This window comes from Humulus lupulus, chromosome 2 (genome assembly GCF_963169125.1).
Source record: "Humulus lupulus chromosome 2, drHumLupu1.1, whole genome shotgun sequence".
NCBI lineage: Eukaryota > Viridiplantae > Streptophyta > Magnoliopsida > Rosales > Cannabaceae > Humulus > Humulus lupulus.
This window is the reverse complement of record NC_084794.1, coordinates 133,005,530-133,077,618: the sequence shown is the minus strand read 5'-3', so window position 1 is coordinate 133,077,618 and position 72,089 is coordinate 133,005,530. Positions and strand designations below refer to the sequence as shown.

Genomic DNA, 72,089 nt, shown 5'->3' with positions numbered 1-72,089 from the left:
GGCATAATTGTGTATTTTGGGTGTATGGTTGTGATTGATTAATATAGCCATATTATAAGGTGGATTGGTTCGAGCTATTCGGCATGGGACGATCATGAAATGTAAGTGTTCGGTCTAGTCATAACGGGTTTAAGTTCGGGGCTCGGGGTCAGTCTCGAGGTCATTTTGAGGACTAGAACATTACCGGGAATAAAAGGGTAATGGGATATGATTTATTGGTATTTGAGAATAGCGGGAATTGGAGAGCGTTAATTATAATTAACGAGATAGGCGGGAAAGGACGATTTTGCCCTTGGGTTGGCTTTAGGAACCTTAAATGACCTAGGGGCATTTAGGTCATTTAGCTTGGATTATATGAGGGTTAGTAGGCTGTGGAAAACAGAACCAAAAACAGAGCCCCATCCTCATCTTCTTCTTCTCTCCCGTACATGTTTTCCCTTTTGCTTTTCTTTGAATTTTGAGAGCCCAAATTGAGGAGTTAAGCTAGGAGATCAAAGGTGGGAGCTTAGGAACTTGATTCAGCCATTAAAGGGGATTCAAAATCAAGTTCGAGGTAAGTTCCAGCCATTAGTCTCATGGTATACTCTGTTTTGGCTTTAAACTTTCAGCTTGTGATTTCTTGGTAAATAGTTGGAATTAATGGAAGTTTAATTGATGTTTAACTTGGGTTTTGATGTGGGTGAGTTGTTGATAATGTTTAGTGGTTGAATTGGATGTTAGGTTGAGGTTTGGGACTGGTTTGAAGGTTTGGTTTCGAGGAGAAACGCAGGGGAAGCAAGCTGGTGGCTTGCTGGTTTGCGTAATGTGTCGCGGCCTGGCTGTGGTGTGCCGCGGCCTGTATGTGTTTCTGGGAGGAATTATGCTTCTGTCTGAGGGTGAGCCGCGGCATGGCTATGGTGAGTCGCGGCCCATCAGGGCAGTTTTGGCCAGAAATAGGTTTTTGACTTGGGGATGTTAGCCATAGGCCTCGGGGTCGATCCTACTACCCGGTTAAGTGTGGATTGATGTCCCGGAGGCTAGATATTGGTTTGGGAACCTATGTTGATCATTTTTGTTGATGGTATCCTATATGTTTGGTTATGACTAGGTGACCGCTAAAGGACTAAAAGTTGATCGTTCTCAAGGGTCGTTCTTTTAATCATTCTAGCTCGACTCTGAGGTAAGAAAACTGCACCCTGTGTATATATGACATGCATGGCTATTCTTGATGCATGTTGGTTGATTATTAAGTATGACATGCATGGCTATTCTTGATGCACGTTGGTTGATTATTGAATGTGACATGCATGGCTGTTATTGGTGCATGTGGGATTGTTGAATATTATGCATATGACGCATGAGAAACATGTGATTAGGACATGCTTTGTATACTGAGTATGATATCGTTCAGAGCTTGAGCCTCTGTGTTTATGCATGATCCTAATTGTACTAGTACCTGTTTAGTAAGCATGTTGAATACCTTGTTTATGGATTTTGAACATGTGATATATGTTTGGTGGCATGGCTTACTTGTGTATGGCACTGACTAGTCAGGGATTCTGACCTAAGAGTCAGAAACGGCATAAGCGTCGAGGATGTAGGTCCGAATGAAGATTAGATCTAATTGATATCAGCATTGAATGGCTCTATGGCATTAATGCTGGACCGACCCTAAGGTCGATGAACTTATAAGCGCTTGCTTGGTCTAAGACCAGATGTTCATAGCCAGGGCATATGGCCCCGGTGACTGTTTGTCACATGGCTAGGGGACGCTGTCCATAGTTACGACTCTAGAGTCAGGAGGGAGGTTATGTTGGTGACCAATCACCATGCACCTATCCTGCTAAAGCTAGTGAGATGCTCACTTATTTATTTAGCCTGGTGATCATGTCATCACATGGCTAAAGGGTGTTGTCCCCAGGTTATGACTCTATGGTCATGAGGAAGGTTATGTTGGTGACCATTCACCATACACCTATCCTTATCGAGCTTATGAAAGGGGTAACCTATCAGTTAAGCCCTGGTGATCCTATCATCACATGGCTAAAGGGTGTTGTCCCCACATTTGTGACTCTTGTGTTAGTCACCTATTTGTTTGGACTGTTGGTCCTGAATAATCAATACAATTACTGTTGATATTATATCATGTTATATTGTGTTTTCTTGCTGGGCTTCGGCTCACGGGTGCTATGTGGTGCAGGTAAATGCAAAAGGAAGTTGTACCATCCTTGAGTTGGAGAGCTTAGGCGATGATGTGTACATATGCAACTGCTCGTCCGCCATGGCCAAGGTTTAAAGAGGAACTAGGGTTAAACCCTGTTTTGCCGCTTAGATCGGCATGTTGTAAATATCTTTCTGTAATAGACTCTGACATTATATTTTTTTGGGATCCCAATGTATATATTAAACGTTCTAGTGAAACGTTACATCTTAACCAAAATTTTTAATCCCTAAACCGCTAATCATACTTAGTTCACGATTTTGGCCAAATGACTCGGTTAGCGAGTTTAGCACTGTTTACAAGGCACACTGTAACAGTCCCTGGAGTTGGGGCGTTACAACTTGGTATCAGAGCGAGCCAAGGTTTATGGTTGCTGAAGACAAGCTGGGCATGTACACTCATCACTAAATATAGCTTCACTCAAGGAATGGTAACTATTTCTGTAGTTATGTGCATAGCTGCTTAAATAGAATGTAAATGCATTACCTGCACACTGTATTAGGGAGCATGAGATTCTGATAGAGCCTGACTCTTGACTATATGATTATATGCTCCGTGAATTTATATATGATTATGATCATATGATTGCCTGCTCCATGAATATATAATTGTGATATTTTCATGCTGGGGTTGGAGGCATGGTTTGAGTATTGGAAGAGCAGGGATTTTGAATAATGTATGAATGCCATGGGCATGTTTGTAGCACTGCAAGTGGTTTATGATTGTGGTGTGGTAAGATTTATCCCGTGGGGGAAAGCCCTTGATATGCTTATTGTGATTAATGGGTCAAGTTATTGACTGCAGATTCAATCAGCAGGTCTATATTCAAGGCAGATAATGAGGCCTGGTAGTGGTTATACAGGGGCTGGGAGTAACAGCCAGGGTATCAGTTCTTCGTCTGCACCTATGAATGTTCAGCAGACGCTTACAGATTTGCAATTAAGATTGCAGAGGCAGGAGGAAGAGATCATGTATTTGAAGCAACAGTGGAGTCTGTTGGGGAGTACCTCTTCCTTTGCTATGCCAGGAGTGGCATCAGCTTTAGCTCAGCCTAGGGTTGAGAGTAGATGGGAATTTCTCAATGGAAGATTCCTGAAGTTTTATCCTCCAGTCTTCGAGGGAGGCCTAGATCCATTCAGAGCTGAGCAATGGATTGGCATGATCAGCTCCATTCTTGATAGTATGGGACTGGTAGGTCACGATAGGGTAATCTGTGCTACATGTGTATTGTGGGATGATGCCCGGACGTGGTGGGAGGTATTATCCCAGACACGAGACACAGCTGTGATGGACTGGAAAGAATTTAGGAAGTTGTTTAATGAGAGGTATTATTGTGATGCAGCTAAGACCGCTAAGATGAATGAGTTTCTGAATCTTGTTCAGGGTAATGCATCAGTGACCGAGTATGTTACCAAATTTGATGGGTTGACCAAGTTTTCCTTTGATATGGTACCCACAGATATATCTCGGAAGGAAAGGTTTATTCAAGGGTTGAATCCTGGAATAGCTCAGGGCATTAAAGTTGCCCCAGTGCATGAAGTCTCTACCTATGCTTAGGTGGTAGTGAAGGCTCTTGCTGTTGAGAGCGCAGGACATCAGATCGGGCAGCAGAGTGCTGGAGAGCATGAAGCTCAGATAGTGGTACCTCCACTTATTGGAACAAGTAAGAATGAAAGTTGGAAGACTCGTCCAATATGCACGCGGTGCAAGAGGCGTCACTTGGGAGAATGCCGAGCAAAGGCATGTTTCGCGTGTGGTATGGTTGGGCATATTGTGAAGAGGTGCCCCGTGTTAAAGGATGAGAAAAAGGGGATAGACAGCTCGACTCCAGCTCGAGTGTTTGATCCGAGGCAGTCAGAGTCTGAGACAAAGACTAGTTCCTCAGGAGTGGCAGGTCAGTTTTCTAGTTCTGAGATTTGAGTTATGCTAATTGGTTTTGATGCCATGCTGTCCCTTTTGTCTGTTGCATATAGAGAGGCATGGAGTTGCTATGCAGGTCACATGGTTATGATGTGATGAGAAATGTAACATGGTATTGGTAATTTATGAGATGAGTTGGGTTATGGAAAGGACTCATCAGTGAACTTGATAAAGCTGGTTATGACAAGCTTAGGTTTGATCCAGGGTTTGGATTGGGTAAGTAATTAAAGAGCAATCTTGAATGGCAAGGAAAGTGTAGTAATTCTTGGGCTTGAGAGCGGAAAGTCTTGTGACAATTGGCACTGTGCATGGATTTGGTATGTTTATGATACCTGTAGCGAGGGCTAGAGTTTTGTGCAGGGAGGTGCATGGGGCTCTTAGCTAGCGTGGTGAATATCACTTGGATCGTACCAATGAGATCAGGACAGACCAGATTAGTCTGTAGGTTCTGAATGTGCTGCCAGGTGGTCTGCCAGGGCTCCTTTTTATAAAAAGAGACTAGAATGGTGATTGGATTAGTGCCAAAGATGGGATCAGATGTGAGTACTGTTTTGAGTGGCTCAGTGGAGTTATAAGAATTAAAGGGTTAGTTGCTGAGTAAGATTGAATCTTATAAGGTGGATCTTGGATCTGGTTAGGACCAGTTAGAAATCAGAGAGAAGAAATTATATAAAGGATTGTGTTGGTATTAGATTAGAGCATTGCGAGTGCTGAATATATTTTGAGAATTGATTTAATGCTAAGTGTTTGTGAGTCAGATGAATAGAGCATTCAAAGGTTTATTTGAATGGGATTTGTGATCGTCTTGGACGATGGTGTAGTGGTATTTTCTCCGCGGAGAATTACCAAGAATGAAGAGTGCCTTGGGGACAGGAGTGTCCATGGATGGTAAAGATATTTCAGGTGCCTTGGGAAAGTATTTTGGGTCTTTTATGGACCAGGATCAGTTAGTGGATTGTTATGACATCCCAGTAATTGAGAAAAGTGGTTGCCTATGCAACATGTTGTTAAAAGAATCTGACCAAGACTGGAATAGAGTTTCCGGTGGGCCAGGTGGCCAGTTTATTGTTTGAGATTATTATCTCAAGAAAGATAAAAAGGAAAGATGGTTAAGTGAGCCACGGATGGGAAAGATTGAATGGGAAACTTTAGCTAGATTAGCTAAGGGTTGTATAGCGTTTGATATGAATTTATTGTGATATAGAGATCGGATTTGGAATCCGATGGACATCGAGATTAACTGAGAGATTCTGGATGAATCTCATGCTATTCTTTTGTTCTTTTCATTCAGGCATCATGGAAAGGTAACAGGTTATGAAAGCTTTATAGTGATGGCCTGAGATGAAGAGGGAAGTAATGAGATGCGTGTAAAGTTCTTAACCAGTTAGCAGGTCAAGATAGAATATCAAGAAACAGCAAGGCCATTACAGCCTTTGGGTATTTCATAGTGGGAATAAGAGGGCATCGCAATGAGTTTCGCGGTGGGATTCCCAGGTTGATGGATCAGTATGAATTGGCATTAAGTCATTGTGGACCAGTAGTCCAAGTGAGTATACTTTTATCAGCAAGGATAAGCAAATAGTACGGCTGATCAGTATTCGAGTCTCTTTGTGAGAAGGATAGAGTGCCTTCATGAACTCAAGGTCTATCTTATTAGATGAAGACTTTATTGTGACTTCCAAGTTTTGGAAGGGTTGGAAGGTGATGATTAAATAGATGGAACTCAGTACAGATTATTACTCTCAGACTGGTGGCAAATCAGAGAGAGAGGGTTATCCAATTATTATTGGAGGAACATCTTATAAGATGAGTGAGGTAATATATATATATATCTGGATCCTGAGGTGGTTCAGGGGATTAATGAGATTGCTGGAGATTGAAGCTGGGTCGCTTATCTCCCAGAACAAATGGAAAAGTGTTATTGAACTGGAAAGTAGGAATGTGGAATTCCAGGTAGGAGAATGTATCTTTTCTAAAGTATCACTATGGGAAAAGGGGTGAGGAATTAAGACAAGTTAAGCCCTAGTTCATTTCGGCAACTGAATCCTGGATAGGTCTGGATAGGTTGATTCTGGATCGCTTATATTTTGGCACTCGCAGTTGTATACAGTGAGTTATGTGTTCCCATGCAGTGAACATGGGTTAAAGGAACTTATGAGTAGAGTTATGAGAATCTGAAGGTTAAGGTTAAGTATTCCGATAAGGAATAGCCAGTTCAGATTGTGACATAAGTAATGAGGTTCTATTGAACAGAATATACCTTGGGTTAAGGTAAGGCTATAGAGATGATGAGGTCGAGGAAGCGACCCGGAGAATTGAAAATTTATGTCAAGTGAGTGGAATTCTGGTTCCGATCTGTTGAGAAAAATTTTGAGGACGAAATTTCTATAAGGAGGGGATAGTTGTAATGCCACGAATTTCCTAATAAGGGTTAGGACCTTGATTAGGAGGTCGGGAGGGCCATAATTAAACTATGATGTTATTTAATGATCATATGCATGTTCATGTGAATTATGTTATTATATGATGGTAAATGCATGCATATGGGTGTATTTATGATTATAAGGGTATTTTGGTAATTTGGCCGCTGTGGGCATAATTGTGTATTTTGGGTGTATGGTTGTGATTGATTAATATAGCCATATTATAAGGTGGATTGGTTCGAGCTATTCGGCATGGGATGATCATGAAATGTAAGTGTTCGATCTAGTCATAACGGGTTTAAGTTCGGGGCTCGGGGTGAGTCTCGGAGTCATTTTGATGACTAGAACATTATCGGGAATAAAAGGGTAATGGGATATGATTTATTGGTATTTGAGAATATTGAGAATAGCGGGAATTGGAGAGCGTTAATTATAATTAACGAGATAGGCGGGAAAGGACGGTTTTGCCCTTGGGTTGGCTTTAGGAACCTTAAATGACCTTGGGGCATTTAGGTCATTTAGCTTGGATTTATATGAGGGTTAGTAGGCTGTGGAAAACAGAACCAAAAACAAAGCCCCATCCTCATCTTCTTCTTCTCTCCCGTACATGCTTTCCCCTTTGCTTTTCTTTGAATTTTGAGAGCCCAAATTGAGGAGTTAAGCTAGGAGATCAAAGGTGGGAGCTTAGGAATTTGATTCAGCCACTAAAGGGGATTCAAAATCAAGTTTGAGGTAAGTTTCAGCCATTAGTCTCATGGTATACTCTGTTTTGGCTTTAAACTTTCAGCTTGTGATTTCTTGGAAAATAGTTGGAACTAATGGAAGTTTAATTGATGTTTAACTTGGGTTTTGATGTGGGTGAGTTGTTGATAATGTTTAGTGGTTGAATTGGATGTTAGGTTGAGGTTTGGGACTGGTTTGAAGGTTTGGTTTCGAGGAGAAACGCAGGGGAAGCAAGCTGGTGGCTTGCTGGTTTGCGTAATGTGTCGCGGCCTGGTTGTGGTGTGTCGCGGCCTGTATGTGTTTCTGGGAGGAATTATGCTTCTGTCTGAGGGTGAGTCGCGACATGGCTATGGTGAGCTGCGGCCCATCAGGGCAGTTTTGGCCAGAAATAGGTTTTTGACTTGGGGATGTTAGCCATAGGCCTCGGGGTCGATCCTACTACCCGGTTAAGTGTGGATTGATGTCCCGGAGGCTAGATATTGGTTTGGGAACCTATGTTGATCATTTTTGTTGATGGTATCCTATATGTTTGGTTATGACTAGGTGACCGCTAAAGGACTAAAAGTTGATCGTTCTCAAGGGTCATTCTGTTAATCATTCTAGCTCGACTCTGAGGTAAGAAAACTGCACCCTGTGTATATATGACATGCATGGTTATTCTTGATGCATGTTGGTTGATTATTAAGTATGACATGCATGGCTATTCTTGATGCACGTTGGTTGATTATTGAACGTGACATGCATGGCTGTTATTGGTGCATGTGGGATTGTTGAATATTATGCATATGACGCATGAGAAACATGTGATGAGGACATGCTTTGTATACTGAGTATGATATCATTCAGAGCTTGAGCCTCTGTGTTTATGCATGATCCTAATTATACTAGTACATGTTTAGTAAGCATGATGAATACCTTGTTTATGGATATTGAACATGTGATATATGTTTGGTGGCATGGCTTACTTGTGTATGGCACTGACTAGTCAGGGATTCTGACCTAAGAGTCAGAAACGGCATAAGCGTCGAGGACGTAGGGCCGAATGAAGATTAGATCTAATTGATATCAGCATTAAATGGCTCTATGGCATTAATGCTGGATCGACCCTAAGGGCGATGAACTTATAAGCACTTGCCTGGTCTAAGACCAGATGTTCATAGCCAGGGCATATGGCCCCGGTGACTGTTTGTCACATGGCTAGGGGACGATGTCCACAGTTACGACTCTAGAGTCGGGAGGAAGGTTATGTTGGTGACCAATCACCATGCACCTATCCTGCTAAAGCTAGTGAGATGCTCACTTATTTATTTAGCCTGGTGATCCTATCATCACATGGCTAAAGGGTGCTGTCCCCAGGTTATGACTCTATGGTCATGAGGAAGGTTATGTTGGTGACCATTCACCATACACCTATCCTTATCGAGCTTATGAAAGGGGTAAACTATCAGTTAAGCCCTGGTGATCCTATCATCACATGGCTAAAGGGTGTTGTCCCCACATTTGTGACTCTTGTGTTAGTCACCTATTTTTTTGGACTGTTGGTCCTGAATAATCAATACAATTACTGTTGATATTATATCATGTTATATTGTGTTTTCTTGCTGGGCTTCGGCTCACGGGTGCTATGTGGTGCAGGTAAAGGCAAAAGGAAGCTGGACCATCCTTGAGTTGGAGAGCTTAGGTGATGATGTGTACATATGCAGCTGCTCGTCCGCCACGGCCGAGGTTTAAAGAGGAACTAGGGTTAAACCTTGTTTTGACGCTTAGATCGGCATGTTGTAAATATCTTTCTGTAATAGACTCTGAAATTATACTTTTTTGGGATCCCAATGTATATATTAAACGTTACATCTTAACCAAAACTTTTAATCCCTAAACCGCTAATCATATTTAGTTCACGATTTTGGCCAAATGACTCGGTTATCGAGTTTAGCACTGTTTACAAGGCACACCGTAACAGTCCCTGGAGTTGGGGCGTTACAGATACCTTACACTTGGTCCGAGAAGACTAAACGTGCCAACTTCATGGTCCCAACTTATATTCTGAGATAATGTTGGGCTTACTGATATTTGGGCCACCAGGATGTATTCCTTCCCCGTCTATTGGGCTCAGTCTGGGCCTCGGGTCCCTTCAGGATAGCCCATGGACTTAGTGTACGGGGCCACGTGTGCTGGGAGGAAACAGGGATAACAATAGGAGTTAAGCATAGGTGTGTTTTTCTCTTCCTTGGTCCATTTCAAATCATGGATTCTTTTTTAGATGTCAAGTGGGTCATGAAAGATGGTTGGACAGACCTCAAATTTGTCTACTTCTATTGGACCCATCACCTTTTTTAGAAACTGGCCCATTCCTACATCATTGGGCACGACATTCTATTCATCTTAGGGAAGTCATGGGGAGTCCTTGACTTACACAATTGGACATGGGGTATTTCTAGCATCTGGCCCACCGTGGCCCAATGTTGGACACAAAGCTTCGGATGACTCCTTCATCCCTAGGGTTTTTGGAGCTTTGCTGTTCTATCGGGTGAGGCTCTCCAAAATAGTTGACTCTGTGACTTTTTTTAGTATGTTTCTTACAAAAAATTGTGTTTCCTCGTACTGGTGTGGCTTTTCCTAGACTGAGAACTCTGCCCCTTCCTTTCTTCTTCATCATTCCTGTCCACTTTTTGATGTGTACTATCCTCAATTTCTGCCGATTTGTTGCTCCCTTCCTCGAAAACTTCCCTTCGACCATTTGAATTCTCTGGTTCATCTCTGATGTCTCTTCAGTATACTAGCAGGCGTGAATCAAAGCAGTTTTTCATGGGGATTTCTGCTTTAATCCATGGTCCATACGTTGGTACAGCTCTACCAATAGGTGGATAAACGAAAGCTTTTGGATGCCCACATTGTTTTTCATCATGTGTAATTCTTCCACAATTATAGCAAACCAGGGGTAGTTTACTATACTTAAATTGAACCCATTCTTTGCGTCCCCTAGCAATATTCAGGAAGAAATATAGGAGAATATCGACCTTGATCTTCAAGAAACCCCTTTTAAAACTTTCCAGCCTTGAAGCCCTATCTGTATCCAAATAGGTTCCAATTTTATTAGCTATTGTTGGAGTGTTTTCCCAGTTAAGGTAAGGTATTGGGAGGCCATGGGCCTGAACCCAAAAAACTTCCTCGCTCATATCGTTTTTCCAATCTCCATCTTCGAGCCATTCCCGAATGTTCAGGAGCTTTCCACTAATGATCTAGGGGCGTCACCATGTTGCAGTCTTCCTCATATTAATAAAAAAAAATATCCCACACATTACCCTGCATCGTTTTCATTCTCAGGCCTCCTTTTAGATTCCATATATTGTTTAGGATCTATTTAACTCTTGTCTTGGTGATGCCACCCGTGCCATACATGGTTGTTAAGACTCATGTTCTCACTATCTCCTCATTAGCTTCTATGTCTGCTTCCAACTCTAGAGATAGGTTTTCAATGAATTCCCTTCGCATTAATTCGATCTGTTGCCTCTGCTCCTCATTCAATTCTTCTGGCTCTTCTTCATTAACTGCTTATATTTCCTCATTTATTTCAGCTTCAATCATTTCTGCATTGACTCCTGGCATGTTCACTTCCTTTTCACGTGTGTTTATGTTCTGTTCATTACTATTCATGATGTTATTCTCTACATTCCTCTCTTTCATCGTCTCATCAGCCTCTTCCCCACTAGGCAGTGCCTGCTTGGGCTCCATGCTAGTTTCCTTAGAAGCACTAGACCTGCTGTCAAAACAAATGAAGACCCCACAACAAGGACAACCTCTCAAAACTTCTCGGGTCACCTTTCAAACTAAAAACATAGAGGAACCTTGCTAGCTCTAAAACTATGGAAACTAGGGGTGGATCACAAGTGAAAACCAAATTAGATGACTAACAATACCTCACCAAAACGACCTTGCTCAGTAATAACTGAAACACTTCTAAATGCCGCAGAAAAAATGCAACAAACTCTCACTGCCCTCTAATCCTTGAGAAGAACTAAGTCAAGGACCTCTATCTGTTTAAACCAACTAAGTCACGTTGGAGTTGGACAAACCAACATCTCATCTAGGAGAAAGTTTTCTTCCAGTTGGTGAAGGTTGGACAAACCAGAATCCTTTTTACTCGACCCAATTTTCACTTGGTTGTAGGTTTAAAGATTGAAGAGCGCAAAATAACCAACGAGGATTCGTAAAAAAGTTTAAAGAAAAAGAATTGTATTATCCTACACTTTTATTTTAATATCTTAAATAAGATGAGAATATTTAATGTTGATGAGCATTTGTTGATAATCATAATCTTGGATTAGCATTGTGATGCTTATACTAATTCTAACAATTGGTATCACGAGATTGGTATCACGAGCTATGTGATCTGATTTTAAAGCCTAAATGTTGACCATATACTACAACAATGTCTCACATTCTGCTTGTGTATTCTATGAACCAGGTGTTTCATTCAAAAATAAATAAATAACAACGAGGTGTTTTTTATTTTAAATTTTGAATAGTCAATATAATGCTCCATTACAAAACATAAAATACCTACATTAATAAAGTTGATACTCTTTATAATTATCAAACTTCATCCATAATAATAATAATCCCAACAAAATAATAATAAATAAATAAAAGGACTATCGCATCTCACAAGAAAATATAGCGAACTAATATGGTTTATATATTTTTGGACCATGTGTTTTGTCTCATTACCTGTTTGGATTCTGTGTTTTAACAAATTATTTTTTGGACCTTATATTTTGTAAAATAGTCCAAATAGAACCCTAAACCCGATTTTGATCAAAGTTTTATGAACTAAAATAACAAATAATTCATCAAACTAACAATTCAGAACAAAAGTAAAATCATTATGCTTAAGAATTGTATTGTTATATTCAATTTTCTCTTCATTAAAATTGAATTTAGGGGTCTATTTGAACAATTTTACAAAATACAGGGTCCAAAACTGAATTTTTCAAAATACATGGTCCAAACAAGTAAAGGGAAAAAACACAGAATCCATAAAAATATAAATGCTTTTTTAAATGCAAATTATGTTTATTAATGATTGTAATGTTGTAAAATAAAACATTAACAAGTGAAAAAAAAATACAGATAATATCTACCCTATTAATTTATTACTGGTTTAAGATAGATCTATTGACATTTAATCCCAGTTCACATAAGTTGAATCATTGTACCTTTGTAATTCTTTTTTAAAGTTCTACTAAGCTTGTCTCAGCCACAGAGCTACTTGGGCCAACTGAGGCTCAAACCCTAGCACACTCACTGTCCCACCTGGAGCCTTTATATCACAAATTTATTTTGTTTGTATTTTTTCTCTTTAACTAATTTAAATAAATTGAGTTTAATTTAACTAAAATAACTAATAATAATTAAAAGATACCATGCGAAATGTGTTCGGAATTTAATTACACAGATGAGGTACACTTCACTCTCAGCTCATGACTTAATGTAAGCCTAATCTAAGAAATTAATTCTTAATATGAATTTGCTAAAAAATGTTGTTCATCTTTTATTGGAAAATTAAAACCTTACACTTTTTTCTCATTCAATTTTTAAAAGTACTCAAGGCTAACTTTATTGACTTGTAGGTTCGCAGAGAACTCAAATTTTATTTATGTCAAACTCCCATGGATAATCTCCCATATGGATCAAGTTTTATAGGTTCGCAAAGAACTCAGAGAAAAAAAAAAGTTCTTAGAGTAGTATTCACTACTCCACAAAACAGCCTAAAAAAAAATCTCTTTTCTTTGGTTGAATGGTAATGTTTTTTTTTTTTTTTGGGTATATATATAATTAGATTCATGGTTTTGGCTCTGAAAATGTAAGAAAAATCCAAAGTTATATTTATGCCAAACTCTCCTCCAACGAAAACGACAATATCATAAAAAAAAAAATTAAAAAAAAACAATTATCTCATTGGGAAGAAAAATGAAAATACCATGGTTGGACATAGACTCGCCTCATCGATCCAATTCCAGTAAAGGTTTCAAATCCACGAGAGACCGCCACGTGTACTCAAACGCATTAATTAACGACACAAAACTGAAACCCGTTTTCATTTCCATTTCTATCCCCATTAATTAAGTTAATCAATTCAATTCAATTATTCGTTATTCTCTCTCTAAATAAATAAAAAAGCCGTCCGTATTCTCTCATTAAATTTTATTTATTTTATAGCCCCAAACTTTGATTCCTCTCTCTTTTATTATATTTTCTACCAAAAAATAAAATACAATACAATTCAGACTCCTTCCCTTCCCTTCCCTTCTATCACTCCAAATACCGCACAAAAAGCCTAAAGCCTAAAGCCTCTCCCCAAGCGAATCCCATGGCTTCCTTCTGCTCAGATCAGATCTCGCTTTCTCTCTCTAACAAGCAACCATTTCATAGCTAAATTCACCCCCTCACCCAATAATGTTCCCAATTTTCTAGAAAGATAAAGATTCAGATTGAGATTAACAGAAACATTACAATTCCATGGCTACCTTACAAAAATTCAAGCTCCTCGCCACTCAATGCGCCGTCGCAGGAAGTCCGACAAGGAGCCCATCGGCGAGCCCTGTCATCCATCTACGCCGGCGAAAGACACTCCGAATGCTCCTCAACCGTCCTGAGAGGAGGCTCCCGCGGCGGGAAATGTCATCGGACGTTACGGAAATAGATGGAGAAGACGGCGAAGATCCGCCACCGATGAAGAGCAAGGAAGTTAGGGCTCGACGGAAGTTAAAGGATCTGTTCGTATCGTCTCCGCCGCCTCTAGAGGATAGGGTTTGCAATAAGAGAGGAGGCGATGGAGAAGAAGAACAACGCGGATTGTTACCCGGAACTACGGCAAGTGTAGAAAGTGGCTTCGGCGTCAGCTTGGTGGCTCGGCGCCGCGGATTCGGGTCGCTACGGCCGGTTACAGCGGGGTTTCGTTATAGATTGCTCAGAAGAGCTTGGCGGCCCGTGCTCGTTACTATCCCAGAGTGAAAAAAAAAAAGAGAAAAATGTATGAGAAATTGGAAAATATTTTTATTTTATTTTATTTGTTTATAAATATATATAAAATATTTCTCTTGTGAAAATATTTTACTTTCTACTCGTTTTGTTTTTTTCGTTGTCTCCTTGTTTAAAATTTTAATACGGTAATATTTTCGTTTTAATTTTAGGTATACGATTTAGTATAGGAGAAAATAATAATAATATTCACATTTGTTTTGCCGCCGTAGTTTGCTAAGGTACGCCGCGTGTGGTTCAAGGAACGTAACGGTCTCTAACATGGGCGTCATGGTGCATGATAACATGTAAATTCGCGATTTTTTTTAACCAACGGGCATTTTATCGAAAAATGGTCTTAAATTCACCACATAGTACATTAGTAATAATTGCATTATTCTCTCTTTTTTATTTAAAATAATATTTTTACGCACTAACACATCTTTTGAATGTATATTTAATAATTTATTTAAGAAATACTTCTTTTATATAATATTTCTCAAGAGGCTTGGTTGCGGGTTGCAACAGGTTCTTAAAACTTACCCCTTGCTTTATATCTTGAGAACAAGGTTAGAATAAACTTTTTTTTTAAGAGAAAGTTATGAGAGGAAGATAATAATTATTTGGAAAATTATCAATAAGAGTCAATGTCCCTGTAGTTCAGCTCCCATGTGTGGTTGCTCAGATACGCTCCATTATTAATATTATGAATAAAAGAGCTGTATAGAGTACAAAATTGATGTGTGCTAGTAGTACATTTCTAAATTCTAATTCAGTAGTGGGACCAATCAAAGCTTTTGTTTTTGTTGGGGCTATAGATGGATTAGTATTCATTTGGGAATGCCATTGAACTCGCACGATTTTTGGATTTTAATCATGATTGTGACGCACTAAAGAGTCTAAGACATTATTTATACACTTTAATTATTTTGTTCCTTAAAATATATATATATAAAAAAGAAAGACCTAGTTGCCTTATTGAGATTTGAACAGATAGCCATTTTCTTCTCCAAATATTTTATTCATTTAATTATTCTAGCTGCGTCACGAGATTTGATTGAAATATTTTGGCTTAATTCTATTTGTTATTGTCACTATAACTCGGTTAGTTAACAATCTAGATGTTGATTCAATCAGATTTTTATTAGTTTCTTGATGATCATACTAAATCATTAATGTGCCTTCAATTTATTGTTCTTTTTTTTTCTCAGTAAAACATTTCACGAATATTATTGCTATTCCAAACATGTAATAACTTGGTTAGTTATCAGTCTAGATGTATATAGCCTATCTCGATTTGTTGTTGTTATTATATTTCCATGATTTTTTTTACCAAAGTGGTTACAATATGATACACTTTATTATCAACGAAAATTTATTGGGCGACAATTCTTACAGAAAGACACGCAAGATTGTAGTCTTATTTTTTCGCTTTACCGAATGGCCTATTTCTCCCAATTGAAGTATTGACCCCAACTGCTACACGAAGTAGGTTGGGTGAGTTACTGAACATTTTAGAGTTACTATTCCTAGACCCAACTTACTATTACAAGTTTCCTAATTTCTAATGATAAGTATACATAGTAGAACCTGAATTTTTAGTTAAAATACCAAAATTTTCACTTTAAAAGTTTAATTTTAAAATCAATTAAAATATTTTTTATATTTTAAAATGAATTTTAATTTTTTTTAAATTTTTATTTACTATAAGATTTTAAAATGAAAAAAAAATAATTTTAACGTTTTTATACTTTTCACTATAAAAAAAAAAAAATTGGTATTTAATCATAAGTAAACACAACATTTAGGTATTTTTACCGCAAAAAATGTTAAGACTTAACGGTTGGTACATATGAAATGCAAGAAAAAATTAATGTTTTGGTACTTGCACCGAAAAAATAATATATTGTATTTAAGTGTAAAAAAACAAAAGTTTTGGTACTTTAGTTGCAAATTTCCTTAAGAATAATTTCTATCTTATTATAAAAATTTTGGTCCCAACTTGGACTAGTTATAATATGTGTTATCCTTTTTTTCCCCCTATGACACATAGCATGGACAAACGGATCCATGGGCCCTCAGAAGAGGCCCGAACCCGATCTGGGCCCAGTGAATAATGAATAAGGAAATCCTAACGGCCCAGATCATACCAAACCCAATGACGGACGAATAGCACGAGCATAGTAAAGGGGCCAGAACTAAGGTGCAGGTCCGAATCACCTTCCTGACCATACTCAATCTATATCCTCCGAGATGGAAATTATGATGGCAGACGATCCATTCTAGGAGACGGATCCCATCACGTGGGATCTAGGAGAAGACTCTGCCATCAAGATGTCTGCCTTGGTAAATGAACCCGAGTACTGGTGAACGAACCAGGACTTAGGTAGACGAACCTGGATATCGGTAAATGAACCCGGACCAGATATCCAGATAGTACAAGCCCAGTCTTCCCTGCAGCTGATATGTCCCCGACAAGTCCGGCAGTTGGTCTCTCTAACTAACCTGCAGAATAGGGTATGCACGGAACGTACACTGTTCCTAGGAAACGGTACTATCACTACTCTGACAGATCTTGTCCCTAGGATCTCCTTGGTAACCCACGCGGATCAGTCCATGCTAACGTACAATGGACAGTTGTAAGGCTTCACCACGCCTAAGCTGGCCCAATGGGCCCAGATTAACAACCCTTAATTATGTTACATTTCTTGTATTATGGTTCCGTTAGCGAGCAATTGTAATTATATCCTTATTAGGCCCGGATTAGTCGAGCTCAAGTACATGACTGCCTATAAATAGGGTCAGTCGTGCACTGTAGCGAGGATCCCAGAATTTCTCTTGTAAGCAAAACATTGCTGAACTTGCAGAAAACCTCCATTGTCAAAACTCTCTAAAGCCTAATACTAGTGACTCGTGGACTAAGGATCTTTAACGCCCCAACCACGTAAAAATTGTGATCTCATTTATTTCTTGGCCTTTCTTTCTAGCTCCTTCTTTTCAATATATTTATAGTTTCCAAAAAAACTCGGTAAACATTTTGGTGCTTTCATTGAGAACTGAAGAAAGCTTGAATCAACCTTTGTCATCTGCGAAAATGGTGAACACTATACATACCGTGTTTGATCATGCGCACCAGCAACAACAAGACAATGGAGACCCATTGCAAAACCAACCACTTCCTCAAGACCAACTAGAGGATGTGCCGTACCATGTGTTGACCCAAACTCTTAAGTCTCCTTGTTTTGATGATTAACAAATATTTGATTATTATTTGTTACTAATGATTTGTTGATTTTGTAGCAAAAACCAAAGTGAATTAGCACTTCAAAGTCAAAATTATGACCAAGGGCAAAATGGTCATTTTACCAAGTTTTCCGGAAATGACCCGAAATGGACTTCAAGACTCAAGAAACTCAAGATAAAGGTTTAACTTCATTTCTTAGTCTTGTAAAATGATTGCAAGTATACTTTAAGTCATAAGTATAAAATTTGGCTCACTCACGTACTAAAAAATGGTGATTTTTTAAAATGAGAAATAAATATTCTAAATTCACTTTTAAGAAAATACATCCTGATACGGTCGTAACGCAATTGGAATTTTTGAAATCGGATAAACGAGCTAAAAGTTATAAAGAATTGAAAAACGGGAAAATAGGCATAAATCGGTATTTGCTCTCTGTTTGCCATCCGGAATTCCAGATTGGCAACCGGAATTCCGGTTGCTTCCAGACCGGAATTCTGGTTCCCCATCCGGACTTCCGGTTCGCGGCAGAAAGCTACGAAAATTAACCCCTAACGGCTATAAACGGCTAGTTTTTTCCCAAACTCTATATAAACTCGTTTTTTACTTCAAGTTGGTGGTTGGCTGAGCATTTATTACATATACCAAACCAAATCCATTGATTTCAAAGAGCTTTCAAAGTTTAACTCATCCAAACACATATTCACACACTTGAGCCAAAATTTGTATTTATTTCTTCTAAGTGTGCTTGCTAATCACTCTAGGTTTCTCATTGTATTATCATACTTCTAGAGTGATTTTTGCTTGTAATATCAAGCACATTCCCATATTGAGATTGAGGTGAGGTTGGCACCGGTTTTGTAAACAACCCGGTTAGAGTGAGATTGGCACTTCAACAATCCGAAAAAGAGGTTGATAGTCCTTGGTGGTGGAAAACTATTGTAAGAGGTTTGGAAATACCTTGGTGAAAAATTCCCAGTTGTAAGGGTTAGTCAAGCCCGCTAACTTGGCTCGATAGGTGAACTCAAAGCTAGGTCCATAGCTTTGAAGACCAAGGACGTAGGTGGCTTAGTTCTACCGAACCTTGTAAAATTCAAGAGTTTGCGATTTCTTAACCTTCAACTCTTTACATTACAAGTTTGATTATTTGCTATATCTATTTGATTGCCATATTATTTGCTTTTACTTGATAAATTTGATTTATTGCATAATTTGGCATATTAAGTTTTAAATTTCCGAAATTAGTTTAAATTTCCAATTCACCCCCCCTCTTGGAAACATATCTTGGGTTAACACCATGGGCCTCTACCTAACGACTCCCAACACTTCAGGGAAGATGGTGAGTATGATGAAGACTATTACGAGGAAGACATAGGGGAATATGAAGACCACAAGGTCGAGAATCCCGTTTATCCCAACGAGAAAGAGGTGGAACCTGAACTGGAGGATCCATAAATTCTCAGTCTAAGGCAACAGGTCCTGGACCAAGAAGCCAGGATGGCTTAACAATAGGAGACCACCCGCCAGATGCAAGAGCCCCTCCTGGCTCTTCAAGCTTTTATTACTACGGAGGGATTTACAACCAATCCCTCAGCCGTTCCTCCCCCGGGAACACAGCCGCCTGTCCCTCCTATGAGCACTGGCGTGCCCAACAACGCTACTCCTACTCCTACTCCTACTCCTACTCCTCCTCCGAGACAATCCCCGTATCCTGGAGCCAGTCCATCAAACCCAGTTCAAGAAAAAGGGAAAGCCAAAGTGGTTGATCTCGTCGAAAAATCAAACCCCCACAAGAAAGCTTCTCCCGCTCCAAAAACCAGGGCTAATCCAGAGAAATTCCCTAGGAAAGAACGAATGAATCATGTCCCAGGAAAAAATCATCCGAACAATCCGCAAGGGGAATGCCCGCAAGGTACTAAGCCCCAAAACGTCCCCAGACAAGAAGATCAGGGAAGACGCTTTTATCCCAGCGCCTCTATGAACAAGGATCACGGATGAAGCAAACACGGAGAAGAGCCAAAAATGGTCAGTTTGGGACACGACACATCCCGAGTGGATTTACGAGACAACCTCAACGCTTGGAATGAGCAGGTCCAAAAAGAAAAGATTCGCCCTAGAGGAGGCGACTTGAGGAACAACCTCAACGAAAGAAGGAACGAAAGAGTTCCCCTCAACAATGGAATGGCCAGACAATTCATTGAACAGCTAGCCACTCTCAAAAAGGTCACAGAGCACTTGGTCCAGAAACAAGAAGGCGGAGGTTTAGATTATGAAAATGAGGAAAATGAGTCGTGACGTCGTGTTACCCAAAGGGTTCAAGATGCCGGACATACCCGCCTATACCAGAATCACTGACCCCCGAGATCATTTTGTTGGGAAAACCTATACAGGATCTTAATTATTTTCATGTAAATCATATATTTAACAAATTAATATAAGACAACTATAACATGTTTCTACAATTGAATTTAAACAGAGATAATAATAAGAACACTTACATTATACGCAGTGGAATGTATCAATCCTTCCTTTAGTTTCTCTAGCCATTGAATCCTTTATGTCGTAGGGTATCACCAAAAAACTGAACCGATCTTCAATTTTCTTCACAACCTTCCAAAATATCCTTGGAATCACCTAGACTAGAGTTGGAAATTCTCAACACATGAGATAGATACAAATAGAAGAAGAATATAAGAGAATATTGAGGCTTAGAAAATGACTTTTTCTAGAGAGAGAATCTAAAACCTAGAGCATCAAGAATAGATCTTCTAATCTTCTCAAAATAAGTGATTCAAAAATATGATTTCAACTCTCACTTAGCATTCATTTTATAGACTTAATTAGGTCATTTATTTTAATTGAAAAAATCAATAAAATAATAGATAATATCAGCCATTGATCGAAATTCTCATGGGCTTTAGGCCCGTGAAAATTTTCATTTAATTATAAGCCTATTGGACTTAAAATCAAAGCCTGCATTATTTTCTATAGATTTAATTAGTTAAATAATTATTTAAATCCTTTATCAAATTAATTCTTTATAATTTGAACATTGATTTAAACTCATTTATTAATTTAGATACCAATTTGTCTAAATTAATAAATCTACCCTAAAATCTCTTTTCTTCTCTAGATTATATAACTTTGTGAAACTATCCAAAATTGATTTGGTAAATTTTGATAATTCTAATTGATAATTAAATCAATTAATTGAGGCTATCTAGATGATTTTATCCAAGGTACAATGGGGACCATGGGCCTATGAAATCAAACTCCAATAAGTTTGTAGCATCCCATAAAATCTCTTAACATAATTTGCGGAAAAACATAACCATTTTCTAAAATAAGGTAATTGAAAATCCATATAAAAAAGCTTTTCAAAACATGCAGGAGTTCGAAAGTATGCGCATACTAAAATGTGAATTACAGTGTCATAATTTTAAAACATTCAACGATCCCAAAATAATTTCTTAGTTATCATATGGGTTCTAGTTCCCAAAACATAAATTCCCCAAAAGGTCGGCCCACATGTACATTCTCGCAGATAATCTACAGCGCTCACTGATCTACTTTGCCTTTTAGCTTACCTACAACACAAAACAACTAGGTAAGAAAAACACTTAGTAAGAAAAACTTAACAAACGTAACCACATAAAACAGAGCAAGAACTTAACTAACTGTAACTTGGCAGATAATCAACCAAGAATAGGATTATGATGAAACCGAACCCTAACATACAATTTAAGAACGTGCAAATGTCGTGGCAAACTTATGGTCATGCCTCATAACCAAAAATTGTATACTGAAAGTACACATGCACGCAGAAAATTTCAGAGCATACATACAGTCTTAACTGCTAACATACATACTTACTTACTTAGTTGTATCATAACATACATACTTACTTACTCATTCGTATCATAACATACATACTTACTCAGGGTTCCGAAGGAACCTTCAACATAGCTTAACATATCTTAGCATAGCTTAACATTTCTTAGTACATCTTAACATATCTTACCATAGCATCGATGGGTGTAAACTAGTTACATCGGTTACCCAGACTCCTAGAGGAATTCGACATACTTTCTTAGCCATAGAGATTTGATTCCGGAATTAACTTACGTGTTACAGAGTTTAACTGGACTCTTATGTCATGGGTGTTAAGCCAGACTTCTTACATATTGTGGTGGCCAATCGACCTTAGTCACACAAACATTGGTGGTGAACCGATTTCTCACATAGTTCCCCGGTGGCTAGCTGAAGTTCATAGTTGTCACGGTAGCTAGCCGAACTCGGAATCAACTTACTTATGTGTCTCGGAGTTTAACTGGACTCTTATGTCACGGGTGTTAAGCCGAACTTCTTACATATTGCAATGGCCAACCGACCTTATCCACACAGGCATCGATGGCAAACCAATTTCTCACATAGTTCCCCGATGGCTAGCCGGAGTTCATAGTTGTCACGGTAGCTAGCAAGGCTCTTATGTCACGAGTGTTAAGTCGAACTTCTTACATATTGCGATGGCCAACCGACCTTAGCCGCAAAGGCATCAGTGGCGAACTGGTTTCTCACATAGTTCCCCAGTGGCTAGCCAGAGTTCATAGTCGTCGCGGTAGCTAGCCAGACTGCTTACCTTAGTCATGAGTACGCAAATTCTCTAGGACCACAGTCTTGAGTAAACCTTCTAGGACTAGTTCAAATTATTAACTAATGACTCAGTTATCTAAACTAGTCATTAACGTGTTGTAGCCAAACATATCCTAAGTTGTCTTACCCAGATTCCTTAGCACTTGCTTGTGGAAACCTTCTATCCAAAAGTGAGCTTTCACCCTTAGATAACACTGTAGTGAAACCACACAGTGACTCAGATTAAACTATGGCATATTCTTATAGTTAATATTCCACAATAACTACATGAAATAAATTCTTAGGGACCCTATAATATAGTCTCTTATACACTTCAAGTGTATAAGGCCGGATTTCGTTTAAGTCTTAACGGTATCATAGAAAATCAGTCTCGCCACAACACTCTCACCATGCCATGCATTTTAATATTCTTTAAATGAAGAACTTACTTATCAGATAACTCGTATTTTGGTTTTAGGAAAAAGGAGTTATACTCAACTCATATCTTTAGAAAATACCAACTTGTTTTCCTCTTATGAAATTTACCATTTTCTATTATTTACCAAAATACTGCTTATTGATCCGTTTCAAATAATATATAACAATGTCATATCGCTCTCTTAAAGGTTCTACAAAACCCAAACTCCCATTCTTATGAATTCTTATGCATAACCTATGATCTCTCTTTATGATTTTTTTTAAAGAATGGCAATTGGACCCTTAACTTATAAAATGGTAAAATTAACTTTCCGTTAAGGTTCGAAATTTCTACCTTTCAGTTTTTTAGGGAAACTTGGAAAAATTATTTCTCTAAAACCATAATACATTTTTCTCTCAAATTTTACAGGAGTCCTTGTACACATCTTCACTAATTTCTTTCAAAAAAAATTTAATTTTTGGGATGAAAAAACCCATTCGAATTTTTAAAGCAACCTGGGCAGTGCTTGCTGCCCAAAAGTTTTTCCCCGTCTTTATGGTAAATTTGAAAATTTATTTCTCCTAAACTCAACGAAATATTTAAATTCATCTGGGCAGTGCTTGCTGCCCATAAGTTGTTTCTAGATTCTAGGGAAAACTTTGAAAAATCATATTTCTTATACCTTAATATATTTTCCTTTACAATTTCACAGTGACCCTTATACATATTTAAAATAAAATTATACAAAATTTCATATCTTTTTTTATTAGTAACACCCATTCAAAAGTCAAAACAATCTGGGCAGTGCATGCTGCCCAGAATTTTCCCAGATTTACATCAAGATGCCAAAAAGTTCATAACTTCGGTTTGAAAATACTTTTTTTTTTATTTTAAAAAGTCTAAACTCAAGTAATCATCTAGAACTATGAAAACATACAAATTACTTCCACAAAAAGAGGTAGTAGGGTATGATCTGATCCGTTGGAAGTCAGACCACGAAAACTTGGCAACATGCATTTTTACACATTCTAGCAAAATTAAACACAACTAGCAAAACCCTAGCCACATGCATGCATGAAAATAAAAAAAATCAACCAATCTAATCCTCAAGAATAAAATAAACTTCAAAAACCAACAAAACAACCTATACAACCAGATCTAACATCAATAACCAAAAAACAAAAACAACTCAAAACCAACCAAAGATCTACCTTTGATGGTTCTAGCTTGGACATGATAGTCCTTAGCTTGTCCAAACTTCCTTCTTGGATTCTATACCCTCAAACCAAGCCCCATAGGTTTCACATGAAGATTTTTTTAGAGAGTGTTAGGGTAGAAAATGGAGATTAATGGAAAAAGAAAAAAAAACTTAACCAAAATCTAAAATCTTACCTTGATTCTCACTAAAGCACCAAAGAGCTTCCAAACCTTGAAATCTCCTTAGAAACCACTTCCCTTTTTGCCCTAGAACACAAGATCCACGCCATGTATGGCCATTAGAACCACATGCATGCACATAAAATTCCCTTAGGGTTTCGAATTTGAAAGAAAAAAAGAAGAGAAGGAAGAGCTATGATCCGAAACTTACAATGCTAGAACTCTTGAAGATCTCCTTCCTTCATGGAGATGAGTACTCTTGAGCTTGTAAAGAAGAGAAGAAATGCAGCAATGGAGGTTTAGGGGACTTAGGGTTTCGGTTTTAGGAGTGTATGGGAAGAGAGAAAGTTTTCTTGAGTGGAAAAAATGATTTTTGAGGGAAGTGTGTAGTTTTGGTGAAAAATGATTAAGGACAAAAATATGGAAGAACACTAATCATTAGGGTAGTCTCTTAACTTGTAGGGTAAGTGAAACTCTTGCTCTCCCCTAGATTATGTGTCATAAGACACTTGAGTGCATAGGCATAGCCTAGCCGCCCACCTTTCTCCCTTCTCCCTAGTGAAAAGACTTTTATGCCCTTGCCAAATTTTACCACACTTTAAGGCATTCAAGGACCCTTTGGTAATTTCAATTCTAATTTTTAACCAAAATGTTACCCTATAGTTTTTAAATATCCCAAGCTAAAATTAATTAAATAAATGTGACCAAAAATAAATTTTGTCACATAACACATAATTTTGGTAATTTACTCATATTGACCAAAATGCCCTTAGGGGCTCGGGTAAGAATTTATATTCTTTAACCCAGTAAATTGGAATTGAATCCTCAATCAATTTTTTTCTTAAATTTATTGGCTCGACTATAAAGTCCTAGTGTCATAAAAAATTAATATTTTTATGCCATAGTATTTCCTATCTAATTAATCTAAGATTTTTACTCGATTAAGGTTTTTGACCTGATCCACGACCAAATGTCTCGATTTCAAAAAAAAAAAATTGCACTTACCACAACATGGCTAGCATTCAAACATCACAACTTCTTGTAACATAAAATGCTCCCCTGATATAATACATAATACATGGAATTAAAATACTCGAACTAGGGTTTACCCGGTGCCCTAAATGTGAGGCCTTACAAAGTTATCATAAATCTAACAAATAAATTTACTAACTTATTAATTCCTCGTGACTCCACTAAAGACTCATAATTGCACTCTTGAATTCGTAAAACACTCTATAACAAATATATATACGCTATTAATTATCCATTGTTACAACCATAATTGTCACTCAATCCTCTATAGACGGTCTACAATGAGATGGGACTAAAATATTGTTTTACCTCTCATTGTATTTTATCCTTAAAACACTTAGTTCCTTCTAAATGATATTTCAATAAACTAATTTAATTACTGAAATGAGATCTCTATCATTTAACACCTTGAACCAAACTAAAAGGAAACCATCATTTCACTTCTTCATCAAAAGCTATAAATGTTCATATCTATTATTAACACTCTCAATCAATTATACTACCGAGTTCCCAAGTGTTATCCAAAAAACAAGCATGGGTGACATGGCAAACATTTAGTACACGTGGTTAACATCTGGCAGAATTCGTGCTCGACTATCGACCAGGAATACATCTAGTGTCACGATGTTCGATCTCTTCATACGACCAGCCTGGTCGTACGAATGATATACGCGGAAAAGATCTTATGCAGTTATGATAGTATCCGAAATTATCTCCCATGATTTCCTGAGTATCCTATTATTTAGGAAATAATATCTATAACAAATTAATGTAAATCCTCCTTGAGCCTATAAATAGAGAAGGAGGGCTCAAGGGAAAAGGATCTTCTTCTTCTTTCTTGCTTTCGGATCATTAGAGATTAGAGTTATCCTATTTGATATATTGTATTTATCTTCAGATGTTGTTGAAACTCATTGAACCCTAGTTCTTTGATAACTCCTTTGAATCATATATCAATAACAATTCAAGTGGACGTAGGTTATTACCAGATTCTGGGGCCGAACCACTATAAACCCTTGTGTTCTTTATCATTTCATCATCACATTCTTTCCAACGTGTTTTTCCGCATCAAGCAAATTTGACTCCGTGTCAGTTGGCCAAAATCAGAGTCAACATTCTGGTGCTCTCGTTGAGAGCTTGATACAGCATCGTTGAGAAGATCAATGGCGAAAACTACCAGGAAAACTGGACAGGCGGTCGGCGCTGCATCATCTCACCCACCTCCTCCTCCTCCAAACGTGGCTGAAGATGAGCCACATTTGGAATTTGATGAGGAAGAAATGGATGACGCGACGCTGAAGAATACCCTAGGGGTGTTGCACGAGGAACTGGCCAATCTGAGGGCCAGCCAGGAAAGCACTGCCGAAATCATGGCGCGGCAGCAACAAGAAATTGAGCGGCAGCGCCTGGAGCTGAGTGAAAGGCAGGCGAAGATGGACCGTCGCCAGAGGGAGGCCATGGCTGCCCTCGAGGCAGCCTTACAATTGGCTAGGAATCAGGCTGCTCCTGCCTCGCAGCCTGATCAACCCGCAGATAGGCCACCCCAGAGGGGTCCCAATCCTAGCCCGCCTATCCAACCCTCGAGCCCACAAAGGCCCGAGCAGCCACCGGTGCCTCAGGAAGAAGTCCTGCTAAGGGACCCTGAGGCACAGCCTCCATCCGTAACTGGTCGCGGCAATCCCCCGCAGCAGAGGCAGAATAGGACCAGGCAGCAGCCTCACAGTCCTAGACGCCATAGGGGCGATGAGCCAAACCTTCCGAGCAGAGGACAGCATCCTCCTGGTAACAGGAGGAACTCAAAGTTAGGCTCTGCAGTCTGAGGCCCCCCACTGCATGATAATGCACGGGGACCTAACGACCAATGCAAACCACCCTCTAATGCTCGGGAGGTTCTAGCCCGGGAAGGCAATCGAGGGAACAGTCGATCCCACCATAGCCAATCAAGATTCAGAGATGGCCGTGGTTATAATGAGGCTGACTCAGGCAGAGGGAATGCCGGTCGAAGGAATGAAGAAAGAGGTGGAGGCAGAAGCCAGCCACCTCAGGATGACCAACCCGACAGACGGGACGCTGGGGGGCAGCCCAGACAAAATAACGTCTTCAACCAGCTCGGAGCTAGCGAGCAGTGGAGGAGAGACGAGGACTTGAGAGATGTACTCAATGATCGCTGCGAGCGGCACGGCGAGTACGTCCCCCCAGCACCAGAGGCCACGACGATTCCTGGCGTTGTGCAGGCCCAGATAGATTCCTTCAACCAGGCAGTGCAGCAGCTGGTCGGGGGAAGAACATTTTACATCGACCATAATAGGAGGAAAGGCACTCCTTTCATCCAGAGGATAGCTATGGCAGAAACTCCTAGCAAGTTTAAAATGCCTACGCTTCCAAACTTTGATGGGTATGGTGACCCGGTGTCTCACGTCAACAAGTTTGAGATACAAATGGACATTCAGAAAGTGTCCGAGGACGCTCGGTGCAGGATCTCCCTTGCAACACTTTCTGATGCCGCACAGGAGTGGTTTTTTAAATTTCCTCCTGCAAGTATAGTTTCCTGGGAAATGTTCGTAAAGGAGTTTTACGTGGGTCGTGTGCACCCGACTGAGGCAAACCAGCTGGTTGAAATATGCCAACAAGATGGAGAACCACTGAAGGACTACGTCCAGCACTTTATGCGAGCAGCTGCTGGAGCAAAAACAGTGGGAGATGAAGGCAAAATGATGGCCATAACCGCAGGGGTTAAGCGCCGCACACCTCTCTGGGAAAGCCTCCGAAAACATGGGGTTAGAACTACCCAGGAATTCTTGGATCGAGCTGATCGCTACATCAAGCTCGAAGATGCCATAGCCAACGAAGGAAAGCCCCCAGGCAAGGACAAGGGGACCGCCGAGCCCGCCAAAGTCGCCAATGGGTCCAAGCCCAACGACAACGGCAAAGGCAATGGGAACGGCAACGGCAATGGCAAGAATGGGGGGAAACGGCCACACAATGAGCCTTCCACCTCTGACAATAAACGAGCCAAGGGTAACCGTTATGAACCTCGGTTCAATAACTATACTGCCCTAGTTGAGTCTCGGGGAGAGGTTTATCAGGCCACGAGTTCTAGTGTGCCTTATAAGAAACCTGCTCCCATTCGAAAGGATATTTCGAGAAGAGACACTACCAAGTTCTGTCGTTATCATAACGACTACGGACATGATACCAACAAATGTGTTATACCCAAAAATTGGAGATCAAGGACGTGGCAATAAATGTGACAAGTAGCAGTGCATGGTCAGTAAAAGACACGTTAATAGTCAATAAATACATTGACTCCTCAGAGTTGTGATGAAGTGACCCGGTAGACTGACGAAGAATTTGGACTGCTTGAAAGATGTCATAGCCAAGCCAAGTGCACCTTGATGCTAGGAGGCTAAGGAAAATGCATCCTAGGAGAGCTAAGGGGAGTGTATCCTAGGAGGGCCAAAAGAGTGATCCTAGGAGAGCTAAGGAGTTGCATCCGAGGAGAACTCAAGAAGGTAGTCCTAGGAGACCCCAAGGAGGATGGTCCTAGGAGACCCCAAGGATTTGGTCCGAGGAGAAGTCCAAGGAGGTTGCCTCGGACCTATCCGAGGTGAGATGCCAAGGAGGTTAGGTGAGATGCCTCGGATCACCTTGGTCCGAGGAGAAGCCAAGGAGATTGGTTCGAGGAGAAACATGGCATGCTAGAGGAGAGTGCCATGTTAGAGGAGAGAAGTGCATGTCCTACCACCTTGGTCCGAGGAGACCCCAAGGATTTTGTCCGAGGAGAAACATGGCATGCTAGAGGAGAGTGCCATGTTAGAGGAGAGAAGTGCATGTCCTCCGAGGAGACCCCAAGGATTTTGTCCGAGGAGAAACATGGCATGCTAGAGGAGAGTGCCATGTTAGAGGAGAGAAGTGCATGTCCACCATGCACAAGTCCTACCACCATGCACGTTCGACCAGCACTTGCATGGGTGGTCAGTAGGAGGTGGATCAACTAGCTAGAGGAGACTAAGTCAAGATTCCCAGAGACAGCTTCAACAACATACGCGGGAATCTCTCATTCTTCCCACAAATGGGGGGTTTGTTACATTTCGAATTTTGAATGTAATAAAATATCCCTATCGTAAGGGGATATCAGTTGAGGATCCCAGGCCTATAAATAGAGAGCTTATGGGATGAGAGAGGGGCTTCTTCTGCTTCTTCTTTCTAGAGAGAGAAAATTGGGTCTGTGTATTCTAGAGAGAGAAAATGCTGATATTTGAGAGAACTCTTGTATTTTTGTAATCTGTACTGAAGAAACTCAGTTGGCTCAGTCCATCTGATCTTGAGTATAGATCTATAAATCACAACTCTAAGTGGATTAGGCTATTACCGACAATCGGGGCTGAACCACTATAAAATCTCTTGTGTTCTTTAGTTTCTTTATTATACCGTCTGTGTCGTTTTTACATTCTCTTGAAGGTTTGTCGTATTTGACGTTCTCACGTCGTTGGCTAAAAACGCCGTCAATAGAATGCAACCAGCTGAAGGATGAGATCGAGTTCCTTATTAGACAAGGACACTTGAGAAGATATATACGGGCCTCGGGAAATTCCCAACGAGAAGCTCCAGGTGGCAACGAGCAAGTGCCCACACGCCAACGCTCGCCACCTTTGCAGCCTGACCCCGTGACTGGCACATTGTTAACCATCTGTGGAGGCCCGCAGCTCGCGGGAAACAGCGGAAAGGCCAGAGAACAATATGCTCAGACTCTGCGCCACGACCAGGACATCGAGATGATGACTGTGGATGACCGCGCGCCGAAAAAGGCTCGATCAGAAGAGGGCGAAATAACCTTCTCTGATAGCGATGCCCAACATGTCCGGTTCCCACATTCCGATCTGCTGGTCGTGGATATCCAAATGGCAAACATGATGGTGAAGAGAGTGCTGGTTGATACAGGAAGTTCGGTGAACATCCTGTATAAGTCTTTACTGGAACGCATGAAGTTGTCCGTTAAGGACCTGGAGCCCTGCAACCAAACAATATACGGCTTCTCTGGTGAGGGACTCGCCCCCGCGGGGTCAATCAGACTACCAGTGACAGCAGGTACAGCGCCTGCTACCAGGACATTACTCGCTACTTTCATAGTAGTTGATTGTCCTTCGGCGTACAATGCCGTCATTGGGAGGCCTACACTGGTTGATCTACGGGCCGTCACCTCTATGTGGCACTTAGCCATGAAATTCCCGACAGGCGCAGGGGTAGGACGCGTGTTGGGAAACTAGAGGGAGGCTAGGGAGTGCTACAACGCCTCAGTCACGAAGGTGAAGAAGGGAACATCAAAGAGCACTCCCCCAGATAGGTTGCAGATGGCAATTGATACACAAGCCCAATCCGGTGATGAAGTCACCAAATAAGGTGTTGCCCAAAGTGAGGATAGGGATTTAGATCCTCGCTTTGGGGATTTTGAAGAAAACGTTGGACCCGTCGAGGACCTGGAAGAGGTCCAACTTGACGAAAAAGACTCGACCAAAGTCGTGAAGGTCGGGAAAAACTTAGAACAAACCATGAAGCATGCACTGGTGGAGTTTTTGCGGAAAAACCAGGAAGTCTTTGCCTGGTCGCACAATGACATGGCTGGAATAGATCTTGCAGTAATCAGCCATGTCCTGAACATAGACAAGAGTTTTCCACCCGTGCAACAGAAAATGAGGCTGCTCGATAAGGACCGCTCGAGAGCCTTAAAAGAAGAAGTTGAAAGATTAAAGGAGAATGGGTTCATCAGGGTGGCGTTTTATCCATCGTGGGTCTCTAATCCAGTACTGGTTCCCAAGCCTAACGGCAAATGGCGGACCTGTGTAGATTTTACAGACCTCAATAAAGCCTTCCCGAAGGATTGCTTCCCACTCCCGAGGATCGACCAGTTAGTCGATGCTACTGCAGGGCATGAGATCCTCTCTTTCATGGATGCATACTCAGGCTACAATCAGATCAGCATGCATCCCCCTGATGAGGATCACACCAGCTTTCGAACCAATACGGGATTATACTGTTATAAAGTAATGCCCTTCGGACTGAAAAACGCAAGTGCGACTTACCAGCGACTGGTTAACCACATGTTTAAAGAATTGATCAGAGTAAACATGGAGGTGTACGTGGACGACATGCTGGTAATGTCAAAAAAGGCAGAAGGACATGTGAAGGATTTACAAGAGTGTTTTGATGTATTGAACAAGTACCAGATGAAACTAAATCCTCTCAAATGTTCCTTCGGAGTTGGATCAGGGAAATTTTTGGGGTTCATTGTTAACTCAAGAGGAATCGAGGCCAACCCCGACAAGATAAAAGCTTTGATCAACATGAAATCGCCAGAGAAGATCAAGGATGTACAAAGTCTAACTGGGAGAATTGCAGCCCTAAGTAGATTTATTTCCAAATCAACAGATAAATGCATCCCTTTCTTCAATCTACTTAGGGGCAACAAGAAATTTGAATGGAAAAGAGACTGCGAGCAAGATTTTCAGGCCTTAAAAGCCCATATGGCACAGCCTCCTATTTTATCAAAGCCTATCGAAGGAAAAACTTTGTTCATATACCTGACGATCACTGAAGTTGCTGCTAGTGCGGTACTAGTACGAGAAGAAGAAGGCGTAGAAAAGGCGGTTTACTATGTAAGCAAGAGGCTAATCGGAGCAGAACTGAGGTATCCTCCCATCGAGAGGTTAGTGTATTACTTAATCTTGGCCTCAAGGAAGCTACGTCCTTACTTCCAAGCCCATCCTATTACAGTTTTAACTGACCAGCCCCTTCGGCAAGTCCTCCAAAAACCAGAGGCGGCTAGGCAATTATTGAAATGGGCTGTCGAACTTGGGCAGTTCAATATTACATATTCACCGCGAGCAGCAGTAAAGGGACAAGTCTTGGCTGATCTTATTGCAGAGTTCACCGAACTCCCAGACAACGAGCAGTGCGAAAAACCTAGTGCGCCTGAGCCTCAAGATGAAGCTCCTTCATGGAAGTTATTCACAGATGGGTCGTCAAACGAATCTCACGCGGGAGCGGGAGTGATCTTGATAACGCCAGAAGGGCATCAATTTCACTGTGCCATTAGGTTCGACTTTACAACGTCAAATAATGAAGCCGAATACGAAGCACTCCTCGCTGGATTAAGAATGGAAAATGACATGAGTATAAAGGTGCTGGATATTTACAGTGATTCGCAGCTAGTAGTGAATCAAGTTCTAGGGGAATATCAAGCACGAGGCCTGAAAATGGTGGCCTACTTGAACAAAACTAAAGATCTGTTAGCCCAGTTCACGAAGTATACCCTCCAGCAAATCCCTCGGGATCAGAATTCGAACGCAGATGCCTTAGCCAAACTCGCGAGCGCAAAAGATGCTAACACTTTGAATATTGTGCCAGTGGAAAGATTGAGCGAGCCAAGCATATGAGCAAATGAAACTAGTATGGAAATCCGAATGGAAGATACGTGGATGGCGCCTTACTTGGAGTATCTGACAAATGGTGTACTACCAACATATAGAAACAAAGCCAGAACTCTTCAAAGGCAGGCAGCTAGGTATATACTGGTCGATGGTGTTCTATACCGAAGGGGATATTCCATGCCATTGCTCATATGTATTACACCGGAGAAAGCTAAAGAGCTAATGATGGAAGTACACGAAGGCTTCTGTGGGGATTTGTTGGGGTTTTATGCCCTAATTAAAACCCAAATTCTTTGTAATCTCATTTTATTATCAATAAAAGAATAGAAATCATTTTTTGACTTGGTCAATCACTTTGCTCACATGTTTTATTTTCATGATTATTTGTTTAATATAAACTTCTATTAAATCACGAGCATATAGCTAATCTTATTTATAGTGACGTAATCACAGTGGAATATAAATATGATTATATGTTCAAAATAAGTTAGTCCTAAGATTAGTCAGTGCACCAGATTTACACTGACTTGCCAATCTACGATATGATCTACTTACACATTACAGTGTTATGTTCTTTCCAGAACATTAGCAAAGTAGATAAGATCAGATGTATTTGTTACATCGGACAGGACCGATATTGACAGTTGATAAGATAAGTAAACATACCGTTATTATCTATTCTAGTCATATCATATAGTTGACCATAGGTCAATTCAATCTCAATTTTGAGTGGTTAGTATTCTAACTGATTGTATTATTTGAGTTCTTTGACTTGTTCGTTACCAGCTTACCCTACGGACTAGCCCATACTTACATCTTGGGAACTCGGTAGTATAATTGAGTGGGAGTGTTAATCATAGATATGAACATCTATAGCTTCTGATGAAGAAGTGAAATGATGGTTTCCTTTTAGTTTGGTTCAAGGTGTTAAATGATAGAGATCTCATTTCAGTAATTAAATTAGTTTACTGAAATATCATTTACAAGGAACTAAGTGTTTTAAGGATAAAATACAATGAGGGGTAAAACAGTATTTTAGTCCTATCTCATTGTAGACCGTCTATAGAGGATTGAGTGGCAATTATGGTTGTAACAATGGATAATTAATAGCGTATCTATATTTGTTATAGAGCGTTCTATGAATTCAAGAGTGCAATTCCGAGTCTATAGTGGAGTCACGAGGAATTAATAAGTTAGTAAATTTATTTGTTAGATTTATGATAACTTATTGGAGCTTGATTTCATAGGCCCATGGTCCCCATTGTACCTTGGATAAAATCACCTAGATAGTCTCAATTAATTGATTTAATTATCAATTAGAATTATCAAAGTTGACCAGGTCAATTTTGGATAGTTTCACAGAGTTGTGTAATTTTGAGAAGAAAAGAGAAATTATGACAGATTTATTAATTAAGATAAATTGGTATCTAAATTAATAAATAAATTTAAATCAAGGTTCAAATTATAAATAATTAATTTGATAAAGGATTTAAATAATTATTTACTTAATTAAATCAATAGAAAATAATACAAGCCTTGATTTTAAGTCCAATGGGCTTATAATCAAATGGGAAATTTCACGGGCCTATAGCCCATGATAATTTCGACATAGGGCTTCAAAATGGCTGTTATTTTATTGATTTTTTAATTAAATTAAATGGCCTAATTGAGTCTATAAAAGGAGTGCTTAGAGAGAAGTCAAAAAAAAAAAGTTTGATAAGTCACAAGTCAGATTTTCTGATAGTTTTAGATTCTCTCTAAACACAAGTCATTTTCTAAACCTCTTTGTTATTTTCTCTTCTTCTCTCTATATCTATCTCATGTGTTGAGAATTTCCCACACTAGTCTAGGTGGTTCTAAGGATACATTGGAAGATTGTGAAGAAAATAGAAGATCGGTTCAGTTTCTTGATAATACTCTGCGACAGAGAGGATACAAGAGTTAGAGAAACTGAAGGAAGGACTCTTATTTCCGCTGCGTATACTGTAAGTATTATATTATTTGTTTCTCTTTGAATTCAATTTTAGAAACATGTTTTAGGCTATCTCGTATTAATTTTTTTAATATTAGATATACATGAAAATAAATAAAGATCCTGTATAAGCTTAATCCAACAAGATCACGCTGGGGGGCAAAGTTTGGCGAAAAAGATTCTAAGGCAGGGCTATTTCTGGCCGACTATGAACGAAGATTCAATGGAGTTTGTACGAAAGTGCGATAAGTGTCAGAGATTTTCCAAAATCCCATGCGCAGCTCCAAACGAATTAAAAAAGATGCAGAGTCCTTGGCCTTTTGCAGTATGGGGTATAGACTTGATTGGGTCCCTGCCAACGGGAAAAGGCGGAGTAAAGTACGCATTTGTAGTAGTCGACTACTTCACCAAATGGGTCGAAGCTGAACCACTCACTACCATAACGACCAAGAAGGTTCTTGACTTTGTCATCAAGAACATTGTTTGCCGATATGGCTTGCCTCGAAATATTGTCTCAGACAACGGTACCCAATTTGATAGTGACTTATTCACCGACTTCTGCGAAAGGCACGGGATTATGAAAAGCTTTTCTTCAGTCGCGCATCCACAAGAAAATGGGCAGGTCGAAGCAGTGAATAAAACGCTTAAGGACACCCTGAAGAAAAGGCTTGAAGACGCTAAAGGAGCATGGCCAGAACAGCTGCCTGAAGTGCTCTGGTCGTATAGAACTTCTCATCGAACACCGACAGGTCATACCCCGTTTTCCTTAGCATACAGATATGAAGCTATGTTACCTGTCGAGTTAGATCCCCCCTCACATCGACGCATTACATACGACCAGAGTCGGAATAGCCAACTAATGATGGAGTCCCTAGACTCAATTGAAGAAATACGAGAACGAGCCCAACTTCGAGTCGCTGTGTACCAGCAAAAGGTCGCCCGGTATTTCAACTCAAAGGTAAAAGAAAGGAAATTCAACGTCGATGACCTAGTGCTACGACGAGTTTTCTTGAATACCCGCGACCCCACTGTTGGAGTGCTCGGACCAAACTAGGAAGGACCTTACTAGATTAAGGAGGTCCTTCATCTAGGCACCTACAAACTTGCACGCTTAAATGGAGATCTCGTTCCACGCTATTGGAACGGTGAACACCTGCGCAAGTACTACCAATAAACAGTCCTTTTTAAAGGACTGGCTTGTATTAATTTTTACTTTTTACAAGTTTCGAAAAAGGGTTAGCCACGTTGTATGGCTAATCACTTTAAGTGTAAGATCTTTTTAAGATCACTCGTAAAGACATGATTAGTCCATTTTAATACGAGATTATAAGGGACTGTGCGCAGCCAGTCATTCTTGCCAACCTTTGTAAATTTATTTTTACAAGTATTTTTTCATTACGTGTGTTGCTTTGCTGTATTATACATGTTATGTTTACTATTGAGCAGTAATGTTCGCACAGGTCATGGTCAAGGCAAGTGGCCAAGGACCTAAAGCTCCTTGATCACTTGGGGGGCACATAAGGTACATCGATAGCAAAGCATACCAAAGGGTATGTAAACACATGAACAAAATAAGTGAAAGCATGCTACGGTACTTAGAGTATTTTTCAAAATTTATGTTTTGTTAAATCAAACCCAAGTACTATGCTAAGTTCGGTCATGCGAACAGATATTATAAAAAAAAATTATAATATCAATAAGGCAATCTTTTACACCGCAAGCAGTATTTCTCGGATGTAATTGTTCAAATAAAAGTAAAAAGCTTTTACACCGCGAGAAGTATCGCTCGGATGTAATCGTTCAGTTATAAGTAAAAAAGCTGCCCTTGCAGCAATAAAAATAAATTGTCTTTACAAACAGACCCGTGGGCCATAAAAGCAAAATAAAAGAAAAATTTTTACTGGGAAGGAGGGTCTTGAGGATTAGGGGGACGGCAGGAGGACCAGCTTCATCATTAGCAAAAGGAGCCTTAACCTTAGCCTTTTCCTCTGCCTCCAACCGGGTGACGCACTGCGCCATCAAAGTTCTCTTCAACCGCTCGGAAAGATAGTTAAAGTTGGCCTCTCGGTTGTGCTTCCAGAAGTCATAAAAGCAGAGGAGGGTGGCCTCCTTGTACTTCTTCAAGTTCATGACCCCTTCCTCCTCAACCTCCTGCACTCACCCCTCGAGTTCCCACACTCGCTCCTCGAGCTTCTCCACCTCATCCCTGCTGGCGGTTAGATCGAGTTTAAGCTGCTTACACTCTTGGGTCACAAGTACATAACTTTCCCTCCATTTCTGCCGCTCCTCATTGGCTTTCTTCAGGGCCCCTTGGCTGATAGAAGCTCCTTGGTGAGAGTGGCTTGGTCCTCGCACAGCTGCTCATTCAGCTTGGACAGCTCCTTGTTCTCCTCGAGCAGCTTGTTGTTCTCATCCTCAAGAGCTTGCTTAGCCTGGGCAAGCCTGGAGTCGAAGTTCTGTCCCCGAGAAACCAACGCCCCGGCATGGCGCCAGCTAACAGTTAAAGACAGCAGCCCCTGAAGACAAAGAATGAGATAAAGTAAGGAAAAGAAGTCAGACATAAATGATGAAGTAGCAGAAGATGACTTACGCTGACTATCTCATTCAACCCTCTGTTGATGATTTGGTCGACCTTCATTGAGGCAGTTTCATTGATGGCAGCCTGGCTGCGTCTGTGCTTCGAGAGCTTATATATTCGCTCTCTGGCCGACCCGACCACAAGGCTGGACAGGGAGCCTTCGGACAGATTGTCCAAAGTCTCCTTGTCAGCGGCCCTAGAGGAGGGCTGTGGATTTACAGGCGTGGGCGTCGACTGTTCGGTGGGGGGGGGGGGGGGGGGGGGGGCAGAGGTGTCATGTTCTCCTTGGAAGGGACGGCGGTTGGAGTATCTTCTGTTCGAGCCTTCTTCGAGGGGGTCTTGCTGCTTTCCCCTCGAGCCCTCTTGCTATCCTTCTTCGGGACAGAAGAGGCAGCGGCAGCCTCGTAATGAGCAAAGACGTCTCCAGAGTCCATACCTGCACAAAGGGAAATAACTCGAGCAGTGAGATTAAATGGTCATAGGGGGAACAGAGATAATAGTAAAAGGATTACAAGTAAAAGTACCCGAGCTACAACTACTGGTCGTAGCAATATTTACTGAACTACCTAGTTCTTGGAAGAAATATGAGTTTAAAGAGGGAGCATTCCTAAAGTTGCCGAACCCATCAAATAGATGACAGGGAATTGGAAAATTATTTAAAAGCGAGATTATTGTACCGTTTACATCCGACGAATCGTCAGAAAGTTCGGTAGGCTCGACAGCCTTTTGTTTTCCCTTGCCCTTGGGGACTGAAGGTTCCTCCGCTTGGGGGGGGGGGGGGGACGGCAGGTTCCCTGATCATAACTCCAGTTGGCCGCCTCCGAGGAGGCACCTGAGGTTGCTGCTTGGGTTCCTATTCGGGTTCCGCGTCGGCTTGAACATCGCCCACCGAAGGTTCATTCGTCACAGATTGAGAGCCCCAAAGGCCGACCAATCTAAGGTTGGCCTCGTTGACTAAGTTTTTTACACTCTTATCAGCATTTGGCATGCTGGCTAAGTGTGTTGCCCTTGACTCCATACCTGGAGTAGGGGTTGGACGTAGCCACGGGCCTGGAACATGATAGATGTCAAGATATTATGACAGAAAGACACTAAGTAAAGAAGCTGCTCGAGTAAGAATTTTTACCTCCTCGGGTGAAAGCCAGGTTGTTCGCAGCAAGGTCAGGAGTGAGGAAGTATTCGTGGTGATACTTCCCCACATTAGAGATATGGGTGGTGTCGGACAAAAAAGTGTGTCTGGACTCTTGATGGCAGAAGTGAAAAAAACCCCGTACCATCTTGGTTGGGGTTGGATTTAAGGTCAAAGAGAAAATTGACCTCATGGGGGGGAAGGTGCTGGCCATTTTTTGAGCTTATAAAGGATATAGAGTGCGGCCAGCATTCTATATCCGTTCGGGGTGATTTGAAAGGGGGCTACACCGAAATAATTAGCCACCCCCTGAAAAAACGAGTGAAAAGGCAGGGTGGCACCTGCCTCAATGTGGAACCTCGACCAGGCGCTCTAAGCCCCGCCTGGCAGGTTGGCGCGCTGGTCGATAGATGGTTTGACTAAGGTCACACCTGTCAGATTGTATCTATTTAAATAGTTGGCAATCATCCGCAGTGTCACCGTACTTTGAGGGACGACGTGCCAGGCAACGTCTGGCTGGTCGACATGGCGGGGGCGGGCACGCCTTTGGACATTGGTCTCTGGAGGGAATTCGCCTCGACCACTGGTCGAAGGGGCATCAGCAGAAGGCTGGCCTGGGGAGTTAGGGTTGTTCCTTTTTTGAGGTTTTGTTTTTGTTCGGGCCATTCTTTGGTTGGGAACTGGAGGATGGTTTGAATTAGGGCGAGAAAAAGGGATTTCCTATATCAAGGTAGATGGGTTCTCTTCGCCTTCGAGTAGTTGGGCCAAGAGATCGTCTTCAATAGGTCTTTCTCCTCCCCAAGGGTCTTGCATAAGAACTGTAAACAGACAATGGAGGAGATAAGACACAATTTGCGAACTAGTGTGGAAGATTGGGATAATGTTGCTCGCGTCTAAAAAACCAGCAGCATCCTACTCCTACACTAAGATTCGGCACTAATAGTTTGAAAAATGGATCAAAGAGGAAATAAACCATTTTCTGAAAGAGAACTGTTTCGACTCCTAAAGGGCGGGAAAAAACTCAGTTTTTTCACCTAGCTTAAAGATTGAATTTTTACGTCGATCTTACGCCCTAAACCTATGATCCTAACTATCAAACTAGGTCCCAACCTGTACAAGGCGTAAAGACGCCCTATTACTTAGCAATGGGAGGTTAATGCAAAAGAAAAAAAATCCTCATGAAACCCTATTCGAGAACAAAGAAATCACAGAGCATAGAAACGGCGTGCATGGCATAATGAAAATTTTTAGAAAGACAGTGATTACCTGAGCAAAGATGGAGGTTCGGAAGAGGATGAAAAAGTTCGAGTCAGGAAGGTCCTCAGCTAGGCGACTGTCTGGTTTCGAAGCTCTGAAGGCAAAGTTCTTGAAGTTCTTGACAAAGACGGTAAGAAAAACCTTTTTGAGAAGAAAAAGGAGGTATTTATGGAGACCGAGGTATGGCTAAAAAGTAACAATCATTATTTTTTAATTCTCGAAACGTGGGGAAGTGTATAAGCCGTCAATTTGTTTCTTGAAAACTGAAAAGGCTTGATTAGACATAATTATGTCACGATTTTAAAAAACGCACAGGGATGCTGACAGGCATCGTGGGGATATGAACGATTGCTTCCTTAAAGTTTCTTAATTGCTGGTCGCACTAAACAAACTTGGGGGGCAAATGTTACCCAAAAAACAAGCATGGGTGACATGGAAAACATTTAGTACACGTGGCTAACATCTGGCAGAATTCGTGCTCGACTATCGACCAGGAATACATCTAGTGTCACGATGTTCGATCTCTTCATATGACCAGCCTAGTCGTACAAATGATATACGCGAAAAAGATCTTATGCAGTTATGATAGTATCCGAAATTATCTCCCATGATTTCCTGAGTATCCTATTATTTAGGAAATAATATCTGTAACAAATTAATGTAAATCCTCCTTGAGCCTATAAATAGAGAATGAGGGCTCAAGGGAAAAGGATCTTCTTCTTCTTTCTTGCTTTCAGATCATTAGAGATTAGAGTTATCCTATTTGATATATTGTATTTATCTTCAGAGGTTGTTGAAACTCATTGAACCCTAGTTCTTTGATAACTCCTTTGAATCCTATATCAATAACAATTCAAGTGGACATAGGTTATTACCAGATTTTGGGGCCGAACCACTATTAACCCTTGTGTTCTTTATCATTTCGCCATCACATTCTTTCCAATGTGTGTGTCCGCATCAAGAAAATTTGACTCCGTGTCAGTTGGCCAAAATCAGAGTCAACACCAAGATGTAAGTATGGGCTAGTCCGTAGGGTAAGCTGGTAACGAACAAGTCAAAGAACTCAAATAATACAATCAGTTAGAATACTAACCACTCAAAATTGAGATTGAATTGACCTATGGTCAACTATATGATATGACTAGAATAGATAATAACGGTATGTTTACTTATCTTATCAACTGTCAATATCAGTCCAGTCCGATTTAACAAATACATCTGATCTTATCTACTTTACTAATGTTTTGGAAATAACATAATACTGCAATGTGTAAGTACATCATGTCGTAGATTGACAAGTCACTTTAAATCATGTGCATTGACTAATCTTAGGACTAACTTATTTTGAACATATAATCATATTTATTTTCCATTGTGATTACATCACTATAAATATGATTAGCTATATGCTCAGGATTTAATAGAAGTTTATATTAAACAAATAATCATGAAAATAAAACATGTGAGCAAAGTGATTGACCAAGTTAAAAAATGATTTCTATTCTTTTATTGATAATAAAATGAGATTACAAAGAAATTGAGTTTTAATTAGGGCATAAAACCCCAAAATACTCCCACTTCCACTACTTGAAACTAAAGCCTTAATTCTACTAATCTCATTTCTTTGATATGCTTATCAAATGTAGCTTCTGGTAGTGTCTTTGTGAACGAATCTGCAAGATTGTCTTCAGATGCAATCTTCATAACCTTCACATCTCCCCTGGCCACATATTCTCAAATTATGCGATACTTCCTTTCTATATGCTTACTCCTCTTATGACTTCGAGGTTCTTTCAAGTTGGCTATCGCTTCTGTATTGTCACAAACAACACAAGAAGTTTATCCATATCTGGAATGACACCAAGATCTGAATAGAACTTCTTTAGTCAAACTATTTCCTTACCTGCTTCAGACGCAGCTATGTACTCAACCTCCATAGTGGAATCGGAGATTGTAGACTGCTTTAGACTTCTCCATATCACAGCTCCACCCCTAAGAGTAAACACCATTCTAGAAGTAGACTTCCTATCATCGACATCAGTTTGAAAATATGAATCGGTGTAGCCTACAGTGTAGAGTCCTGCGTTTTCGGGTACCTTTAAACAACTCAGGTCGGGATTTTTTCCCTGCGTTAAGAATATTATTTTAAATAATATTATATTTGTTTGAAAATTATTCCATGAGTTATTTCTAGCCAAATTATGAATTTTGTGGTTTAAAAGTCAAGATGAGACTTTCGGTCCTAGACCTACACAAAAATCCTGATCAGGTAAAAATCTCAGAAAATAAAATGAAATGCTATGGAAAATATATTTTGGGCATAAAATACATTCATAAAAATTAAAGTTTGGTAAAAAATAATAAACCTAGGAGAAAATGAAAATTTTAGAGCATTTTGTGTTAAATGCTTAATTTTACCGAAATTGGGAATTTTATTCCATAAATGGACCTTAGGTAAAAATTTATTGTGTGATTAATTAAATTAAACGTGAGAGACATTTAATTTAATTATTATGTGTTAAGTTTTGTTTTTAAAACTTAAATAGAGTAAAAGGTGTAGAAAGTCAATTTTGACTTTTCTTCTTAGGATATATTGATTCACCTTTATAAAATATATATATATAAATGCATATATAGGAAAGGTTGGCCGGCCATGTGAGGCTTTAAAGTGGTTTGAACAAAAATTAATTAACTTTTAAATCTCATTTATTTAAATGTTAGGGATAAAGGCAAGTGGGTAAAACACTCGAGTGTTTTAGTTTATTATTAGAGTTGTATAAACTCTTCCAACCCCTTCCCCATACCGACCACTCACTCTCTCACTTTCACTATCATCTTTTTTTGAAAACTCTCTCAATTTTTCTATCCATCTTCAACCTCAAGAACACTAAGGAGACTTGGAAGCTAAGCCTTGGTCTAGGAAGGGTTTTCTCTAAGGTAAAGTTTCAATAAACTAGACTTTTGTAAAGTTTTAAACCATAGATTTTCAAATAGCTAATTATCTATTATGTTGGGGGAGTTTGTTAGGGTTTTTAAAAAATTTTGAAGGAGCCAAAGCTAGTAGGAAGATCCACACCTTAAGCAAGAACACCAAAGAGGTAAAAAAATTTACTTTTATGGTTGTTATTGATTGATTTTTAGTTTTAAGCATTATTTTGTATATTTAATGCTTAAAGTTTCTTATTGGTGATGTAATAATGTTATGGTAGTTTTTTTATAATTTTTATGATGCTTGTGTGTTGATTTTTTTGAAATAGGGATCAAAACCCTCAAGGGTTTTGTAGGAAACCTTAAAACAAAATACATGTTTTGAGCTGTGACTTCCAAGGGGTCAAGCATCCACTGTATATTGATTCTATAAAATTTAATGGTACTGTGATGTTGTTGAGATTGAGTACATAAAATTGAGCTTTTGAAACACTAAAAAATATTTAAAAATGAGTGAGTTATGCTATTTCAAAATTTATGTAAAAAACTGTTTTTTTTTCGTATTTCTATTTTCGGAACCAAGTTTGGATAGCCATTGTATAGGGTAAATGAAGCCAGTTTTTTCTAAACTTTGGTGGACATATTACTGGCATAACCTAGTATTCCACTGTAACATTTGGTAAGAAAATACTGAACGATTTGAAAGTTATTAAGTGTCAAACTTTGGAAAAATTAAGGACTTGAAAATAAGGTCATTTTTACTTCATTGTTGGAAAATAATTTCACCAATAAAAAATGCTCATTCTGACTTAAGATTTTACAAAGACCTGAATGGCATACCAAAAATAGAATTGGGAAATTTTGGTAACAATTGGGTAAGTAAATTTCATGTTATGAACTAACAAAGTATCTAGTTAAAAATGTGAAAAAATAGGGTTTTCACACTTAGTGCAAAAAAATGTGAAAAAATAGGGTTTTCACACTTAGTGCAAAAAAATGAGATTTTGGAACATAAGGTAAAAAGTAAAATTGTACTTATTGCAAGATAAAAACTTGGTAAGTCTTGAAAACATATTTTGACTAAAATTACCACTTTGAGTATAGTGTGAATTATTTTTATTAAAGAATTTTTATTCTTTGTAAAAATAAAAGATTTAATTTATTAATAGTTAATAAATTAAAAGAGGGTTAAAATCCTATATTTTGAGAAAATGATTAAGTGAATTATTTTCTAGTAAGTAAACTTGATCAATTGATTTTGGAAAATTAACTAGTCAAGATGGGAAATTTTTAACGGTTTTCCTAATTAAGATATATTAGGCTATTTTTCTTAAAATAGTTTTTAGAGATTAAAACTTTAAGAAAAATAAAGGAAAATTAAGAGCTTATTTTCTTTAAAAATAATTAAGGAATTAATTAGTATTTTCTGGATATAATACCGGCTATAATCTTCCATATATTTAACTGACTTGTTGAAAGTACGGGTCAATAGCGATGCATTTAAAGAACAAGTTTTTTAGCGAATTGTTGCAAAATACTATTTTGATGCCCGAGCCTAGGTATCGAGACCATAGGATAGGTCTCCCCGAGACTTAGGGTTTAGTCTCAAATATTTTTGTATGAATTTCCTTAATATGTTTAAAAACCAAATAAGGATCATTAATCCTTACAAATGATTTTTATTAAAATGACCAAACCGTCCAAAATAATAATAATGAATTATGAGTGTCATAATTAATCTAAGTATACTGTATGGATAACTACAGTATTGGCTAGCATAACTGGACTGAATGTTGGAGGGTGAAAACCTGCTGAGTGCTAAGGACTCCAAATAAGTCAACTTATATTGTATGGCTGTAACATGAAACGATTATTGTATTGTATGTTAGTATAGGGACACATGAACATATACACACTATCGTAGAAAGTTTCTTAGAGACGTTAGTCTAGTGAATGCTAATTTAGAAAAATATGAACGGTAGATATCTGTCATATCCTAGACAGTTGATCCCCATCACACTGCTTTATTTTATTATGTCTGGTTCAGTACCACAATGAGTGGCCTAGAGGTGAGGATTGCTGGTTAATCCTAAGGATGCCAAAATGAATGGGACCTAGGAGCCCTCATGCTTACTTAATCAGTGAACGGTTAGAACCCGAGCAAGTGCTCTGATAAGTTATTCCCAGATAGCAGCCGTGAATATTGGCCATTCAGTGAGAATGCCTAAAGATACTAGGAGTTGCCATGTAACGCCCTACTACCTTAGAGCAGTTACTAAGCGAGTTTAAAAACATGCAATCACTCGCTAATCGAGGCTTTTAAAGCAAAAGTGTAATTAAATCGTAAACAAGGTAGAAACTTTAGAAAAATAACTCTTTTCATTGAAAATCATAAAAGTTTAACTCTTGGGATCCCAAAACACTGTTTAGAAATATTTACAACATATAAGTACAACCAAGTCGGCTAAACGACACAATCTAGGTTTAATTACAATCATCTCTCAAAATCCACTAACTGTGGCAGCCAGGCAGGCCAAACATGTACACGCCGCCTCATGCTTGCTATACTCATGTGTTGACTGCGTTTTTAGCCAACGACGTGAGAACGTCAAATATGACAAGCCTTCAAGAGAATGTAAACGACAACAGACGGTATAAACAAGAAAAGTAAATAACACATGAGATTTTTATAATGGTTCAGCCCCGATTGTCGGTAATAGCCTAATCCACTTAGAGTTGTGATTTATATATCTATACTCAAGATCAGATGGACTGAGCCAACTGAGTTTCTTCAGTACAGATTGTGAAAATACAAGAGTTCTCTCAACTATCAGCACTTTCTCTCTCTAGAATACACAGACCCAATTTTCTCTCTCTAGAAAGAAGAAGCAGAAGAACCCCTCTCTTATCCCCTAAGCCCTCTATTTATAGGCCTGGGATACTCAACTGATATCCCCTTTAGATAGGGATATTTTATTATTCATCTTATATTTATATTACAAAGAAACATTCAAAATTCGAAATGTAACAAACCCCCCATTTTTGGGAAGAATGAGAGATTCCCGCATATCTTGTTGAAGTTGTTTCTGGGAACCTTGACTTAGTCTCCTCTAGCTAGTTGATCCGCCTCCTACTGACTACCCATGCAAGTGCTGGTCGAACGTGCATGGTGGTAGGACTTGTGCATGGTGGACATGCACTTCTCTCCTCTAACATGGCACTCTCCTCTAGCATGCCATGTTTCTCCTCGGACAAAATCCTTGGGGTCTCCTCGGACCAAGGTGGTAGGACATGCACTTCTCTCCTCTAACATGGCACTCTCCTCTAGCATGCCATGTTTCTCCTCGAACCAATCTCCTTGGCTTCTCCTCGGACCAAGGTGATCCGAGGCATCTCACCTCACCTCCTTGGCATCTTACCTCGGACAGGTCCGAGGCAATCTCCTTGGCATCTCACCTCGGATAGGTCCGAGGCAACCTCCTTGGACTTCTCCTCGGACCAAATCCTTGGGGTCTCCTAGGACCACCCTCTTGTGGTCTCCTAGGACCACCCTCTTGGGGTCTCCTAGGACCACATCCTCCTTAGGGTCTCCTAGGACTACCTTCTTGAGTTCTCCTCGAATGCAACTCCTTAGCTCTCCTAGGATCACTCTCTTGGCCCTCCTAGGATACACTCCCCTTAGCTCTCCTAGGATGCATTTTCCTTAGCCTCCTAGCATCAAGGTGCACTTGGCTTGGCTATGACATCTTTCAAGCAGTCCAAATTCTTCGTCAGTCTACTAGGTCACTTCATCACAACTCTGAGGAGTCAATGTATTTATTGACTATTAATGTGTCTTTTACTGACCATGCACTGCTACTTGTCACATTTATTGCCATGTCCTTGATCTCAAATTTTTGGGTATAACATCATGGTTGGTTGGCTTTCTCCTTGCCCTTACATACACCACAGAGCACCCGTGAGCCGAAGCCCAGCAAGAAAACCCACAAACAGATAACATATGCAAAACAAACACAGCATATAAACAGGCCATCACGAGGCTAAACACATACGCCCAAGCCGTCCCAGGCGCTTTACCAGGCCCTGGGTTTGCGGTCCACACCGTGAGGTTATCCCAGGTATCCTTTAGGGACTCGCCCTGGCAGCTCGCACCCCACGTGCACGACACTGCTATTGGCCCCTTGCCGTACTCGGCCTCGCACTCAATGTGCCCAACGCCGTTCTCGGCCCTTTGTCGTTCCCGGCCCCTGCCGACCTCGGCCTGCGTCGTTCCCGGCTCTTGCCGAACATTTACACAATAGCACTCATAGCATAATAAACAAATATTGAACACAAACAAATTCAACTAAAGGGATACGCCCTGCAATTCAGACATATTGGGGCTCAGCCCTACATACAAGCTCTATGGAAACAGGGGTTTTCTTACCTGCGTCCCGAGCTCTCCGAGCACAACCCTCTAACTTGAGCTTCGCCGAAACCCTAGTCACAACACATTAACAATATCCATCCATCAAGTTCTAATCCACTAAATAACTTTGAGCCATATCTCTAATCCCCGGGACCTTGTATTCTATCAATTCGGGTGATAAAATCCATCCCGAGCCTTAACCTTTGAGTTCCCAAGCCTAAACACACTTTAAAACACAAACTGGCACTAAGAGCCGCGACCCTGTCCACAAGTGCTGCGGCTAGCCTCGAAATAGAGGCTAGCACCTCCCTAAAGCACGCACGGGCCGCAGCGCACTTGGCCAAGCGCTGCGGCGCGCATCCAACATCATGGCCTCCCATGGCCGCGCACGCACACGGGCCGCGGCCCTCGCCTCCAAAGTCTCCATCCTTTTCCTGCATTTTCTTCAAACCAATTCACCCAAAACCAAACTAGCAATTCCATATTATCACCACAAAGGTTCTAGCCCAGTTCTAACATCAAAACCTATCAAAAACCTGCTCCAAAAGCTCATCTAAACACCCTAGAACAGATCAAATCCTACTCACATGCATTACCTAAAAAGACAGTAGAAATCAACCATAATTCTCAAAGTTAAAGCTTACCCTTGATGAGTTTTGATTCAGAGTTGTTTCCCCTAACTTCTAACTTCAATTCCTCAAGCTCCAAGCCCTGGTTTTCAGGTTAGAATCTCCCAAGCTCTGCCCAATTCTAGTTCTTGACTGATTCCTTTCTCTTGCTAATTTCCTTGAGTTTATCTTAGAGAGTAAAAATGAGAGAGATTAGAAACTATCTTCTGCTGGGAAGGAAAAGTGAGTGTTGGTTTCTAAGTCTCCAAAAGCTTCCTAGACTTTGTTTTATTTAACTTAAACTTTAAGGTTACCTCAAGGCTCGGGGTACCTAAACGTCCCCGAGGGAAAAATGGTAAATTTCCCCAATATTCCCTCCTAGACATTCTATCCTCAAATATATCTCCAAATATTTATTTCCATAACCCGATAACCCCATAATACATCTAATACCCAAAGTACCCCTCGACTCACCCTGAGTCAGATTCTCGACCCCATTGTGACTTTCTGGCTAACCGCTCCCCAGGGCTGTCTCGGATCGTGCTACACAGAAATATATCACATGCATACCATATTTATCACATTTACGCCCTCAACGGGCCAAAATCACAAACATACCCCTAATATCCAAACGAGGCCCACATGCACGTTTAACTCAACTAAACATGCATCTCTATCACATACTCACATAAATTCACATATTAACATATTAAATCATTTATTGCCTTCTAGGCATGCTAATCAAGGCCCTAAGCCCTATTAGCAAATTTGGGTCGTTACATGCCAAGTTTGAGTGAGGCTGAACACCCTAGGGGCAACTGCTCACCAGCACCACTGATTAACATAGAAGTCTCTGTAAAACCGTGTAAATTGGATTACATTCTTTGATAAGTAGCGATGCCCTAGGTAACACGATAGTTACCCTTGATGGAGATATCTATTGGCTAGATCTTAGTGTTGAGACTTAGTTCTCTCTTACAAATTAGCATTTATGTTGGAAGGCATGTTACGCACAAATTGTTGGAAATTGTCGAGCGTTGGTCTCGAATTATATTGTGAAATAATATTTATGCTTGCTCTGGGATTTTCTGAATGCAGGGATAAAATTGTTGATAAGATATAGTTGTGATACATTATATCTGCTTGCTCTGAGATTTTCTAAGTGTAGGGATATAATTGTTGATAAGATATAGATGTGATATATTATATCTGCTTGTTCTGGGATTTTATGAGTGCGGGAATTTATCTGTTATAGGAAATAATTTATCATTGGTTATCAGGTATGATCATAAGTTTTCCAGGACACTTTAGCGTTCTTGAAATTGATTGTGTAGGGTCCGGATGGATCCGGAACCCTAATTCTCTGCATGCTTTTGTTTTAAGGTTGAACTTACTAAGCGTTTTCGCTTACCTAGTTGTTTCATATTGTAGGTAAAAGCAAGGGCAAGGCATATCAGTGAGCGCTGGAGTCTACCTTGCAAATGTACATGTAGACCGACCTTTTGGGAAGCCGTTTTATTTTTGGAAATGTTGTGTAATTTTCCTAAACTGGGCTCACTCTACTCTTTATAAAATATGTTTGTAAATAAATGTTAAGTATGACCATACGACTTTTTAATAAGTTTTTTTATACGGGTTTTTGAGACATTTTGTTAAATGAAAACATTTATATTTCCGCTTTATCGAGTTTTGAAAATATGGGTCGTAACATACAGGGTTTAGAACACCACACTTGTAGACTAACATATAATCCCGAGTCCATCTTAAATACTTTAGAATATTTTTAACTGCTATCCAACGTTCTGGTCCTGGGTTTGACTGATACTTGCTCACAACTCCCACTACATAGTAGATATCTGGTCTAGTACACAACATAGCACACATTAGACTTTCAACTGCAAATGCATAAGGTGTTCGGAAAACTTATACAGGATCTTTATTTATTTTCATGTAGATCTACTATTAAACAAGTTAATATGAGACAAACTAGAACATGTTTCTAAAATTGAATTTAAAGCAAAATTATGATAAGAATACTTACATTATACACAGCGGAATGAATGAGTCCTTCCTTCAGGTTCTCTAACCCTTTTATCCTTTCTGTCACAAAGTATTACTAAGAAACTGAACCGACCTTCAATTTTCTTCACAGTCTTCCAAAGTATCCTTAGGATCACCGAGACTAGAGTGGGAAATTCTCAACACATGAGATAGATGCAGAGAGAAGAAGAGAAAAGAACAATGAGACTTAGAAAATGACTTATGTTTAGAGTGAATCTAAAACCTATGAAAAAACCAGTGTTTTAGAAATCTGACTTCTAATTTCAACTCTCACGTAACTTTCATTTTATAGACTCAATTAGGTCATTTATTTAATTAAAAAATCAATAAAATAATAGCTAATTAACAGCCCTATGTTGAAATTATCATGGGCTTTAGGCCCATGAAATTTCCCATTTGATTATAAGCCCATTGGACTTAAAATCAAGGGCCATATCATTTTATATTGATTTAATTAATTAAATAATTATTTAAATCATTTATCAAATTAATTATTTATAATTTGAACCTTGATTTAAACTCATATATTAATATAGATACCAATTTATCTTAATTAATAAATCTGCCATAATTTCTCTTTTCTTCTCTAAATTACACAACTCTGTAAAACTATCCAAAAAATTGACTTGGTCAACTTTGATAATTCTAATTGATAATTAAATCAATTAATTGAGACTATCTAGATGATTTTATCCAAGGTACAGAGGGGACCATGGGCCTATGAAATCAAGCCCCAATAAGTTATCATAAATCTAACAAATAAATTTATTAACTTATTAATTTCTCGTGACTCCACTAAAGACTCATAATCGCACTCTTGAATTCATAGAACTCTTTATAACAAATATAGATACGCTATTAATTATCCATTGTTACAACCATAATTCTCACTCAATCCTCTATATACGGTCTACAATGAGATGGGACTAAAATACCGTTTTACCCATCATTGTATTTTATCCTTAAAACACCTAGTTCCTTATAAACTATATTTTAGTAAATTAATATTAATTACTGAAATGAGATCTCTATCATTTAGCACCTTGAACCAAACTAAAAGGAAACCATCATTTCACTAATTCATCAAAAGCTATAGATGTTCATATCTATGATTAACCCTCCCACTCAATTATACTACCGAGTTCCCAAGATGTAAGTATGGGCAACTCCGTAGGGTAAGATGGTAATGAACAAGTCAAAGAACTCAAATAATACAATCAATTAGAATACTAACCACTCAGAATTGAGATTGAATTGACCTACTAAACTCTAGGGACCGTTACGGTGTGCCTTGTAAACAGTGTTAAACTCGCTAATCGAGTCATTTGGCCAAAATCGTGTAACTAAGTATGATTAGCAGTTTAGGGATTAAAAATTTTGGTTAAGATGTAACGTTTCATTAGAACATTTACTGTATACATTGGGATCCCAAAAATATAATTTAAAGGTCTATTACAAGAAAATATTTACAACAGGCCAATCTAAGCGGCAAAATAGGGTTTAACCCTAGTTCCTCTTTCAAACCCTCGGCCATGGCGGTCGAGCAGCCGCATATGTACATGTCGTCACCTAAGCTCTCCAACTCAAGGATGGTCCAGCTTCCTTTTGCCTTTACCTGCACCACATAGCACCCATGAGCCGAAGCCCAGCAAGAAAACTCAACATGCTCATGAACAATAATAACATGTCATTGAAACATAATGTGCATGCCTTGCAATAATAGCTTCCATCATGAATGCAAATAAGTTCAAATAAATGATTATGGGGTCCTGCATCAGAATAGAAGACTAATGAGTCATTCTTAGAGGACCTGCTTCTTGAATAGATGACTAGAAAGTCAATCTCGGAGTGGGTGACTAATGAGTCACACCCTACATAGGTGACTTATGAGTCACACTCTGTATAGATGACTAATAAGTCATACCCTATGTAGACGGCTAATAAGTCCATCTCTGTCTAGGTGACTAATGAGTCACACTCTATATAGGTGACTTATAAGTCACACTCTGTATAGATGACTAATAAGTCTGTCTCTATGTGGATGACTAATGAGTCATACCCTGTATAAGTGACTAATGAGTCACACTCTGTATTAGTGACTAATAAGTCACACTCTGTATAGGTGACTAATGAGTCACACTTTGGAGGTCCCATACCCTCCTAGCCATGTGACATGTAGGTCACCTTAGCCTTTCTGGCTCTAGCTCTAATTAACTAGTCCTTAGACTAGACAAGCATTTTTAATTTTCATCGACCTTAAGGTCGGTCCGGCATTAATGTTCATTTGACTCATTCAATGCAGATGTCGATTAGATCTAATCTTTTATCGGCTTGCGTTAAACACGCTAAGGCCGTACTTGACTTATAAGTCAATCCCATGTGACCAGTGCTTAATACCACTGCCGAACTTGACTAATGAGTCACAACTTCACAGTTGATACTGACACTGTTGCCAATCCCTGACTAATAAGTCAGTGCTTCCTCATTTAGGTAATACAAACAGACATATATCATATGTCAAATATTAAGATATAAGGCATTGAGCATGCTCATTCAGTAATCAAAAGGATAATTATAATCATGCACAATTATAGAGACTCAAGCTCTGATCAATCTCATAATCAACATTCATGCCATGCCCTAATCTCATGTATCTTATGCATTTTCAATGCAACCAATGTCCACATATAGAGCACTTAACATGCCTCATGAATAACCATGCATGTCACATATGGGGTGCAATTTTCTTACCTCTGGTTCGAGCGAGAATTAGAACAAGAACGACTCTTGAGAACGATCGATCCTTTAATCCTTTAGTGATCACCTAGTCATAACCAGATACCAGCTCCAATTAATGAAAATCAACAATAATAGGGTCTTGATCTAAACCCCACTCTCGGGACCCTGAAATGTACCCACCCGGTGAGTAGATTCGATCCCGAGCCTTAAGGATTGAAACCTCGAGCCAAAAACCCTTAAAAACACTCAAAACAGGATTCTGGAGGAACAGAGTAGCGCTACTCCCTAGCGCCCCAGCGCTATACTCTGAACCCCCAAACCGCCCAAACAAATCCTGTGTAGCGCTATAGCGCCCTCTGATGGGCGCGGTAGCGCTACCCCCAGACTGATGCTCCCCTGAAACCTCCTTCTTCGACTCCTTCAATTGTAACTCGATTCCAATGCTTCCGAACCCCAATTTTGATGCAAATGAACCCAAAAACCATCCTCACATGCCCCAAGCATCACAACCACAAGAACCCTAGCCAAAACTCCAATCAATTCCCAACTTTCTGACTCAAAAACCAACTAAAACTTAACTAATAAAACAGAGCAAAAGCAAGAGTTCTAATGGCTAAAAAGTCACCTCAATCTCAGCAACACACCCTTTTCAATGGTGGATCATAACCCTAGCTTATCCCAGCTTGGTTCCTCAAGAAGAGCTTGAAAATTCAAAGAGAAAAAGAAGGAAAAAGAGGTACGGGAAAAGAGGAAGAGATGCTCTATTTTAACAAGCTTCTACAACCTTAATGGCTGATTATCCTAGGGGTGAAAAGACCAAATAACCCCTAGGTCAATTAAGGGTTTCTAAAGGCTCCCAAGGGAAAAATTGGTATTTTCCACCTATCTCGTTAATCATAATTAACACTCTCCAATTCCTGCTACTCTCGATATTCTCAAACACCAAAAATTCATATCCCGTTACCCTTTTATTCTCGGTAACGCTCTAATCATTAAAACACCCCGAGACTCATCCCGAGCCCCGAACTTAAACCTGTTATGACTAAACCGCTAATTAATATTCCATGATCGTCTCATGCTGAATAGCCCGAACAAATCCACATTATAATGTGGTCTCAACAATATGTCACCGACATGCATACAAATATACAATTACGCCCTCAACGGGCCAAATTACCAAAACACCCCTGTAACAAAATGTGGACCCACATGCATGCACTTAACATCATATTATAATATAATTCACATAAACATGCATATGATCACTTAATAACGTAATAAATCAATTATGGCCTTCCTGGCCTCCTAATCAAGGTCCTAAACCTTATTAGAGATTTTGGGGCATTACAACTATCCCCTCCTTACATAAATTTCATCCTCAAAATTTATCTTAACAACCCGAAATATAAATTCTGCACAACTGATTTCAATTTTTTCCAGGTCATCCTCTTGACCTCACTGTTTCTGTAACATTACCTTAACTCAAGGTACACTATGTTCCTCAGAACCTTATTACTTCTGTTACAATCTGAACTAGTTATTCCTTACCAGAATACTTAACCTTAACCTTCATATTCTTATGACTCAACTCATGAGTTCCTTTAACCCATGTCCCCTGCATTGAATTACATAACACACTGTATTCAACTGACAGTGCTAAAGATAAGGCTGATCCAAAATCAACCTAACTAGTCCTATCCAGGATTCAAACTGCCAAGACAGTCTAGGGGTTAGCTTGCCCTTAACTCCTCACCCCTTTCCATGGTGATACTTTAAGGAAGATACATTCTTCTACATTGGAACCCCACGTTCCTGCTTTTTAATTCAGTAAAACTTTTCCATTTATTCTGAGAAGTGAGCATCCAAGCTCTAACCTCTAACAATTTTCAATGGTCCCCTGAGCCATCTCATGATTGTTGATTCTGGATCCTTACCCATCTCATAAAGTATCTTTCCAATACTGGATAACTTTCTCTTCCTCTCTCTGATTTACCACCATTCTGAGAAGAATAAACTGTACTGAATCCCATCTATATATATTCATTGCCTTCTTTAACCCTTCCATAACTTGGAAGTAACACTAGAGTCTTCATCTGATAAGATAGACCTTGAATTCTCAAGAAGGCACACTATCTCTTTCACACATAGAGATTTGAATACTAATCAGCTGCATTACTTATCCTTATTGATAGAAATGAGCTCACTTGGAAAACGGATCCATAATGATCCAATCCAAATCATGCTGACCCACAACCTGGGCAACCCCTCCGCTAAACCCATCGCGATGCTTCCTTATTTCCATTACAAAACACTCAAAGCCCGCAGTGGCCTTACTAAATCCTGATACTCTGTCTCCATGGTGCCCCTCTTCATCTCAGGTCACCACATAGAAACTTTTAACCTTTGATACATTATCACAATGCCTGAATGAAAAGAAAAGAAAAGGAGAATAACACGAGATTCATCCAGAATCTCCCAATTAATCCCAGTGTCCATCGGATTCCAAATCCGATCTCTATACCATAATAAACCCATGTCAGACACTGTATAATCTTTAGCTAACCCAGCTAAGACATTCTCCTCAATCTTCCTATCTATGGTTCACTTAATCATCTTTCCTTTTGATCTTCCCTGAGATGGTGATCTCATACATAAATCTGGCCACCTGGCCCACCAGAAACTCTACTCTAGTTCTGGTCAGATACTTTAACCAACATGTTGCATAGGCAATCACTTCTCTCTACTACTGAGGTGTCATAACCACCTACTAACTGATTCTAATCTGCAAGAAGACTCAACTAATTCCCAAGGCACCTAAAACATCTTTACCACCCAAGGAAACTCTTGCCCCTAAGGCGTTCCTTGACCTTGGCAAATCTCCGTAGAGAAAACACCACAATACCATCATCCAAGATGACCACAATTCCCATTCAAATAAACCTTGAATGCTATGTTCATCTGATTCACAGACATCTGGCATTAAAAAAATTCCCAAATCATAACTCAGCACTCTCAGTGCCCTTATCTGTTATAACAGCTAACTTCTGCATATTCAATTTCCTGATCTCTAGCTGGTATTAACTAGATCCAAGATCTGCCACACTAGCTAAGAGTTCCATGCATCTCTCTGCCATAAAACTCTATCTCTCACTACAGATGTCATAAACATATTAAATCCATGCACGGTGCCAACTGTCACAAGGCTTTCCACTCTTAAATCCAAGAAGTATTGTTCTTTCCTCACCATTTAAAATTGCCCCACACTTGGCTAACCAATCCATACCCTGGATCAAACCAAAGCCAGTCATAACCAGCTCATTAAAACCACTGATGAGTCCTTTCCACAATAATTCACCCGATCTCTTAAATTACCAATACAGTGTCACATTTTCATCATAACATAACCACATAGCCTGTACAGCAACTTTATGCCTCTCTAAATACAACAAATAAAGGAACAACATAGCACCAAAACCAAATGGCATAACTCAACAATTAGAACTAAAAACTAAACTGCCACCCCTGAGGAACTAGTCTCAGTCTCAAACTCTGATTGCCTCAGAATAAACACTCGAGTTGGAACAGAGCTGTCTATCCCCTTTTTCTCATCCTCTGTCTCTCGACTTGGGCAATCCCTTTTTATATGTCCAACCATTCCACATAAGAAACATGTCTATGGTCGGCACCCTTTCAAATGGCGCCTCTGGCACCGAACACATATTGGATAAGTCCTCCAGTGCTCCTTCTTGCTTGCTCCAATAAGTGGAGATACCACTATCTGAGCTCCATGCTCCCTAGCACTCCTCTTCCCATCTCTTATGCTCTCAACAGCAAGAGCCTTCTCTACCACCTGAGCATAGGTAGAGACTTTCTGCACTGGGGCAACTCTAATGCCTTGAGCTATTCCAGGATTCAATCCCTGAACAAACCTTTCCTTCCGAGCCATATTTGTGGGTACCATGTCTAAAGCAAACTTGGCCAACCCATCAAATCTGCTAGCATACTCGGTTACTGATGCTTTTCCTTGAACGAGATTCACAAACTCATTCATCTTAACAGTCTTAGCTGCATCACAATAATATTTTTCGTTGAACAGCTGCCTAAACTCTTTCCAGTCCATCGCAGTTGTGTTTCGTGTCTGGGATACTACCTCCCACCATGTCCGGGCATCATCCCGCAGTACATATGTAGCACAGATCACCCTATCGTGACCCACCAGCCCCATACTGTCAAGAATGGAACTAATCATGCCCATCCATTGCTCATCTTCGAATGGATCTAAGCCTCCCTCGAAGACTGGAGGGTAATACTCCTGGAACCTTCCACAGAGAAATTCCCATCTACTCTCAACCCTAGGCTGAGCCAAAACTGGTGCCACTCTTGGCACAACAAAGGAAGAGGTGTTCCCCAACAGATTATGTTGTTGCTTCAAACTCCTAACCTCTTCCTCCTGCCTCTGCAATCTTAATTGCAAATCTGTAAACATATGCTGAAAATTCATAGGAGCAGATGAAGAACTAATACCTTGGCTGTAACCCCCAACCTCTGTATAACCACCACCAGACCTCATATCTGCCTTGAATATAAACCTACTGATTGGATCTGCAGTCAATAACTTGACCCATTAATCATAATGAGCATATCAAGAGCTTTCCCCCACGGGAGAAATCTTACCACACCACATTCATTAACCACTTGCAGTGCTAAAACATGCCCACAACATTCATACATTAATCATGATCTCTGCTCTTCCAACTCCAGCATGCAAATATTACAATTATATATTTATGGAGCAGGTAATCATATGATCATATTCATATAAATATTCACGGAGCATATAATCATATAATCAAGAGCCAGGCTCTATCAGAATCTCATGCTCCCTAATACAATATGCAGGTAAAGCATTTGCATTCCATTTAAGCAGTTAAGCACATAACTACATAAATAGTTACCATTCCCTGAGTGAAGCTATCTTCAGTGACGAGTGTACATGCCCAGCTTGTCTTTCGGAACCATAAACCTTGGCTCACTCTGATACCAAGTTGTAACGCCCTAAACTCCAGGGACCGTTACGGTGTGCCTTGTAAACAGTGCTAAACTCTCTAATCGAGTCATTTGGCCAAAATCGTGTAACTAAGTAAGATTACCGGTTTAGGGATTAAAATTTTTGGTTAAGATGTAACGTTTCTTTAGAACGTTTACTGTATACATTGGGATCCCAAAAATATAATTTAAAGGTCTATTACAAGAAAATATTTACAACAGGCCAATCTAAGCGGCAAAATAGGGTTTAACCCTAGTTCCTCTTTCAAACCCTCGGCCATGGCGGTCGAGCAGCCGCATATGTACATGTCGTCACCTAAGCTCTCCAACTCAAGGATGGTCCAGCTTCCTTTTGCCTTTACCTGCACCACATAGCACCCATGAGCCGAAGCCCAGCAAGAAAACTCAACATGCTCATGAACAATAATAACATGTCATTGAAACATAATGTGCATGCCTTGCAATAATAGCTTCCATCATGAATGCAAATAAGTTCAAATAAATGATTATGGGGTCCTGCATCAGAATAGAAGACTAATGAGTCATTCTTAGAGGACCTGCTTCTTGAATAGATGACTAGAAAGTCAATCTCGGAGTGGGTGACTAATGAGTCACACCCTACATAGGTGACTTATGAGTCACACTCTGTATAGATGACTAATAAGTCATACCCTATGTAGACGGCTAATAAGTCCATCTCTGTCTAGGTGACTAATGAGTCACACTCTATATAGGTGACTTATAAGTCACACTCTGTATAGATGACTAATAAGTCTGTCTCTATGTGGATGACTAATGAGTCATACCCTGTATAAGTGACTAATGAGTCACACTCTGTATTAGTGACTAATAAGTCACACTCTGTATAGGTGACTAATAAGTCAATCTCTGTGTGGATGACTATAAGTCACACTCTGTATAGGTGACTAATGAGTCACACTTTGGAGGTCCCATACCCTCCTATCCATGTGACATGTAGGTCACCTTAGCCTTTCTGGCTCTGGCATTAATTAACTAGCCCTTAGACTAGACAAGCATTTTTAATTTTCATCGACCTTGAGGTCGGTCCGGTATTAATGCTCATTTGACTCATTCGATGCAGATGTCGATTAGATCTAATCTTTTATCAGCTTGCGTTAAACACACTAAGGTCGTACTTGACTTATAAGTCAATCTCATGTGACCAGTGCTCAATACCACTGCCGAACTTGACTAATGAGTCACAACTTCACAGGTGATACTGACACCGTTGCCAATCCCTAACTAATAAGTCAGTGATTCCTCATTTAGGTAATACAAACAGACATACATCATATGTCAAATATTCAGATATAAGGCATTTATCATGCTCATTCAGTAATCAAAAGCATAATTATAATCATGCACAATTACAGAGACTCAAGCTTTGATCAATCTCATAATCAACATTCATGCCATGCCCTAATCTCATGTATCTTATGTATTTTCAATGCAATCAATGTCCACATATAGAGCACTTAACATGCCTCATGAATAACCATGCATGTCACATATGGGGTGCAGTTTTCTTACCTCTAGTTCGAGCGAGAATTAGAACAAGAACGACTCTTCAGAACGATCGATCCTTTAATCCTTTAGTGATCACCTATTCATAACCAAATACCAGCTCCGATTAATGAAAATCAACAATAATAGGGTCTTAATCTAAACCCCACTCTCGGGACCCCGAAATGTACCCACATGGTGAGTAGATTCGATCCCGGGCCTTAAGGATTGAAACCCCGAGCCAAAAACCCTTAAAAACACTCAAAACGAGATTCTAGAGGAATAGAGTAGCACTACAACGCTACTCCCTAGTGCCCCAGTGCTATACTCAGAACCCCTAAACCACCCAAACAAATCCTGTGTAGCGCTACAACGCCCTCTGATGGGCGTTGTAGCGCTACCCCCAGACTGATGCTCCCCTGAAACCTCCTTCTTTGACTCCTTCAATTGTAACTCGATTCCAATGCTTCCAAACCCTAATTTTGATGCCAAATGAATCGAAAAACCATCCTCACATGCCCCAAGCACCACAACCACAAGAACCCTAGCAAAAACTCCAATCAATTCCCAACTTTCTGACTCAAAAACCAGCTGAAACTTAACTAAGAAAACAGAGCAAAAGCAAGAGTTCTAATGGCTAAAAACTCACCTCAATCTCAGCAACACACCCTCTTCAATGGTGGAGCATAACCCTAGCTTATCCCAGCTTGGTTCCTCAAAAAGACCTTGAAAATTCAATAAGAAAAAGAAGGAAAAAGAGGTACGGGAGAAGAGGAAGAGATGCTCTGTTTTTAACAAGATTCTACAGCCTTAATGGCTGATATCTATCCTAGGGGTGAAAAGACCAAACTACCCCTAGGTCAAGTACGGGTTTCTAATGGCTCCCAAGGGCAAAATTGGTATTTTACACCTATCTCGTTAATCATAATTAATGCTCTCCAATTTCCGCTACTCTCGATATTCTCAAAGACCAATAATTCATATCCCGTTACCCATTTATTCCCGGTAACGCTCTAATCATTAAAACACCTCGAGACTCATCCCGAACCCCGAACTTAAACCTGTTATGACTAAACCGCTAATTAATATTCCATGATCGTCTCATGTCGAATAGCCTGAACAAATCCACATTATAGTGTGGTCTCAATAATATGTCATCGACATGCATACAAATATACAATTACGTCCTCAACGGGCCAAATTACCAAAACACCCCTGTCACGAAATGTGGACCCACATGCATGCATTTAACATCATATTATAATATAATTCACATAAACATGCATATGATCACTTAATAACGTAATAAATCAATTATGGCCTTCCCGGCCTCCTAATTAAGGTCCTACATCTTATTAGGGATTTTGGGGCATTACACCTATGGTCAACTATATGATATGTCTAGAATAGATAATAACATTATGCTTACTTATCCTATCAACTGTGAATATCGGTCCTATCCGATGTAACAAATACATTCGATCTTATCTACTTTGCTAATGTTCTGGAAAGAACATAACACCACAATGTGTAAGTAGATCATATCGTAGATTGACAAGTCAATGTAGATCATGTGCACTAACTAATCTTAGGACTATCTTATTTTGAACATATAATCATATTTATATTCCACTGTGATTATGTCACTATAAATACGATTAGCTATATGCTCGGGATTTAATAGAAGTTTATATTAAACAAATAATCATGAAAATAAAACATGTGAGCAAAGTGATTGACCAAGTCAAAAAATGATTTCTATCCTTTTATTGATAATAAATGAGATTACAAAGAAATTGGGCTTTAATTAGGGCATAAACCTAACATAAGGAACTTTTCTCATTGAATCTTCCTCTTCAGGAGTCTTGGGAGACTGCTTCCTTGAAAGATAAATTCCATGACGGGACGATAGACACCCTTTCTTGGAATTTGTTATTTAGAAACGTTCAAGCACTTTATCAATGTAAGCTGCTTGAGATAGAGCTAAGAGTTTGTTCTTTCTATCCCTAATGATTTGGATACCTAGAACATAACTTGCTTCACCCAAATCCTTCATCTGGAATTGAGTGTTCAGCCAATTCTTCACATCTGACAATTTCTTAACATTATTTCCAATGAGTAAGATATCATCTACATAAAGAACCAAGAATACCACTATTTGATTTGCCTTCAGTTTGTAAACACAAGGCTCATCAATATTTCGTTCAAAGCCATAGGTTTCGATTATTTCATTAAACCTAAGGTTCCAGGAACGAGAAGTTTGCTTAAGTCCATAAATGGACCTATTCAACTTGCAAACTTTTCCTTCTTGTCCAGCTACATTAAATCCTTCTAGTAGATCCATATAAATGACTTCGTCAAGCTTCTCATTAAGAAAAGTTATCTTTACGTCCATTTTCCAGATCTCATAGTCGAGAGCAGCTGCTATGGATAGGAGGATGCGAATGGATTTAAACATGGCTACCAGACTAAAAGTTTCCTCATAGTCCACGCCTTCTCTTCTGGTATAACCCTTTGCCACTAATCGAGCTTTATAAGTTTCTATATTTCCATCAACACCTCCTTTCTTCTTGTAGATCCACTGGCACCCAATGGCCCTATAGTCACTAGGTGCTTCCACAAGATCCCGGACGGAATTTGAGTACATGGACTCCATTTCCTGTTTAATGGCTTCGAGCCATAGTTCATTTTCAAGGCTAGCCATTGCCTGTTTGAAAGACAACGAATCATCGTCCCTAGTGTCACCAACAACCATATTGGTTTCACCATCCAAGCCATAGCAAACAGGGTTCCTAGAAACCCTCCCACTACGACGAGTCTGTGACTGTTTGCTCAGGAACAATGGTACTTTCTTCATTAAAATGGCCTTACGTCGATTGGACATGAAGAATGGTAATTTCATCATCAACTTGTGTTGATGACAATGGAACATTGGTTGGAGTCAATTCTTCAATCATCTCCTCTAAAACTGCTTTCCTGCGCTGTTTGAAGTTTTGGACATTGTCATTTTCCACAAAAGTAGCATTCGTAGAAGTAAAAACTTTATTTTCTAAATGACTATAGAAAATTCCACCCCGAGTGCCTTTAGGATAGCCAATAAACATGTAAACTTTGGTTCGCGGTTCTAGCTTTCCTTCATTTTTCCTCAAGATGTGGGCAGGACACCCAGATTCTAAAATGACGTAAGCTAGGTTCACGACCATTCCAACATTCTAAATGTGTTTTGGGGATTGAATTTGACGGTATGACATTTAGAATGTCGTTCTCAGTTTCAATTGCATGTCCCCAAAATGAAGTTGCTAGAGTTGAGTAACTAAGCACGCATCTAACCATTTCCAATAAAGTTTTGTTCCGGCATTCCGCTACATCATTTTGTTGTGGAATACTCGAGGCAGTAAGTTGTGATAAAATCCTAAGTTCAGTTAAATGATCTTGGAACTACATATCCAAATATTCTCCACCCTTATTAGATCGCAAGATCTTTAATGTTTTACCTAATTGTTTCTGAGCCATAACTAGGAATTCCTGAAACTTTGAAAATGTTTCTGATTTCCTATGCAATAAGTAAAGGCATGAGTATCTAGAGTAATTGTCATTGAAAATGACAAAATACTCAAAACTACCCCTGGCTTGTACATTCAAAGGTCTACAAACATCTGAATGAACAAGTACAAGTGGTTCTTTGGCCCTATCACCCTTTGCAGAGAATGGACGCTTGGTCAGTTTGCCTTCTAGACAAGATTCATAGACAGGTAATTCACCTAAGGTGAGTTCCCTCAAAGGTTTGTCCTTTGTAAGTCTTTGAATTATGTCATAGCCAATGTGACCTAGTCTCAAATGCCATAAATAGTCATGTTATCGTTATCGGTCTTTTGAGGTTTATTGGTCTTAGGTTTAACTACTTTGAATAAATCATTGTTAAGAATGAGGGGTTCATTAGGTCGCAGAATATAAAGCCCATTTTCCAAACATGCAATACACAATTATGACCCATTGAAAGAAATAGATATATTAGAACTTGTGAAAGTTATAACAAATTGTTCTAATTGCAACATGGAAACTGGAATTAAATTTCTACTAAAATCTAGAATAAAAAAAACATCTTTTAAAATTAAATATTTATTTTTGAACTTTAGGTGAGCTCTTCCTCTAGCTTGGACCATAACGAACACTCCGTTCCCAACTCTAAGTTTTAAGTCGCCTTCATCCACTTCCTCCCACAATTCAAGAAGTTGTAATGAGTTACAAACATGGTTAGTAGATCCAGAATCAATAATCTAAACAAATTTATCATTCTCTAAAACACATGTTTCTAAGATATATTAACTATAATCATTACCTTTGTTTTTCGCTGCTAGAAACTTGGGGCAATCCTGTTTCCAATGCCCATTCTCTTTGCAATGAAAACATTTATCTTTACCTTTCTTGCTTTTATTTTTCTTTCCCTTAAGCGTCTGTGCACTTGGTTGTGCACTCGTCTTTCCAGCCTTTGCAGGCCCAGGGGTGCTGTTTTGTCCACCTTTCCTTTTGTTTCCAGCTTTCAAAGATAAAGCTAGGTTAACTTCAACCTTAGCTGGATCAGCATCAGCAGTAGTCTTCTTTTCTCCTTCCTTACTAGGTCCACCCATGATAGACTCAATGTTAGGTAAACTTATACAAGATCTTTATTTATTTTCATGTAGATCTAATATTAAACAAGTTAATATGAGACAACCTAGAACATGTTTCTAAAATTGAATTCAAAGAGAAATAATGATAAGAATACTTACATTATACACAGCAGAATGAATGAGTCATTCCTTTAGTTTCTCTAACTCTTGTATCCTTTCTGTCGCAGGGTATTACCAAGAAACTGAACCGATCCTCAATTTTCTTCATAGTCTTCCAAAGTATCCTTGGAATCACCTAGACTAGAGTGGGAAATTCTCAACACATGAGATAGATACAGAGAGAGAATTAGAGAAAAGAACAATAAGGCTTAGAAAATGACTTGTGTTTAGAGAGAATCTAAAACCTATAAGAAAACTAGTGTCTGTCATCTGTTCTACTTCTCTCTTAATATTCCTTTTATAGACTTAATTATGTCATTTATTTAATTAAAACATCAATAAAATAATAGCCAATTAACAACCCTAGGTTGAAATTATCACGGGCTTTAGACCCGTGAAATTATCATGGACTTAAAATCAAGGCCTGTATTATTTTCTTTTGATTTAATTAATTAAATAATTATTTAAATCCTTTATCAAATTAATTGTTTATAATTTGAACCTTGATTTAAACTTATTTATTAATTTAGATACCAATTTATCTTAATTAATAAATCTGCCATAATTTCTCTTTTCTTCTCAAAATTACATAACTCTATGAAACTATCCAAAATTGACCTGGTCAACTTTAACAATTCTAATTGATAATTAAATCAATTAATTGAGACTATCTAGATGATTTTATCAAGGTAAAATGGGGACCATGGGCCTATGAAATCAAACTCCAATAAGTAATCATAAATCTAACAAATAAATTCATTAACTTATTAATTCATTGTGACTCCACTAAAGATACTAAATTGCACTCTTGAATTCCTAGAACGCTCTATAACAAATATAGATACGCTATTAATTATCCATTGTTACAACCATAATTTTCACTCAATTCTCTATAGATGATCTACAATGAGATGGGACTAAAATACTGTTTACCCCTCATTGTATTTTATCCTTAAAACACTTAGTTCCTTGTAAATGATATTTCAGTAAACTAATTTAATTACTGAAATGAGATCTCTATCATTTAAACACCTTGAACCAAACCAAAAGAAAACCATTGTTTCACGTCTTCATCAAAAACTATAGATGTTCATATCTATGATTAACACTCCCACTCAATTATACCCCCGAGCTCCCAAGATGTAAATATGGACTAGTCTGTAGGGTAAGATGGTAATGAACAAGTCAAAGAACTCAAATAATACAATCAGTTAGAATACTAACCACGCAGAATTGAGATTGAATTTACCTATGGTCAACTATATGATATGACTAGAATAAATAATAACGGTATGTTTACTTATCTTATAAACTGTCAATATCGATCCTGTCCTATGTAATGAATACATCCGATCTTATCTACTTTGCTAATGTTCTGGAAAGAATATAACACCACAATGTGTAAGTAAATCATATCGTAGATTGGCAAGTCAGTGTAAATCCTGTGCACTGACTAATCTTAGGACTAACTTATTTTGAACATATTATCATATTTATATTCCACTGTGATTACGTCACTATAAATACGATTAGCTATCTGCTTGGGATTTAATAGAAGCTTATATTATACAAATAATCATGAAGATAAAACATGTGAGCAAAGTAATTGACCAAGTCAAAAAATGATTTATATTCTTTTATTGATAATTAAATGATATTACAAATAAATTGGGACCCCAACATCATTACCTCTAGGAAATTTTAAAAAATTCTTTTTATTTTTATTGCTCACTTTTTTTCATGAATTTTTTAAAATTTCTAGTTAACAAAACCATTTTATCTTCACTATCATAACATTCTTTTTTAAAAGCAATACCTTTATTTTTATCAGTTGGTGGTTTTGGCTTGTCCTTTTGATTGATTTGTTGATTTAATTCAAACGTTCTCAAAGAACCCATCAATTCTTCAACCTTCATCTTACTAAAGTTTTTTGCTTCTTCCATTGCCAAAAGCTTTGTATCAAACCTATTAGGAAGAACACACACAATTTTCCTAACCAACAAAAATTTTTCAAGTTTCTCTCCCAATGCAAAATTTTCATTAGCAATGTCAGTCAATTTATTATAAAATTCAGAGAGAGTTTCAGATTCTAACATCCTAAGTTAATCAAATTTAGTTTGAAGCATTGTAAACCAAGTTCGCTTGTCATCAATAATTCCTTCAAACTGAGTTTGAAGAATTAACCAAGCTTCTTTTGCTGAATCACATGAAGAAATTAGTTTGATAAAACCTTCACCAACACTATTAAAAATAGCATGCAAAGCCTTATTATTATATCCAGATAACAACTCGTCCGCAAGTGGACCATTTCAAGTTCAGATTTTACCTTGGTATTACCTTCATCATCTTTTTCGACCGGTGAAGACCAACCAGATAAAATAGATCTCCATGATTTTTCATCTTAAGACTTGATAAAAGCCCTCATCCTCACTTTCCAATAAGGATAGTTAGAGTCATTGAGTAGGGGTGGCCGGGTTATGGAGCTTCCTTTTGCGAAAAATGACATATCACACGAAACAAATTAAACGGAAAAATAATCACAAGATCTCACTAAGAGTTTAGTGACCTGCTCTGATACCAATATTGAAATTCCGCAATTTATAATTACCAACTTTTTATTTAATTAACCAAATTAATTAAATGCGGAACGAACAAGTTGGTACAACAAACCAGTATTCTGTAGCTACAGATCAAGTTCCTGTCACTACAAAATATCAAATCAGTGTGATAAAATAGAAATGACTGAATAATGAAATGACACACAGAGTTTTTTACGTGGTGTCAATATCCTTTCAGATATTACTAGTCCATGGGGCCACGCCCAGAGATAAGATTCATTAGTCAAATTTCACAAGTACAAAGTAATTGACTTAAACAAAACTAAGACTCCCTCTAATGGTTTTGTCGCAAGCTTGATGTACTCTCTCTTTGCTGAATGAATCTCCTTAAGACACCAAGGTTTGAACTCCCTTCAAATTGCTTGATGAATGCTTGCATCCTCCCGATGCAAGACTTGATGAATCTTCTCCCGAAGGTTGTTCTTCACGTTCTTCTCTTTAAGATTTTGCTTAACACATAAGCTATTGCAAAGATATAGAATAACAAAGGAATAGCAGAACAACTATCCTTTACAAAAGAAAGACACTCTTCTAAAAGTATAAGAAATTAAGGGGAGGAAGAGGTATTTAGGCTGATGCTTTGGTTCATATTTATATACAAAATACTTACCCAAAGTCAGCTTTACACAATTCTACACGCACAACACACACTAGGAAAGTTTCCAAAATAAATTTTCAATCACAATCAATGCAGCCGAAATCGTAGGAACAGACATAGATTCTGCAGTTGCAAAACTGTACGAATCTGGATTTGTTCATAGTCAAGTTCATCATTTGACTAACTTTGAGTAGTTACCCATTCTTGACTGATTGAGAGCTGTCTAGAGATATTGAGAAGTTACCCATTCTTGGCTGTCTAAAGATATAATTGGGTAACAAGAGAATTAATTAATTTTATAAAGAAAATAAAGTCTAAAAAGATATTGACAATAAAGAGACTTTATTTTTACCAAAAATACAAACCTAATAAATAAGAAATATCACAAATTAAAAGCAATAAAATCAATGGTATTTTTTTTATAAAACAAAAAATAAACACGCTAAATCAAAAATATTTGTCAAATCTTAAATTGTCAAATATGTATTTTACATAACTTAATTATATATATATTATGTTGTTGGTTTCAATCATTAGTTGAAGCCAAACACTAGATGACAATTTATAACCGACGCCTATAATTTTAGACATAAACTCACAACTGTCACCTAAAATCAAACTTTAGAAAATGATTTCTCTTAATATTTTTTTCATTATTAAATAATTTGTTGATTTTATACTTTTGTGCTTGTACCTGCTAATTTTAATGGTTGTTTTCGCAGGGTTATATATCATAATTAAAGTTCTAGGTTTGCTTAAATTTATCCATTTTATGTAATTATGAATGTTTGTAAGTGCTACTCTGTTCTCGGTAATATTTGATGAAAATATGAATATTAATAAACTCTGCATCATTTTTTTTTTCAACTATGAGCACTTCTTTTCTAAAGAAAATGGAAACTTCATTAAGAACACAAACAAACATAAAGACCTCCCCTTCTACTCTTTCCGGAAACTCGGACATATCGTCTCATTAATCCAAACAAAATATATTTCTTTTTTCAAGCTTGTGTGATACCATACATCTCAATAAGGCTTATTGTTTTTTTCTCCGACACGAAAATTATTAAATAGATTAATCATTCAAAACAAACGGGCAAGGTTAGAAAGTGGTTAGATACAGCCTAAGTATCATGGGCCTAAAAGCTCTTAACAAATAGTGTCAAAAATGACAACTACCACTTTGGTTAAAAGTGAGGCCTTACTATAGGAGTGACCTATATTCATTTTCCGTTCTCCTTTCTCCTTCCTCCTATCTCATAGACTATCCCAACTTTTGTGCCCAATTTTACTCCATTAATGTGGATATATTTTGAATAAAGTTTAATCTCAAACTAGAAAATAAGTCAAATAAGTGTAGTAAATAACTAATGCAATAAATGGATGTCATGGTTGTGTTTGGTATAATTTTTGCTTTTTAATTTTTTAAACACAAAATGGAAATATTTTTTTTTTAAAAAATAAAAAGTATTTGGTAACTATTTTTGTTCATTGTTTTTAAAAACAAAAAAATAATAAACGTGTTTGATAATTTTTATTTTTTGTTTAACAATATAAAATGATGTGTTAATTTGAATAATAGAATATAAAAAAAAAAGCAATCGAAAAAGGTTTAAAGAAATTTGAAAATGAAAAAATTTTATTTTCAAAATTTTAATTAAAATTTTAAAAAATAATAAATAAAAATAAAAATAAAATTACCAAACATTATTTTATGTTTAATTATCAAATTTTTAATTAATTAAATAAAAACTTATTTTTTTTAAGTATTATCGAACAACACCAATACTTTTTCTCTCTTTATCTAATTGACAATACCATAAATCGAACATCACATGAAAATCATTCCTTTATTGAACTCCATTAACCAACTAACGAAGTTAAAGAAGCCCTTATCGTGTCTTATATTACTTATCAGCCTAGCTATATTATAAATGATAAATATATATATATATGTGTGTGTGTGTGTGTGTCTCATATAGATTGACATTAACCCTTTGTTTGCTTCCTATTACCTAAAGAGACATATCTGCAAAACCGCAGGCAAAGGTAGTCCCATGCATGGAGTGGATTGATCTTTCAGTTGGGCTAAGAATATTCCATTTGGGCTATAACTCGATAAGTACAAAAGACTAAGCACCAAACAGATACATGCTAGCTTTCTTACTTCATAGGCTTTGTTTGGAGCCTTGGATTCACGCCTACGCCTCTTTTCTCTACCAAACCTAGATACGAATCTATTTGCCTTCTTTACCATAGTTTTGGACTGGAAAAGTCCAACGGGGCAGCAATATGGAATCCACGTGACTTTTGAAAGGGTAAGAAAGAATGAATGGACAGCTGTAAGATATATATAAACACGTTTGACCAATCCTTGTCAAGAAATTTTGTACAGAAAATCACTGCTTGTTCATGTAAAAGATTAAAAAGCATTTTCAAGAGTAAGCAAATTCCTTTTATAATTTTTGGCTTTGGATCATAGAAAGTAGAAACTTCCTCCTGACTCGAATTAAGTGCCTAATTCTATGGTTCTACTTTGAAGTTGCACGTAGTTTTGCTTTTATAAGTTGTCAGAATATAAACCAACTTTGTTAATGTGCATCACCATTGAAGACCTTTTCTTATAACATTTTATTGCTAAGGCAGAATATAAGTACCATTTATATGTTATTTATATAATGCTTGCACTTGTATACTTTCCACCCTTATTCCTGCATCATTGGGCTCTACCTTAGATGGTAGTGAGCCCTACCAGTGTGGGAAGCGCTTTTTTCCCATTTATATAATGAGAAAATTTGTATACAGACATCACTTTTGCTTCTACGTACTAGTAAGAGTATGTTAAGAAATTAAGAAATTATCTAATTTTGTTATATGATGAGATATATTGTAGTTATAGTAAGTATCCCAGTAATTTTTTTATTAAATTTTGAATAGTTTACCAACCATCAATTGTACTTGTGTCTATTTTTTTATAAGCGTGATTTTTTTAACCTTGATTTTGGCACAGTAAACTAATTAAATTTTCTTAAAAATTGGTAGGATGCCTACTATAATTATGTAGTATGTACCGTTATTTAAAAAAATTAAGTTATAATTTCTCCACGTTCAAAAAATAAAAACGCTTGTACCAGTAGAGTCAAAAGTGACACCCTTAGAGTATCCTTTTATATATATATATATATATGGGGAATTCTTCCATCCCTCGGTTTGTTTTGAAGGGCTTAGTCCTGTGTTGATTTTGAGTCTTTGGATTTATTGTTTTAGAAAATGGATGGTCAGATTTAGTTGCTGAGTTTATTGGGTGTCAAAGTACCATTATGCCCTTAGTCACCCCTTAGTAACTGGTCACCTTTTTTTTGGTTTGATTTGTGTCTTCGCCCGTTTAGGCCATTCTTCTCCTTTTAAAAGGAAAAGTCCCTCCGAACCCAAACAGTACAATAACTGTTTGGAAGGAAAATTTCCTCCCATTTAGTCCATTCTTCTCCCTGACGAATTCGGGGTAGATTTTTTTGTTTGTAGTGGGGATTTCGATTGAGCTTGATAATTTTTTCCGGCGTGGTTTGGAGGTGTTTGATTCTACATGCGATGTTGTTTGCCGTGAGTTTGAAGGACCGAGTGCCCACTTTTCTGATGTAAAGCATAAATCCCTGCATCTTTGTGTCGAGTTCTTCGGGTAAGTTCTTATAGCACATTTACTCAATATGTTATGGGCATTAGCTATTTAGGCAACAAATTTTGTTTGGCTTCATTTTTTTTTTGTAATGGTGCACTCGAGTATTCAGTGCCCGATCATATATAATGGTGACCACCTCATGTTTGAATTTTTGTTTGAGAGAAATATAATAGCAATTCCGTCAAAATGGAAGTCAAAATACATGAAAAAAACGTCAAAATGGAAGTCAATTCCGTCTCCATTCTTATTTTTCTTAGGTACTGTGCTCCCAAAGGTCCTCCCACGTAATACCACTCACAACTCACGTGACCATGACGTGCTGAAACGCAAATTCTAATTCTCCCCACGTAATACGTGACTGCTTCCTTATGTTTCTAATAATAGCATACTTTATGTAATTTTGACTAATGTGCAACCCTATTTTTGATAAGTGACAATGCATTAACTACTCCAGGAAGACCTCACCTTACACTTACTTGATCCACTCCTCCATGCTTGTGTTTTCTATATGTATATATATGTGTGTATGGATCATGTTGACCTCAATTCAATCTCCACCACCCTACATGTATACTTGTCTATCCTCTTTTTCTCTCTAAAATGGACTCCACACCTTTCCCAATGAATAACATCGTTAACTTCCCGTCGTTTGATGACAATCATCTTGAGCAAATGTAATACATTAACTGAATTGTGCATGACAACATCAGGCTGGCCACCGAGCGGAATGAATGGGAGAGGAGATACAATGCGTCCAACATCCAGAACACTCTCCTTAAGTCTGACCTACAGTCCATCAAGATGGTGGTATTAGAGCTGAAAGAGAAGTCGGTTGCAACAGAGATGGCCTGGAGAAAGGAAATGGAAGTTGTGGCAGCCGCGATCGATGAGCTCCGGAGTGGCTATATCAACATGTACCCACTATACGTCCAAACTCAGAAGCCACCTAATCAATAGATATCTATTTTGTTATATGTACTCAGTTTGGTCTACACTTACTATCAATGGAATCACTGAATATGTATCTTTTCAAGTTTTAATGGCTTTACAAGTCACTTTGCTATAATGCGGTCTTTTGGATCGTACTTTTGGAAACTCTTCTCTTTTGTGTACCCCTACTATGATTAAGGCCTTTTGATCAATGTGTAAGGGGCTCTTGCATGTGTAATGCAAACTATCCTCTATGTATATATTAAATGTTATGGTTTCAGTTCTAACAAGTCTTCTTCATTGGACTTCGTATGTATTGTGTAACACCGACTAATACCCTGTATAGCCGATTACTCCTAGTGTTTCTCAACTCCTATGGTTTCTAAATGAATGTTGATTACTAGATGACATCTACCATTAAAAAAAAGTATGTATTACGTTTTACACATTAAAGAATAAAAATCTATATTTGTAGGTATATGTATATATATGGTGTCTATATATCATCCACCACTTCATGTAAGAGTCCCTACAGCTGTCACCATTTCCATTTTCAACTCAACAAAGACGATTCATGTAAGTCAATCACTACACTTAACCTCTGTAATATATTAATTCGTTTTACATCGGGTAACCTCTATAATATATGTTGTTTGACCGAAGAGAATAAGTACTACAATAATTAGTTGATCCTCTCATATGGTAATTTTGAGGATCCATGATCTTACGCCAGTATTATACGTTAAGGATTGATCATCTCAGATATGTATTATAAATGCATCACTATAAGAGATGGAATGAGTGAATTGCCAAGTAAATTACGATTTTTGAGGCC

At 38.6% G+C, this 72,089-nt stretch overlaps 1 protein-coding gene and 1 long non-coding RNA gene across 3 annotated transcripts; both read left to right on the top strand.

The window, feature by feature from the left end:
• Positions 1–13,512: 13,512 nt before the first annotated feature.
• Positions 13,513–14,375, top strand: LOC133818520 (uncharacterized). Its single transcript, XM_062251437.1, has one exon. The coding sequence runs from the start codon at positions 13,786–13,788 to the stop codon at positions 14,278–14,280; it is 495 nt and encodes a 164-aa protein (XP_062107421.1). The 5' UTR covers positions 13,513–13,785; the 3' UTR covers positions 14,281–14,375.
• A 27,743-nt stretch (positions 14,376–42,118) lies between these two features.
• Positions 42,119–49,003, top strand: LOC133816308 (uncharacterized). Of its 2 annotated transcripts, XR_009885147.1 has the most exons (3): positions 42,119–42,286; positions 42,377–42,447; positions 48,725–49,003. It is a non-coding gene; the product is annotated as an uncharacterized LOC133816308 (long non-coding RNA). The 2 variants fall into 2 exon arrangements; XR_009885146.1 differs by lacking the exon at positions 42,119–42,286 and having other exon boundaries at positions 42,298–42,447.
• The last annotated feature ends 23,086 nt before the right edge of the window (positions 49,004–72,089 follow it).

What these genes read in the sequence shown, in the direction of transcription:
- LOC133818520 (XM_062251437.1), top strand. Translation starts at nt 13,786, where the DNA reads ATGGCTACCTTACAAAAATTCAAGCTCCTCGCCACTCAATGCGCCGTC.